Source organism: Meriones unguiculatus, chromosome 3 (genome assembly GCF_030254825.1).
Source record: "Meriones unguiculatus strain TT.TT164.6M chromosome 3, Bangor_MerUng_6.1, whole genome shotgun sequence".
NCBI classification, from domain to species: domain Eukaryota; kingdom Metazoa; phylum Chordata; class Mammalia; order Rodentia; family Muridae; genus Meriones; species Meriones unguiculatus.
In genome coordinates this window covers 85,772,026-85,844,114 of record NC_083351.1, presented here as the reverse complement: position 1 = coordinate 85,844,114, position 72,089 = coordinate 85,772,026, and the positions used below count along the sequence as shown (strand labels likewise).

At 38.3% G+C, this 72,089-nt stretch overlaps 1 protein-coding gene across 2 annotated transcripts; it reads left to right on the top strand.

Annotated features, from left to right (window-relative positions):
- Window positions 1–36,601: 36,601 nt before the first annotated feature.
- Fbxo30 (F-box protein 30) lies at window positions 36,602–55,360 on the top strand. Of its 2 annotated transcripts, none has more exons than XM_060380277.1 (3): window positions 36,602–36,730; window positions 43,716–45,771; window positions 51,107–55,360. In XM_060380277.1, exons 2-3 carry the CDS (start codon window positions 43,732–43,734, stop codon window positions 51,308–51,310), a joined length of 2,244 nt encoding a protein of 747 aa, XP_060236260.1. In that variant the 5' UTR covers window positions 36,602–36,730; window positions 43,716–43,731; the 3' UTR covers window positions 51,311–55,360. The 2 variants fall into 2 exon arrangements, with proteins under 2 accessions (XP_060236260.1, XP_021505823.1); XM_021650148.2 differs by lacking the exon at window positions 36,602–36,730 and adding an exon at window positions 36,901–37,095.
- Window positions 55,361–72,089: the final 16,729 nt, after the last annotated feature.

The window sequence follows — 72,089 nt, the reverse complement described above, 5'->3', positions numbered from 1 at the left end:
TTCAAGTACAATGTATTTGATCATATTTACCTTTCCTTACCCTATTATTCCCACACCCTTCCCTACCCACCCAACATCATGCCTTTGTTTATTTTTTAAGCCCATCAAATTCATCCCATTTGTGCTTCCCATATATTCTTGGATGTGTAGCCATCCACTGGCACTGGCTCAACCTATTGGGACTATACACTTAAAGGAAAACTGATTCCCCCTCTCATTGGCCAATATCCCCTCAGCTAGTAGTGGAACTTTATGGTCACCACCCCTCTCCATGATGAAATTTGTTTTCTAGCCTGAGTTTACACAGATCTTCTCCATGATGTCACAACTGTTGTGAGTTTTATATGCACAACTGCCCTGTTGTGTCCAGAAAACACTTTCCTTATGGTAACCCATCATCTCTGGCTGTTAGAGTCTTTCTGCTCCCTCTCTTCCCCAGTGATCTCCAAGCCTTGGGAAAACAAACTGTGATAAACTGTTGGCACAGTAGCCTCTAGAGTCTAACATATTGTTACAAATGATGTGACTTACTATATTCATAAGATTGTATAATATCCCAATCTATACATAATCTCCTTTATTCATTCATCCAAAAACAGAGATACTGAAATTTTCTTTTTTTCTATTTTTAGTTAAATTTTTATTTTTTAATATTAGTTTATTTACTTTGTATCCCAGCTGTAGCCCTCTCCCTCATTCCCTCCCAGTCCCACCCTCCATCCCTCATCTCCTTCCTGCCCCTCTCTAAGTCCACTGATAGGGAAGGTCCTCCTTCCCTTCCATCTGACCATAGCTTATCAGGGCTCATCAGGACTAGCTGCAATGTCCTCCTCTGTGGCCTAGCAAGGCTGCTCCTCCCTCGGGGAGGGAGGGGGAGGTCAAAGAGCCAGCCACTGAGTTCATGTCAGAGACAGTCCCTGTTCCCCTTGCGAGGGAACCCACTTGGATACTGAGCTGCCATGGGCTTCATCTGAGCAGGGGTTCTAGGTTATATCCATGTATAGTCTTGGTTGGAGAATCAGTCTAGGAAAGACCCCTGTGCCCAGTATTTGGCTCTTGTAGAGCTCCTGTCTTCTCCAAGTCTTACTAACTGCCCCTTCTTTTATATGATTCTTGCACTCTGCCCAAGGTTTGGTTATGCGTCTCAGCATCTGCTTTGACACAATGCTAGGTAGAGTCTTTCAGGGGCCCTCTATGGTAGGCTCCTGTCCTGTTTCTTGTTTTCTCTTATTTACAATGTCCATCCCATTTGTCTTTCTAAGTAAGGATCATCTTACCCCGGGTTCTCTTCCTGTTTAAGCTTCTTTAGGTGTACAGATTTTAGTATGCTTATCCTATTTTTTAGGTCTAGTATCCACTTAACTTATAAGTGAGTATATACCAGGTGTGTCTTTCTGCTTCTGGGATACCTCAACTCAGGATGATCTTTTCTAGATCCCACCATTTGCCTGCAAATTTCATGATTTCCTTGTTTGTAATTCCTTGTTTTTAATTCCATTGTGTAAATGTACCACCATATCTGTATCCATTCCTCAGCTGAGGGACATCTGGGTTGTTTTCAGGTTCTGGCTATTCCAAATAAAGCTGCTATGAGCATGTTGAACAAATGTCCTTGTGTAATTGAACATCTTTTGGATATATACCTAGGAGTGAGATAGCTGGATCTTGAGGAAGCGCTATTCCTAATTGTCTGAGAAAGCACCAGATTGATTTCCAAAGTGGTTGTACACGTTTACATTCCCCCCAGCAATGGCGGAGAGTTCCCCTTTCTCCACATCCTCACCAGCATGTCCTTCAGTTTTTGATCTTGGCCATTCTGAGGGGTGTCAGGTGAAAACTCAGGGTCGTTTTGATTTGCATCTCTCTGATCGCTAAGGACTTTGAGCATTTCTTTAAGTGTTTCTCTACCGTCCTATATTCCTCTACACATAATTCTCTGTTTAGCTCCGTACCCCATTTTTTAATTGGATTACTTGATTTGTTGGTGTTTAACTTCTTTAGTTTTTATATATTCTGTATATTAGCCCTCTGTTAGAGGGTTGATGAAGATCCTTCCCCAGTCTTGTAGGATGTCGTTTTGTTATGATGACAGTGTCTTTTGTTTTACAGAAGCTTTTCAGAACACCAACAGAGCTCTAAGATCAGCAGTCAATAAATGAGATTGTTTTTGTGTCTACAGTGAACCATGGAGTACAGATCTCTTTTCAATACACTTAAGTTTCTCTGGCTATAAACCCCAAAGTAGGAGTGATGGGCCAAAGGGTAATTTTGCTTTTAGTTTTTGAGGAAGCTTTACATTGCTTGCCTTAGTGGCTTTACCAATTCATATTCCCACTGGCAGAAAACATTGTCACTAAAACTCAATATCTTTTTTTGTTTTTACAGTACTCATCCTGGTTGGAATGAGACAATAACACATAATTTTGATTTGTATTTCTCTAATAGCTAGTAATGTGTTAACTACTTTTAAGACTTTGAAGAAATTTCTATTCCTGTCATGTGTTTTTAATCAGTCCTATATTTTTGTTTTGTTTCATTTTGTACTGGCGGAGAGGTTGTCCATACATTTGATGTCATAGCTTAAAGAGATATTGCTGGAGCCAATGTCACAGAGTTCCTTCTCTACATTTTCTCCTAGCTATTTTGTTTTGAATTAATTTTTTATATAATATAAAAGTGACCTTATTCTTTTATATGTAGATATTCCATTTTCTTAGCATTATTCATTGAGTAGATTTTCTTTTTCCCCTCATAGTGTTCCCTAGGCACTCTTGCTGAAGATAAGTTGACCATTGACATGTGGCTTTACCTTCAGGTTTTCTATCCTATTCCATTGGTCCATGTCAGTTTTATGACAGTACTGTATTGTTTAGATTACTTGAAATTGTCTTGAAATCATGAAGTGTGCTTTCTCAAGAATGTCTTTCCTTGCTCATAATCACATTGGTATTTAGATTCTTTTGTAGTTCCCAATAATTTTTAGATTTTTCTCTATATTTGTAAAAATGTCATTTTGGGATTTTGATAGGTATTATATCGAATCTGTAAGTCACTTTAGAAAGTATGAATATTTGAATAATATTAATTATTCTAATACATGAATGTGGGGTGTTCTTTTATTTACTTTCATCTTCTAACATTTATTATAAGCAGAATTTTCAAGCCAGGTATGGTAATACACACCTTTAATCTCAGTTTAGGAGGCAGATGCTGGGATCTCTATGTGTTTGAGGACCATGAGAGCTACACAGAAAGAACCTGTTTGAAAACAAAATGAAAAGTAAATGAAAGTTTCTTGTTTTCCTCTTGAGATAGGCCATTGTTGGTGTACTCCTGTACACCTAGCTTTTGGATATTATCATCATGTAAAGACAGATAGTTTTACTTAAATCTTTTCCTATCTGGATACCACCTAGTTAGGCTTCTTTCCGAATTATGCTAGGTAGGACTTCTCATACTATGTTGAATAGAAGTGGTACAAGTGGGCATCCTCGCTCTTAGTTTTCATGTTTTTACCACTGAGTCCAATACTAGTGTTGGGGAATACACTTTTGGTATGCTAATCATAAATTTCTGTTTTAAAAGATTAGGTAATATAGTCACTTAGAAGTTACATTTCAGTTATAAAAGGATGATTATTATCTAGAGATTAACACTGGATATACAAAAAGTTATTTACCAGCTACCCAGCTACCTACCATGTGGTAGTTTAGCTGACAGCCTCTAGCTCCAGAGCCTTTAGAAGCCCAGAGGGCTCCATCTGAAGCCTAGGCATGGCATTTTAATAGTCATCCCTTCCTAATTGTAGGCTTGCTCTTTGGCTAGTCTTTGTGCCAGATGCCCCTTCTGGCTAGGCCAATATTTCAATTCTGAGAGCCCTCTGAGATTGATCCCATTTAATCCTCTTCCCTTTCTAGCCTCCTCTCACTGGAACAGACCAGAATCATAATCTGGTTCTTTCTCCTTATTCTCATTCCTTTTCATTGATTTCTCTTGTCTCCTCCTCTCGTCTTCTCCTCTTCTTTCCTCTTTCTCCACTCTTCTCCTCTCTCTCCTTTCCTCTCCTCCCATTCCCTCTCCTCCCCTTCCCTCCTCTCTTCTTCTTTTCTTTCACTAAAATGACTCCCAATATACTTCTTATATTGTGGTGACTTTTCCTTGGAGTACCTAGACTGATGAAACTATATACAAATTTAGAAACAGGAATAAGGCCCATGTAAGCATAGGACTTATCTCCATGCTGTCTCCTTTCACCATTAGACTGAAATAGTCTACTAAATATGGATATAGTTTGTGTACTATTTTCCATTTATTTTTACTAAAAATATTTGTTTTACATGGAACTATGTTTTTTGAAACAGAGGTAAATTCAGTTACTGCCCGCTATTCTTGCTGAACCTGCTAGCCCCCAAAAAATACATGCTAGGTCATGCTGTGTTATGACAACCAGCAAAGTAGGACTGCCTAGTTCCATGTTAATGAGAACAACCAGAGCTTTTGTTCTGCAAAAATAGGAAGAATAAAGAGAAATCCACATAAATATAAGAAATATTTGTGATTTTTTTTTTCGTAGCATATGCTTTCATTTAACCAAACACAGATTTAAATGGAGAAAACTTCTGGAATTGGTCTTTTGGAAAAAAGCTATATGAATTATTTATGCTTAGGTTTAACATAAAAATAAATCTAAATTTATCTTCCAGTACAGTTTTCTCTAAAATTCTCTTGCTACTCATAGGAATAACCCAAGTATTATGATATTTAAATTTTTACTTTAGAGCTATTCAGCCCATGGAAGCGTGGATTTTACTTGGTACTAAACCATAACAATCTGAGGGCATTATAAAATATATAAAGCTAAACAAGATTCTTTTCATTCGTAAGACTTACGTGACTTAATAAGTAAGACTTCACTAGCAATGAGTAGTTAAGAAAGTTTTCAGTACCAGGCATTGTTACTCTCTTGTTGAAGAGGTTTTAAGTCCAATTACAGAGATGTTGGTTACCACCAAGGTATGCATCCCTTAGGGTTCATGTGCCTTACTGGTCATAGGCATTTGGTTCATAGGTATCATAAATGGGTAGGACTGTTGATTGTCTCCCTGCTTTGGAAGTTTGGATGGTGCCTCCTAGTATCATGAAAAATATTCCTTGGGTAATGGGCATTTAGGTACAGTTTAGGTGGTCTTTAGGCCCTATTTCTGAAGTGCATCGTGTCTTCAGCAAGAGGGACTTACCTTTTACCTCTGGATGAGAGCAGCCAAGGGCAACAACAGTAGGCTGAATATTTGGAGTCCCTTGAAGAGCACTTGCCAACAACTTGAAAGATCATTTCTCACGTCTAATATTGGGGGTTTTGTTAGACAGTCAAAGTTAAAAATAAATAAAATAAGAAATTTGTCTTTTCTTTTGTCTATTTAGAGAGCATTATTAAGCCTCTGTCAATACTGATTTCATTATTTTATTTATTGAAAGGGGAAAAAAAAAACACCCAAACTGTACACAACTCCCAATGTTCCATTTTTTAAGAGTAAAATTCCTGCTCTAAGAAGAGTCATCAATCATGGTTATCTTTTTCAACACTAAAAAGTTAGAGGAAAAGTACCATCCAGTTATAAGCGAGATATAGACAAAAGTAAGTTAAATACTGAGGGGAAAACATGCTACACTACAAGTGACCCAGATCAAGTGATGAAAGACCAAGAGGAAAAATGAGGGACTGAGGAAAGGCACTATATGCTAAATCTACCTCTCCTACCTTAGAGAAGTTCTTTGCCGTTTTAGAGGAAAAGCCTTTAGGATGTCTACAGATCTTTTCTGAACTTAAAGAGCTATTTCCCTTGTGTACTTAGAGCAAGGAATGATAGTAAATTCTTAAGAGGTGTAGGGTGGGAAACCACAAAGACAAGGTGTAGAATTTGCATTGTTGCTGCATGCAACAGTCCATGGGAGAAAGAAGCTGAACAAAAACAGGATTTTATGCCTTTCTGAATGTTTAACGTGACCCTTAACATACTGGATACAGGGATTCCACCAGAGTGTCATCAAAGACTTGAAGCTGGAAGTACTATAGTCACTTGTCCATAGTCATAGTCCATAGTCACTTGGTCCTATTGCTGTAGGCTTGGGGTAAATCATGTAGGATGTGTGATAAAGCAAATCTGTTCACAGTGATCAGGAAACAAAGAAGTAAATGGGAAGGGGTAGTTATTAAGAATATTCTTAATTTTATCAAGTATGCTTTTACATATGTTGGCCAAATACATGTAATGTATTTGACTTGTCAGAACTTTTATTTTTAGAACTGTTATTTTTGTTTTGTTTTGTTTTGTTCTTGAGACAGAGTTCTTATGTATGTCCTTTGGCTGTCCTGGACTCATTTTGTAGACCATGCTGGCCTCAAACTCACAGAAATCCACCTGCTTCGGCCTCCCCAAGTGCTGGGATTACAGGTGGACTCCACCATGGCTGGCTCAGAACTATCATTTTAAACACATAGGATATGAAGTTTTAAATACGGAGATTACATAATCTAGTGTTCTCTTTTTAATCTGGAAAACTTGTTATTTTTATTATTGATAAGGCATCTGCTTGAGTACGTTCCTAGTTTTCAAGATAAATCTATATTCCAGTCATAACACATGAAAGGAGTGAAGACATAAAATTGTGAGGATATAGAATTTTAATTTTGTGAGAGAACCAAGATTAATTTTTTCATGTAGTCAATCTGGAACATAGAATAATCCAATCTGACAAGAGTTGCATCATCTGTCTCATGATGCCAGGTTAAACAGGCTGTGTGAAGTCATACTAGTAAGGGGAGGCAGTAAGAACTATGAAATTCTGTGGAGCCAGAAGTACCACTGGTGATTAAGACCCCAGAATATGAACTGAAACCCTGACAAAGAGTGGGAATTATCCAGGTGTACAGGACAAGGGACACTGGGTCAGGGGAAAGAGCCTTTGAAAAGCTCCCAGAGGCAAGAAAGATCAGAGAGTATTTAAGGTTAAATGTAAAGTTAAGGTGAATGAGAACAGCTTAAAGAGAAAGGCAGAATTTGACAGGTAAGTAGGACCATATCCTGAGGTAACAATGTATCCACTGAAACTTAATTTCTAAACACTTGTCCATATATATCACATATCTTCATTTTATCTGCACAGATACTATCCTTGGTAGTTTTATGTCAGCTTGATACACTCCCCATGGCCTCTGCATCAGCTCCTGCCTCCAGGTTCCTGCCCTGTTCTGAACTCCTGTCCTGACTTCCTTCAGTGATGTACACGGATGTGGACGCCCAAGCCAAATAAGCACTTTCCTCCCCAACATGCTTTTGGTCATGGTATAGTAACTCTAACCATATATATATATATATATATATATATATATATATGATAATCCCAGCCTTATATAAAGCAGCTCCTCTCCTCTTTCCAGTGAACTAGGATGACTGTAGAGATTCACAGCTCTTTAAGGTGCTGACCATAAACAACAGTTAAACACTCAGTCTTAAACAGAACATTTATATCAATGCTTCTAAGGCTGATGAAACACTGAGGGAAAAGGGTGTAGAAAGATAGAAAGGGGAGCTGCAAAGTATCATTTTCTGGGCATGATACAGCCATTGCAATCATGATCACAGCAGCTGTGGTTGTCTGCACTGGGATTGCACAAGATGGTCTGAGAGCAGTCAGTCAGAAAATGGAGACTATCACAGGGCCCTATCCCTCACCTGAACTAGTGGCTGCCAGTAGATTCTGGGGTTAGGGCAGTTGTCTTCAGCTGTATGTGCTCATCAGGCTCTAATGGATAGTTGAAAATCCACAGTCACATAGTTGGCTCTGGTTAAACTCAGTGGGTCACAAAAACAAAATAAAAAGATAAGTATAGGAAAAGAACTCGTAGGGCAGAGGGGAAATTGATGCATGTGTGAGGGAGATGAGAGATGGTGGGGAGGTGACAGTAATTAAAATGTGTTGTACACATGTATAACACCATCAAGGAACAATTTATTAAGTTATGAAAAACATGTTTACTGAAGGACCAACCAAGGACCATGCATGGACTGGACCTAGGCCCACTACACAGATGTAGCAGATGGGCAGCTCAGGGATCATGTGGATGTCCTAATAAGGGGAGTGGTGGCTGTCTTTGACATAGACTCTGTTGCCTGCCTTCTGATCACTAACACACACACACACCCCTCACCAGGCCACAGAGGAAGGGGACTTACTCAGGCCTGATTTGGTTTAATGATCTGGACTGATGTGAGGATGGGGGCTTCCCTTAACTGAGAAATAGGGGAGGTTGGATGTGGGAACAGGGAGGGAAGGTTGGACCAGGTGGAGAGGAGGGAGGGGGCTCTAATCAATATGTACAGTGAATAAAGACATTAATTAATGAAAATAAAAGCATTTAGAAACGTCATTTTGTGAAAAGGAAATAGGCTTAACATAGATTTTTTTAATTGTGCTCTGTCTCTGTTCTTAAAACTGTTCTGTTAGGACTAAAATGCTTTGACGGTTGGCAAGAAATGGCCACAGCAAGAGAATTCACAAGCTTCACCTAAGCCACAGATTCTCCCCACCCCCTTCTGCATAATCCATTAGGAAATTCATCCACAGGTTTATAGGATTTAAGCCGTAGCCTTGTTCCCAAGGGGTCATTGGCAAAAATAACAAGTGACTCATTTGACAGAATTAGTATACTGGGATTTTTGCTTCTATTTTTAATGATATTAGATCCAGAGAATTTAAGTTATTAATGACAAACTTCTGGGTAAGTTAACAAAGTAACAATGCCACAGTTTCTATGAAGTATAAATTACACACAAGCTTGACCAGTTTAGGAGCAAAGTATGTATAACAGTTGAGTAGGGTTAGTGACCTAGCCATCCCTTCTATGTAAGAGACTGGTCATGCAGTATGGCATATGCTAAGTTAACTCCAAATTGAAGTTAAGTAGCATAAATCAACTTTGATTTTTTTTTTTTTGTCAATGGAACCTTGCTGCAGAAAGATGAAACTAAGCCTTGAACACTGAAAGTATGTAGAGACAGTGGGAATCTATTCAAGTTTTGATCAGATAAAGTCAATTATTTTAGTACTTTAAGATTGTTTCTTATTACCTTTGTGTTGGGAAATAAAAGTACTACTGAAAATAATGAGGGAGGGAAAAATTTATAAAACAAACCCAATACTCATCCATGTTAACTTCCTGTAGTGATCAAAACTCTACAGTGTCATTCAAATGTATCATAGTTATATTACTGACAAGCTGGTAAGGTTTCCATCTAGGCATAAAGTTGAGGAAATAGAGTCAGATTCTACCTCAGAACAAATAAGAGTGTGGTAGTGCATTTCAGCATAAGAAGAATAAGCATTTTAAGACTTTCTCAAAGTGAGTCTCAAAATCTCTGGTCATCTTAAAACAAACATAAAAGAGTGTGTCATCCTAAATACTCAGTTAGAAATGGATGGAGGACATGTGCTGTCATTAAGCTCTTGTCTCTATGTCCTAGCTTGGATGCCTTTGCCTGCTCTTCATGATTTTCTTTTCTCTAGGCTCCATTCTCTTACAGTTGCAGATTTCAGTAAGAGCAAGTAGATCAGAATGATAATTAACAGCTTGGCTTAAATTGTTACCCATCCTTGATCACCTTGGTAGAAAAGTAAGACTTCTTTGAGTCACCTAACTTGCATACACACTCACTGTAACCAAATACAGTGGGCTTGCATCTTGGTGCTTACAAAGCCTAAGTAAGTACAGACAAGTTAGGAGAGCAGAAGTTGTTTCCAAACAATGACCTAATCAAGCAAAGAAAGCATGGGTGCTTATTTTTGGAGCCTATACATACTCATATACGAAACCACTTCAGGGCTGGGGACATTCCTGAGCATACACAGTCGTAGGATACATTTCTGAGCATGCTCAATTCAAAGCCACAATTTTTAAAAGAAATATGGCAGACACTCTTCCAAGACTTTAAACATGAATGGGTGCTGGATTTTGTCAAATGTATTTTCTGCATCTAAGAAGATGATCATGTGTGTATTTTTTTTTCTTTAAGTTTCTTTATATGGTAAATTACATTGATGGGTTTCTGTATATTGAACGTTATCTGCATGCCTGGGATGGAGCCTACCTGGTCGTGGTGAATGATATCTTTGATATGTTCTTGGATTTGATTTGTGACTATTTTATTGAGTATTCTTGCATCAATGTTCATAAGAGAAATTGGTCTGAAATTCTTTTTCTTTGTTGGGTGTTTGTGAGGTTTAGTTATTAAGGTGACTGTGGCCTTATAGAATGAGTTTTCTAATGTTCCTTCTGTTTCTATTTTGTGGAATGGTTTGAAGAGTATTGGCATTAGGACTTCATCAAAGGTCTGGTGGAATTTGGCTCTGAAACCATCTGGCCCTAGGGATTTTTTGCTTGGGAGACTTTTGATGACTAGAGGATATAGCATTTAATTTGTTTACCTGATCTTGATTCAACTTTGGTAAGGAGAATCTGTCAAGAAAATTGTCCATTTCATTTAGATTTTTAAATTTTGTGGCACATAAGCTTTTGATGTAAGCCCTAATGATTCTTTGAATTTTCTCATTGCCTGTTGTTCTGTTCCTTTTTACATTTCTGATTTTGTTGATTTGGATAGTGTCTCTCTGCCTTTTAGTTAGTTTGGCTAAGAGTTTGTCTATCTTGTTGATTTTCTCAAAGAACCAGCTCTTGATTTCCTTGATTCTTTGAATTATTCTCTTTGTTTCTTTTAATTCATTGATTTCAGCCTTGTTTATTTCCAGTCATTCTACTTCTCTAGGGTGTGTCTGCTTTTTTTTTCTAAGTCTTTCAAGTGTGCCATTAAGTTGCTTGTATGAGATGTCTCTAATTTCTTTATGAAGGCACTTAGTGCTATGAACTTTCCTCTTAGCACTGCCTTCATTGTGTCCCATAAATCTGGGAATGTTGTGTCTTCATTTTCATTGAATTCTATAAAGTCCTTAATTTCTTTCTTCATTTCTTCCAAAACCCAGTTGTCATTAAGTAGAGTTGTTCATTTTCCAGGTATGTGCAGGCTTTTCATTATTTCTTTTGTTGTTGAAGTCCAGCTTTAATCCATGGTTATCTGATAGGAATCAAGATATTATTTTAATCTGCTTGTATCTGTTGAGGCTTGCTTTGTGATCTACCATATGATCAATTTTGGAGATGGTTCCATGAGGTGCTGAGAAGAAGGTATAATCTTTTGTGTTTGGGTGAAAAATTATGTAGATATGTTAGGTCCATTTGAATCATGACATCTGTTAGTGTCATTATATCTTGGTTTAGCTTCTGTTTCATTGATGAGAATGGGGTATTAAAGTCTCCCACTATTAATGTGTCAGGATCAATGTGTAGTTTAAGCTTTATTAATGTTTCTTTTAGAAATGTCGGTGCCTTTGTATTTGGGATATAGATGCTCATAATTGAGATGACATCTTGGTGGAATTTTCCTTTGATGAGTATGAAGTGTCCTTCCTCTTCTCTTTTGATTAATTTTGGTTGAAAGTATTTTATCAAATATTAGAATGGCTATCCAACTTGCTTCTTGAACCCTTTGCTAGGAAAACCTTCTTCCAGGCTTTTAATCTTAGTTAATGTCTATCTTTGTGGCTGAGATATGTTTCTTGTATGCAGCAGAATATTGGGTTCTATTTATACATCCATTCTTAGTCTGTGTCTTTTTATTAGAGTTGAGGCCATTGATGTTGAGAGAGATTAATGACCGTGACTGTTAATTCCTTTTATTTTGATGTTGGTTGTGGTCATGTGTTTGTGTGCTTCTCTACTTTTAGTTTTGCTGTAGTGAAATTATTTATTTCCTTTGTTTTCCTGGGTGTAGTTAGCCTCATTGGATTGGGGTATTCCTTCTAGTATCTTTGTAGGGCTAGATTTGTGGATAGGTACTGTTTAAATTTTTATTGTTGTTGTTGTTATTGTGGAATATTTTGTTTTCTCCATCTATGGTCACTGAAAGTTTTGCTGGATACAGTAATCTGGACTGGCATTTGTGCTCTCTTAGGGTTTGCAAGACATCTGCCCAGGCCCCTGGGTTTTATGTTCTCTGCTGAAAAGTCAGGTGTAATTCTGATAGGTTTGCCATTATACATTACTTGGTCTTTTTCCCTTGCAGCTTTTAGTATTTTTTCTTTGTTCTGTACATTTAGTGTTTTGATTATTATGTTGCAGAAGTATTTACTTTTTTGGTGTAATCTATTTGGTGTTCTGTAGGCCTCTTGTATGCTTACAGGCATCTCTTTCTTTAAATTGGGGAATTTTTCTTCTATTATTTTGTTGAAAATATTTTCTAGGCCTTGGAGCCAGGAATCTTCTCTTTTCTCTATTCCTATTATTCTTAGGTTTCTTCTTTTCGTGGTGTCCTTGATTTCTTGGATGTTTTGTGTCAGGAATTTTGAACATTTAACATTTTCTTTGATGGATGCATCATTTTCTGCCATTCTATCTTCTATACTTGAGATTCTTTCCTCCATCTCTTATCTTATATTGGCTATACTTTCCTCTGTAGTTCCTGTTTTCTTCTCTAACTTCTCTCTTTTCAGGATCTCCCCATTTATGCTTGCTTGTTTCCATTTTCATCTTCATTTTATTAATTTCCTTCACCTGATTGTTTGCAATTTCCTGTATTTCTTTGAGTGATTTATTAAATTCCTCTCTACAGGCCTCTCTAAAGGTCGCAATCTGTTTGACTGTGTCTTCTTGAATTTATTTAAGGGTTTTATTAGTTTCCTCCATTATCCTCTTCATAATCATAGATTTAAGGTCATTTTCCTGTGTTTCATTTGAGTGTCCAGGTCCAGGGCTGATTGCCTTGAGCTAACTGGGTTCTGGAGATGCCATATTGCTTTGGCTTTTGTTGATTGTTTTTTTATGCTGGCCTTTAGCCATCTGGTTGTCTTTGGCTGGTAGTTTCTGGGGCCTACTAGAGTTCTTGGAAAGTGGTGGTGCAGGAGGGTGCAGAAAGGTGGTGTAGACTGTTCCTTGAGCAGGCAGCTGGATGTTCCTGCAGGAGGCCGCCTCAGATTGGTGGGCCTGGTCTCTGACTGAAGGATGGTCATTAGTGGATTGCCCACAGCCCTCCTCAAATGTATGATCTTGAGGAGTAACTGGACTCCTCAGGAGGCCAGGGGCTCTCCTCTCATCAGGGAAGTCCTGGAGACAGCTGCCACCACCAGCTTTCTCACTATGAGATTAATGAGCTGCAGCTGCCCTCACACTGTGCTCAGACTCTGTGCTTTCTGGAGGCAACCAACTTGGAGAACCACTGAGCCCAGAGGTTTGGTTGGTTTCCCTAGAAAGATGGGCTGAGCTTTGGAGTGGCATCTGGGGCTGTTCCCATTACCCCCAGGCACCAGAAGGCCCTGAGGTTGGAGCTGCATGCCCTGGCACCCAGAAGGAATTCATGAGCAGGTGAGAGCAGTACACAGGCATGTGGCTATATGCTGAGACTGAGCACCTGTGGGAATCTAGAAACTTTCCTGGAGATTAACCAGGTGTCCTGAAGTTGAGCCAGCTTGTTTTCCTCACCTTGAAGTCTCCTCTTGACTCGGAGACCCAGAAACTGGTGATGTGGGGCCCACACTTTGGTCTGGGATGGTGAATCAGTGCATAGGCTTGTAGCTAGACACTGGAGACCAAGCACTCTGGGTATTAGCCAGGTGAACTGAGGTTGGACCCACTTTTTTTCCCTCACCATGGGGGTCTCCTCTCACCAGGGAAACACAAATGTTGGTGTTTTGGGGCCCACAGTTTGGTCTGTCAGTTGCTGCGTAGTCACTGCTATTCTGCTTATCACAGTGTGCAATTGGTGCCGCCATCTTGGGATTCCAAGGGGTAGCATCTTGAAGTACTAAGCACCTCTTATTAGACAACAAATCTGCAGTGGCTTGATCATGCACACTTTAGCCTCTAGAAGTGTGAAAAATTCATTTGTATTGATTATAGTCTATTGAATAGGTCATATTGTACTTAGCAGCAAATAGAGTAAGATGGCTTTAAGCAAGCCTCTCCCCCTTTTTTGATATTTAGTTTATTGTAATAAATCATTAAAGCAGATCAATAAAACAAAATCTCCCTGTCACATCATCCTTAAAGTTATTCTGTTTCCAGCAGCCATTGTATTAATTGGTACTCTAAAGAGTGTCACCACTCTAGCGGCAGTGGTACCTGGCTGAATGGAGCCATAAAGGGGCAGACTAAATCATGCAGTAGCTGAGTTTATTCAGAGAATCAGACAATTTATACTCTGAGGGTTAATGCCACATGAGTAAAGTTCTCATGAGTTCAGGCTGTATACAACTACAAGGACAAGCTTCAAATGGCAAAAGCATATTCTTCCATAAAAGGCATCAGGAAGCAATAATGAGCAATCTGAAGTAAACTCACTCCTACCTGCTACAGGTGGGAGGAGCATGAAAACATTTCAAGAAAAATTTTGTGTTTCAAAGAAATTGAGCTAACAAGACTCATGTCTTGTTATCTTGTAGTTTTCTCACTAGCACTCAGAATTTTCCACATGATTCCATTCTTTTTTTTATCCATGTTCTGACACATGATTAGAACCAACTATATGTGTATGTATATATATGGAGAGACAGACACAGATTTACAGTAAGCAACTACATTATATGATTAGAGACTTGGAAGCCTAATACCTTCAGGGTAGTATGGCAGCTGTTGGCCCAAAGAATTTCTCATATTGTAATGTGAATTTTAAGGCCATCTGCTTGCAGAATGCCCTCTGTGCGGGTCAGTTATTCTCCAGTTACTGGCCTTGAACTGACTGAATAAGACTCACTTCTCTTGTGGTAGATAATCTGTTTTGCTCAAAGTTGACCTATTTCACCATTACTCTCATCTCAAACAACACTTCAACATTTAGAGTGACATTTGACCAAGTTATCTGGGTGGTATCACTTAGCATAAAATTAATCATCACTGTCAAAGGTAACAGTATAATTTACTTTTTTTCTAGTTTCTATCTTTGAAACTCAATTTTAACCCTTCTGGGAGGCCAGGAAATACTTGAAGTTAGGAAATACATTTGTAATGTAAATCAAAGCAAAACATCAATGAAGTGTTTTCTGAAATTTGGTGGGCACAGTAGGTTTCTATCCTAAAATAATAGGAAGTGTTGTATGTGAAGATTAATATTTATTATTGATTTATCTTCTGGTAATGCTGCTGTTAATCCTCAGCAGCTGTATAACCAAATCACCACACAGAGACTGGGTTTTTAACCTAGTTAACCTAGAACACAATACTGGGCAATATTTACTCCCCCCTAAACCTCCAAGCCCTCAGTTTCCTAACATTTAGTTTTCCCACATTATACTTGCTTTTTGTGAAATCTTAGGTCTAGTTCATGCTCCACATCCTCCAAAATCTCTCCTCCAGCTCTGCTCTCCTAGCTCTCCTCTCGCCCCTTCTCCTCCCACACATCTCCTGCCTTCTGGCTCCTCCCCTCTTTCCTGTCCTCTGGCTCCTCTCTGCTCAACATTGTGTCTAATTGCTTTATTTTGTCCTGTTTACACAAGAGTTGAGACAGGATGCTTAGAATGAGTATCACAATGCAATATCCGGATTGAAACCAGAGAGTTGGGGGTGGGGGAAGAAATAAGTATTTGAATGAACAAGGATAAGGTGTATACATTAAAAAAAAATTATACCAACAAGGAAGTAATTAATTGCCAGCAATTAATTTTCTCCAGGTTCCTTGACCTATGCTGTTGAAGACAGCACTTCATGCTGACTCTTTCCTTGCTAGTAATACTTAAAATGATGAAGTGGAAATATATATAATGTAGGCAAAGAGTCCACAAACTATCACAAACTTGCTGATTCTGAGTTAAATAAAAAAATATGTTTTTTTTTTATTTCATAAAACATTCATTACAATTTGAAAATGTAACTTTAAAAAAATGTACTTGGATGAATTGACTATATGTATCCCTTTTAGAATCACGTTTCTTTTCTTACACAAGGATAAGTATCCAATGATCAGTTACATTACCACGTGCAGTTCAGAAGATAGTCTGTGAGTGGAATGGACACCAGAGAGCAACTATCCAAGAAGAATCTCCAGGAGTTGGTAAATCTGAACCCCAAATAAAGACTGTTGTTCTGGCATATAGTCTGACAAGTAACAGGATATTTTGTGTGGTAAATTAAAACTTACTCCCCCAGAAAACCTTTCCAGCTTTTATTTCTCTACCAAAGGCAATTCCAGATTTATCAGGACATTTACAATGTTAAAAAATTATATACATCATGTACCTTTTTATCTAAATACTTCGCATTGAGAATGAATATACATTTTTTTTTCTTTTGGAGACAGGGTTTCTCTGGGTAGTCTTGACTGTGCTGGATTCAATTTGTAAACTAGGCTGGGCTTGAACTCACAGAAATCCACCTGCCTCTTTCTCCCTGGGTGCTAGGATTACAGACATGTGCCATGGCGCCTGGCTCACAGCTCTCATCAAAAAAGGAGATAGAGACTACTTGTTCTAGATTGTTCTATATTATATTATGCTTGTTCTATATTACTTCATGTTCCCTGTTCCCACAAGGAAGCAGTTTCATAGTAACAAAACTAAGAGAGTTAGCAATCAAGGCATGTAGTCAGTAGACTAGTAGAAAGTTCAGAGAGGTGGCTCGAAGTGAAAGGGTTAGGCTAACTTTGTAACCTATATGTCCTCTAAAGCCTATAGTTTTGAGTTTTAGGTCCAGGTTAAGCTAAAGCCTCTTAGTACCTTTCCAGAGAGTGAAGGAATGTGACCCTATCTGTGAGGACAGATATAAAAAAAGGGCAAGCAAGCAATGACCTTCACTCAGCAAAAGAACGACCAGACCCTTGTCCTTGAGATAGCGTTTCTTAGCAACAAACCTAGACTTCTGAGTAGCTTTTGACCTCCAGCCAAGAGCCCGCAGCCCTAATCTTCAAGGATGAGCTAACCATCCCCACCTTAAATTGCAGCTGCATCCACACTTGGCAGGACTGGCCAAGCTTGAGCACCTAAGACTAACCAATTATCTTACTTTATAGCTTCCTCATCCAATCCTAAATTGCCAAAACTAGAACTTCAAATCTCCCGCAATTTTTCTTTTAAAAACCTAAAGGCCTTTGTCTCCCGGTGCCACTCTTTGCTGACCGGCAGGGGTGACCCCGTTGTACAATGGTTAATAAACCTCTTGCTTTTGCAAGAGGAGTTTGGGGGAGTTTCTGGAAAGGGCGCGATTGAACTCCTGAGCTGTGAGACCCCAGGTCTTACGGAAGCAAGATAGGGGATTAAACGTTGTGTGCAACCACGCCCAGCTTGAAACTGAATATTCTTTACAAAAGAAACAAATCTGGTTTCTAGAACTGACAACAAAATACCATTGTGATAAATTGCTTCTCCTTATACTTCATTTTTGGGAGCAAATAATTTTCCTTTAGACATTTTGTCTAGACATTTTGTCTCTTAAGTTTTACATCAATAAAATGTATGGTGTAATTATTTAATGGTTGTTTCATCTTGCTATCCTGAAAAATGTTCTCTAAATAAAGACCAGTGTTTTTTGTTTGTTTGGTTTTGTTTTTTTTTTTTTTACTTCTTCAATATTCTGAGAGGTATTTTCCACTTTGTAGGACATACTGCACAGTTTCAGAGGAGAAAGACAGAGCTTCTAATTCAAGGACTTCCTGTCCCAGTAGGGGAAGAGGATAGTGCTGAGTTTTCTACCCTCAAACTCACGTTTAATCTCATTGTTAACAATTTTTTAAGGGAGCAAGGGTTTATTTGGATCACAATTCAGGATTACAGTCCGTTATTGCAGGGGAGTCAAAGTGACACGAACTTGAATCAACTGGCCACATTATATTCACAGTGGAGAGCAATGAGCTAATGAATGCATGGATGTCTGTTTACTTTTTTTACTCTTATATAGTCCAGGACCCCAAGAGAGTGCTGCCCATAGTAGGTGAGTCTTCCCACATAATTAAGGCAATCAAACAAATCTTTTACAGATATTCTCAATTGAATTTCTCTAGATTCTCTATTGTGAAAAGTTTTCAATTAAAATTATCCCAATACTATCTCTTGAGATCTTGACATACAGATGCATCATGTTTAGACATAGTAATAAATCACTTCTTCCCAAATCTTATGTTTATTTCATACTATAAAATGCAGCACAACTTTAACTGTTCCCATAGGTGGCTGGAACAATGATTTAGCATTGTTAACAATTTTTAAAGAGTTCTTTAAGTGGTGACTGTGTCACAAGGGCTCTGCCCTCAATAGTAGGTAAAGTTAGTTTCCCTTATAAATGTGCTTGACTGAGAAAATTAATTTTGTGTACCTCTTTTGTCCATTCCATCATGCAAACACACTGCCCTCCAGAAAGCACTGCAACAAGGCACTATCACAACAGCATAAGCAGCCTGTATTCGCCCTGACCACCAATCCTGCTGATGCCTAGATCTTAAGCCTTCCAGCTACTAGATCTCTGAGTTCATTTTTCTTTAAATAAATCATCCAAGCTGTGATATTCTACTACAGTTTTACAAATGCACTAAGAAAGGTGGGTAAAAAAGAAATACAAGTATTGAGGAAATAAAGGAGAAAAACAGTGGAAAATCAAGCCTTCTTCAGGAAGAGGAGTTCTCCATATATGTCCCATGTACCCAGCCATAGATATGGCCTTCCTTTATTTACTCAGTTGTTCTCTGCATTAGAGACTTCCAATAAAACTGAACAGATCTGACATGTTTCCTTGATACCCACAGAATGGATATGGAATGTAAAAAACATGGTACTTCTCACAAGCCTATCCAGAGGTGAGAACACGGCAGCCAAAAAGAGAAAGCCAACTGAATAATAGCATTTCCTTTTCTTTGCTTCCTAGTTGGTACCAGCGACCAAGCCACTCCTGCTACCATGATGAACTAAACTATTAACCAAAAATTTGTTTCCAAACATTTGCTTTCAGTTGATCTAGAGTCCTTGAAGTCCACAGAATGAAGCAGATTGTCCCCAAACTGCCACATTGAGGAAGCCCCACCCTGTGCTTCTGGATCAACCATTCTTCAACTGACAGTTTATGAAATGGTGTCTGCTTTAATGTCAGGTATCATTCAAATCCCACTGCATATTTAGAAATAATTTGAGAATGATCTCTTTTTTGTTTTATATTTTTTTAATTTTTTTTTATTTTTTAATTATGGTTTATTCACTTTGTATCCCATCTGTAGCTCCCTTCCTATTCCCCTCCCAACCGCACCCTCTCTCCCTCTTCTCCACCCATGCCCATACCCCAGTCCACTGCTTCCATCTGATCCTAGTCAATCAGGTCTCATCAGGATTGGCTGCATTGTCTTCCTCTGTGGCCTGGTAAGGCTGCACCCCCCTGAGGAGGAAGTGATCAAAGAACAGGCCAATCAGTTCATGTCAGAGACAGTCCATGTTCACATTACTAGGGAACTCACTTGGATGAACTGCCATGGGCTACATCTGAGCAGGGTTTCTAGGTTGTATCCATGAATGATCCTTGAATGGAGTATCAGTCTCAGAAAACACCCCTGTGTCCAGAATTTTTGGTTCTGTTGCTCTCCTTGTGGAGCTCCTGTCCCCTCAAGGTCTATCTCCCACTTCTTTCATAAGATTCCCTGCACTCTGCCCAAAATTTGGCTATGAGTCTCAGCATCTGCTTTGATACCCTGCTGGGTAGAATCTTTCACAGGCCCTCTGTGGTAGGCTCCTGTCCTGTTCCCTGTTTTCTCCCTCTTCTGATGTCCATCCTCTCTGCCTTTCTGAATGAGGATTGAACATCTTACCCAGAGACCTTCTTGATTAACTTATTTAGGTGTAAAGATTTTAGTATGTTTATCCTATATTATATGTCTAATATCCACTTATGAGTGAGTATATACCCTGTGTCTTTCTGCTTCTGAGATACCTCACTCAGGACGATCTTTTCTAGTTCCCACGATTTGCCTGCAAATTTCATGATTTCCTTGTTTTTTATTGCTGAGTAGTATTCCATTGTGTAAATGTACCGCAATTTCTGTATCCATTCCTCAGTTGAAAGACATCTGGGTTGTTTCCAATTTCTGGCTATTACAAATAAAGCTGCTATGGACATGGTTGAGCAAATGTCCTTATGGTATACTTGAGCATCTTTTGGATGTATGCATGGGAGGGGTATAGCTGTATCTTCAGGTAGCACTATTCCTAATTATTGGAGAAAGCGCCAGATTGATTTCCAAAGTCTTTGTACAAGTATACATTCCCACCAACAATAGAGGAGGGTTCCCCTTTCTGTACAACCTCTCCAGTGTGTGTTGTCACTTGAGTTTTTGATCTTAGCCATTCTAATGAGTGTCAGGTGAAATCTCAGGGTTGTTTTGATTTGCATTTCCCTGATGACTAAGGACAGTGAGCATTTCTTTAAGTGTTTCTCTATCATCCTGTATTCTTCTACAGAGAATTTTCTGTTTAGCTCTGTACCCCTTTATTAATTGGATTACTTGATTTGTTGCTGTTTAACTTCTTTAGTTCTTTATATATACTGGATGTTAGCCCTCTGTCAGATAGAGGGTGAAGATTCTTTCCCAATCTGTAGGCATTTGTTTTGCTTCGATGACAGTGTCCTTTGCTTTACAGAACCTTTTCAGTTTCATGAGGTCCCATTTATTGATTGTTGCTCTTAGAGCCTGTGCTGTTGGTGTTCTGTTCGGGAAGTTGTCTCCTGTGCCACTGAGTTCAAGGCTCTTCCCCACTTTTTCTTCTAACCGATTTAATGTGTCTGGTTTTATGTTGAGGTCTTTGATCCACTTGGACTTTAGTTTTGTGCAGGATGATAAATATGGATCTACTTGCCTTTTTCTACATGTAGACATTCAGTTAGACCCGCACCATTTGTTGAAGATGCTATCTTTTTTCCATTGTATGATTTTTGGCATCTTTGTCAAACATCAGGTGACCATAAGTGTGTGGGTTTATTTCAGGGTCTTCTGTTCGGTTCCATTGATCTACCAGTCAGTTTCTATGCTAGTACCATGCAGTTTTTACTACTATTGCTTAATAGTACAGGTTGAGGTCAGGGATGGAGATACCTCCAGAAGATCTTTTATTGTAGAGGATTGTTTTAACAATTCTGAGTTTCTTGTTATTCCATATGAAGTTGAGAATTTTTCTTTCAGTGTCTGTAAAGAATTGTTTTGGTAGTTTGATGGGAATTCCATTGAATCTGTAGATTGTATTTGGGAAGGTGGCCACTTTTACTATGTTAATCCTGCTAAGCCATAAGCATGAGAGATCTTTCCATCTTCTGATTTCTTTTTTCCTGTTTTTCCTTCAATTCTTTCACCTGTTTGTTTGAACATTCCTCTGCTTCTTTTATTTCTTTCAGTGATTTAATCATTTTCTCTCTGAAAGCCACAAACTGTTTGGCTGCATCTTCCTGTTTTTTTTACAGATGGCCATAATCTGTTTGACTTTTTCTTCCTTTAATTCTTTACACATTTCATTTGTTTCCTCCTTTCACCTATTCATAAGCATAGATGTAAGGTCATCTTCTTGAATTTCACTTATGTTAGGGTGTCCAGGGCTACTTGCCCCTGGATAATGGGGTTCTGGAGATACCATATTGTTTTGCCTTTTGTTGCCTGTGCTTTTACACTGGCCTTTACCCATCTGGCTGTCTCAGGTGTTGGCTGTTAATTTCTGGTTCCTGCTGGAATTCTGGGGTGGGGAGAATTTCCTTGGCAGGATTCTGGAGGAGGCCTTCTCAGCTTTTTGTGTAAGGTCAACCAAATTTCGGTGCTTCTCAGGTATTGTCACAGTCATCTCAGGCATATGGACCTGTGTGGTAACTGTGATCATTGGTAGTCAGGAAGGCTCTCCTCTCACTTGGAGAAATCCTGAAGACAGCTGCCCTGCCACTGAGTTTCTTTGAATTTAGTGAGCTGCTGCTGCTGCTCTTATGCTGTGTTTGCTGGGCATAGCGGAACCAGGGAGCCCGTGGTTTCGTCAGTTTTGCTAGGAATAACTGGTCACACCTTGGAGCAGTATCGGGGCTGATCCAATGGCTCTCAGGCTTCTGTAGGTCTGAGGTTGGAGCTGTGTGCCCCAGTATCCTAGCAATAATCAGTAGCAGGTGAACACAGCAATCATGCGTGCAGCAGGAGGCTAGAGCCTGGAGCCTGTGAGAACCCAGAAACTTTTCTGGAGCTGGGTGTCCTGAGTTCAGAACTGATATTTTCCCCACCATGGGGTTTCCTACTGACAGGGACACCAGTCTGTGGTGTTGTGGGGCCGGCAGTTCAGTCTGGGAAGGTGATCAGAGTACGCAGGTGTGTGGCTCTGGACCAGGGACTGAGGGCCTGCCAGGACTAGGAACTCTTTGAGGTTTAGCTGAGTGACTTGAACCCTATTGATTCCCACATCGTGGGGTTTCTTCTCACCTGGGAAATACAATTGCTGGTGTTTTAGAGCCCAGCGTTCCATCTGTTGGTCACTGTGCAGTCCCTGCTGTGCTGCTGGTCAGAAACAGTGTCCTCCCAGCACCAACATCTTGGATCCTACTCTGGGAATGATCTCTTAATTCTACATGTACAACATAATCACTGAAGTATAAGTAGGCAATGAGTAGATAATTAACTTAGTTGTATGCAACTGAACATTGAGTTTAATTCTAATGATCAAAATATCTAATGATCATATTTGATCATTGAAAAAGAAAGAAAGGAGGAGAGGGAAAGAAGCAGAGTGAGGAAGAGAAAGATGGACACAAGATGAGTTCACATCAGGTTGAAAAATAAATAGTTCATAAATATATTTTTTCTTCCTCCTAAACAAATCTCAAAGAATATGCTGTAAGTGTATTTTTAGGGACGATGAAATCTCTGATAGTTATACAAGGACACAGATACAACGTGTGTGTGTGTGTGTGTGTGTGTGTATGTATGTATTTATGTATATTGGGAGATATGGATTCCGAATGAAATTTAAAAGCAAATTTCTGATTTTGGATAGGTTTTTCCATAGGGAGCCACATAATGACATAATGCCTCACACTTATAAAAGTTTGGATTTAGGACCACAAGTGTTTGTATTATTGTTTTTCAGATGTTGGAATATGTATGCATATATATTAAAATATTTGGGGGATGAAATCTAAGTTTAAACATGATGTGTTTCATTTATACCTTATATAAATCGTGTTGGGGGAATGAACTGATGTTTGTATTTTCATGAGAATTACTAGCCCTAAAGGTCTGATAATTGCCCTATCCTTGTTGTGTAAACCTGCCTAGAACATATTTCTTGATTTGGGTAGGCATGGCTAAAGTTCATGGGCCTTGGGGACAAGAGAATTATGAGAAGGACAGAGAGAAAGGAAGAAGAGAATAAGAAGGATACCATGATGGGTTAGCATGGAAAAGGAACAAAGTAGGCTGGTAGAAAAGACTCCCAAGAATGGTGTGAAAAGAAATACCAAGATGAAAAGTAAAAGCAAGTGTTTATTAGATTATGGAATTAAGGTAGCCCAGATAAGAGTACTTAGGGCGTAGGGCATTAGATGGGGTTGGGAGGTGGATATGAAATCACTAAGACAGGATAAGTGGAATATTTTCCCAGCCCAAGGTAAATAAGGCAATTATAAAATCTAAAATCTAACAGGTATCTGTGTCTTATTGATTGTGATAGCAGATTAAATAGTATCATCATAATAATTAGGGCTAATAATAAGCAATATATCTGAGCTATTTGTTTGACTTTTGCTTCTTGAGACAGCATCTTGCTAAGTAACCCTGGTTGGAGTTGAAATAGCTCTATATACCAGGTTTCTTTAATTTCTTATAATTTCTCCTGCCTTTGCATCCCTAGTGCTGAGATCGTAGTGTGTCCTGTGAAACACAGCCTAAGCATAACTTTATGTAATACTTTTAATCTGTTTGTGTTTTGATTCTGCTCAATCACATAAAGATAAGGTATGAAAGTTTTCACTTATGGCATCGTGACACACTGTAAAGGCTCAAATTTGAATTGTGTTGGTATTAGAAGTTAGAAATATTCAGGTTACTCTGTGTACATGCTGTCACTGTCTAAGGGCTTTACACCCATTTCCTGCAACAGCATTGTGAAGTGGATGCTATTGTTTTTACAAGATACCTAGGGTAGAACTGGGAAAGATGGACGAACTTGATCTGGTTATAAACCAAGATCTGAAGCTGCTTGACCTAAACTTAGGTTCTTTTTCATTCCACACACTCAGGTAGGGTTTTCTTATTTAATATAGACATTGTGGTGATTTGCATGAGATGTTCCTCACATGTGTCAGGAATTTGAATACTTGGTCTCTAGTTATTGACACTGTTTGGGGAGCTGAGGAGATGCAGCTTTGCTGGAGGAAGTTTGTCACTGGAGACAGGCTTTGAAGTTTCAAAAGGCACACACCGTTCCTAGTTTCAGCTTTACTCTTGCTGCCATGCCTTTGTTCTGCTATCATGTGTAGGGACAATTTTGGAATTTTGGTTTCTTTAAAAAAAAAAAAAAAAGCAGTAATAGAATGTGTATTTGTTTTAATCCCAGGTGTGGGATATGGGGCTGCTTCAGACTATCCACAGCAGCTGATTATGATTTGCTTCAAGCTCCACTGGAGGTGTGATTTCAACAGCTGCAGATAGTTTCTGTGATTGTGTGACATTTGGAACTAAGGGAGCTTTTCAGAAGGTATATAAATGCTAGGGGCCCAAGAGGAAGTGGGGAGGTGGGGATGAGGGGTGAGAGGTGTTGTCATCATTGTTGGTTGGTTGGTTGGTTGGTTGGTTGGTTGGTTGGTTGGTTGGTGTTGGTTGTGGTTTCTTAGTAGTCATTATTCAAGAAACAGGATGTTGAAGATCAAATTTTCCCCAAGGAACGCAACACCTCTGATTAGCAGAAAGTAGTCTAACTATAATGTTGCCCCCCTTTCTGACCCTTGGCTTTATTCAGAGATCTCATTCCTCTCTTTTTCATCCTGCTTTCCTCTCTTATCTAGTGTTAGGGGGGTGGAAAGGGTGGAAGGAAAGAGTGGAAGAAAGAACCCACAAAGTAGCAAAAGACAAGTTACAATCATGGGCTCTTAACACTCTAGAATCATAAATCCAATTAAACTCTTTTCCTGTAAGTTACTTTGGTGTTTTATCACAGCATTAGAAAAGTAATTAATATAGAGATAAAACAATGTAGAAAAGGCTAACTTCCAAGTTATAAATCTCTAGTAACCATTGCCTGAGTCTTAACTTTTTTTTTGTTTTTTTGAGACTGGGTTTCTCTGTGTAGCCTTGGATGTTCTGGACTTGCTTTGTAGACCAGGCTGGCCTTGAACTCACAGAGATCCACCTGCCTCTGCCTCCCTTAGTGCTTGAATTACAGGTGTACACCACCATGCCCAAGGTTTGAGTCTGACATTTCATGCAACAGATAGAACAAAATTTTCAGTTTGATGTTCCTTACAAATGTCTCTAACACTGACATGCAAAGTAATGCTAAGATAATTTATATGTGAAATCTCTAACAGGCAACAGTGATTTTTCTTTAAATAAAAACTAGAGGCAGGCATAGTCTTCCCAAGAGGAAGATTAATTCCCATCTTTAAAGTCTTGGCGCTGATGAGGAGTAGGATCAAAGTTTTGTTAAGGAAACCATGTTATGCTTGAGATTCTGCACAAATCTTAAAAGCAACATATCTCAGTAAGGACTTAAGAGTGACAGACATAAGAGCTGCAGCCACATAGAAAGGAGAAATGAATTTATTTTACAAGAGGAAGAACATCTACAGCAGCATTTCTCAACCTGTGTGTTGAGATTGCTTTGGTGGTGCATATCAGATATTCTGCATACCAGATAATTATATTACTATTCATAACAGTAGCAAAATTACAGTTATGAAGTAGCAATAAAATAATTTAATAGTTGGGGTCACCACAATATGAGGAACTGTAATATAAAAGCATAGGGAAGCATAAGGAAGGTTGAGAACCACTGCTCTAAAACATCTGAAAGGCAACTCCAGTGTTGATTCTCAGGAACCAACAGCACGGGAAACTTGTGCATAACAGGTTTGTTTCTCATATTTTTCTTTCTTCCTTGCTGTTTCTGTTCTGTGTCAGCTTTTTCTTGCACTGAGCCAGGCTCTTTCCATGTGGCAGGAATATGATCACTGGCAGTTCTCAGTTCCATGACAGAAAGACTGCCCTCCACTACATCCTTCTCAAATCAAGAAACAATCCAAGCAGTGCCTCAAGAGACAGTGATCAGAACAACTTCGTTTGGTTGTTTATCCCCGAAGTACTCCATGTTTCCCAGAGGCAGAGAACACAAAGATAGAGGAACAGTTTCCAGGAAAAAAAAAAAAAAAAAAAAAAAAAAAAAAAGCCTTCTTCAGAATAAAGAAAGAAATGGTTGGGAGAACCACCAGTACCACCACCACAATACTGTTTTGGCTCAATGTCTTTCATATGCAGAAATGGCAACAGTTAAAGTCTATACATAGTGGATTGAACATTTTGATAATTGACTAATTAAAATCTGTATTTATTAACATCTGATTGAAAAAGACCTTTATGATAATTAAAGGGCTTTTAAAAATCACATCAACAAGCTACCAAAAAAGCACTAACAGATTATTAGCTACAGCTTACAGAGAAACAAAACACATGGTAAAAACTAAACCTAGAAATGAGGTAAATGGAAACTTCTAGACCTTATTGGAACTTGAATTGTAGTTTTTACTCTGTGCAACTAGAAGGTGGGCAATCTGATGAATAATATAATTCATGGTATCCATAAAAATAAAAACAAATTAATGTCTCAAGTATTTCTATTCCTTGTAAATTAGTATCAAAAAAAAGGTTAACATACTTCACTCAGGGATGATAGTAATATGAGTTCCATAGGGCAATGCATAGGACAGCAGAGAGCAGCTATCAGATAAGCCCAGGGCACCACACCAAGTGCAGATCAGAGGCCAAAACAATGTATTCTGAAAGTATGTTTTTATTTTATTAATTTATTCCATTGACTGAAACCTAAATTCTCAGACATGGTGGGAATAAAATCTGAAGGAATGGATGAAGTGCCCAATTAATTAATAATTCATGGACATCATACCCCTAGTTTAGCTTGTAACAGATACTTAAATGACAAATAAGTTAAGAATATACTCATGGGCAAGCACCTAGCTACTTTGTCAACTAAGGAAACAATTTTATTACTCTTATAGAGAAGTGCTAGGGCTAGACTACTATGTGAAAAGTAAAGAATTTAAAAGACACTTCCAGGAAACCTTCTACTCTCTTTTAGAAATGACTGAAAGAATTTCCATAGCAAAACCAAGACCACTCTTAAAACATAAGGGTCAAAAATCCCTCAATATTTTCATATTAAAGAACTATCAATAATTTCACTGATAAAAATTACAAGGCAATGTACCTAATGTCTGTTGCAATACAAACATATTTCCTCAAATACATAAGAACATCCAGACTCCATCAAAAGGAGCTATTTTTCAAGAATATGTCAAGATCAGTGAACAAGGTGACATAATACACTGAATTTTGAAATAGGTAACCATTTTCAGAGGGGAACCAATAATTAATGCAACAAATTTTGTTAAGGTGCTACAATATGATGATAAAGTTGTTTCGTGTATATCTATATAGGTTCTTGCCAGAAATCCATTGTACCTGTTTTTGTAACTTGACTATCCTCCAGGCCAAACAGCCATCTTTGTGAGTTCACTTGTGCCTACTGGGCTTTTTTAAAAATTTTTATATTAATTATAACTTTATTCATTTTGTATCCCAGCTATAGCCCTCTCCCTCATTCCCTCCCAATCCCATCCTCCCTCCTTCATCTTCTCCTATATCCCTCTCCAAGTCTATTGATAGGGGAGTTCCTCCTCCCCTTCCATCTGACCCTAGCCTATAAGGTCTCATGAGGAATGGCTACATTGTCTTCCTCTGTGGCCTGGTAAGGCTGCTCCCCCCTCAGGGGGAGGTGATCAAAGATCCAGCCACTGAGTTCATGTCACAGACAATCCCTGTTCCCATTATTAGGGAACCCACTTGGATACTGAGCTGCCATGGGCTATATCTGATCTGAGCAAGGGTTCTAGGTTATATCCATGTATGGTCCTTGGTTGGAGATCAGTCTCAGAAAAGACCCCTGTTGCTCTCCTTGTGGAGCTCCTGTCCTCTCCAGGTGTTACTATCTCCTGCTTCTTTCTTAAGATTCCCTGCACTCTGCCCAAAGTTTGGTTATGAATCTCAGCGTCTGCTTTGATACACTGCTGAACAGAGTCTTTCAGAGGCCCTCTGTGGTAGGCTCCTGTCCTGTTTCCTGTTTTCTTCTTCTTCCAATGTCCATCCCGTTTGTCTTTCTAAGTGAGGATTGATCATCTTCCCTAAGGTCCTCCTTCTTGCTTAGCTTCTTTAGGTGTACAGATAAGAGGGCATAGATTCCAATATAGATGGTTGTGAGCCACCATGTGGTTGCTGGTAATTGAACTCAGGCTTCTGGAACAGCAGAGTCTTATCTGCTGAACTACCTCTCCAGCCCACTGCCTGTGTTAATTTTAAGTAATTCATTCACCAAACTAAAGCTCTATAGTATTGATTGGATATCAAAATGAGTTTGAATTTGGGGATTATTGACTTTTGTCAAGGGATATTACTATTATATTAGTCATAAGTCAACAGTTTAAACTGTTCTAAGATGCTTTCCTTACTGATTGCTATGTCAAAGCAACATGCATATAAATAGTTTAACAACTGTGCCAACTTATTGATTCCACTTAAGACTGGAAATCAATTTTTAATTTCCAATACATTTTTATGTCTGCTGGTAGTTTGGGACTAAGTGTTTCAATTCACATAGAAAGTCATTGTTGATGCTGAGATAATTTTCCTTGGGCCATATATCCTTATTAAGTCAAAGATAGCAAGAGATTAAAAATGATTGAATATTCTTAATGTTTTACCCCTTTATTTGTTGTTGAGATGTATGAGAGAGAATATAGAAATGATCCAGAAGTAAGCTGTTTTTTCCTAATGCCAGGCTATTCCTTACAAAGGCACAGCCACTTTCTCCATTATAGGAGTAGTTACTCAGTCAACATCTCTTGGATGGACTTCACAGCAGATGGCTCTAAAGTAGGAGAGCCTGACTGTAAACAGAAACTCCATATTCTGTACCCTTGCTGGACAGATAATGTGTTGGTAAAGGTGATTTCTCCTTTGATCTGAAAGTTCCTAGGGATCTATGTCAATAAAAATGAATTAATCAGGATGCTGAGAATTATTGCTGATTCAATCATAAATTTCCAATGAAAATTTGCCTATCAAAAAAAATCTCTGAAAAGTAGATATTCTAAAACATTAAGTAGCAAAGACAACAGTTTTGTTCTTTTAATTAAATTAATTGTTCTTTTAATTAATTCTTTTAATTCCACCTGAATTTTTAAAAGGTATGTATATGTGTGTGGGGGCTGGAACATGCTAGCATGACAAAAATTTAAGAGCTGATCTTGGTCCTGAAAACTGAACTCCGATCCTCTGGAAGAACAGCAAGTGTTATTAACCCCTGAAGGCCAATTACACATAAGTTCCCAAAGCTAAAACCATAAAAAATTTCAGTAGGTTGATGGTGGGACATATGAAGGCACATCTATAAAGTGGAGCACTACCTATCAATAGGAAGGTAGAAATTTGCACAATGGGTAGGTGACTGGTGCCTATGAGGCCAAAAGAAGGTATTAGATGCCCTGGACTGAAATTATAGTTGTCATGTAGGAGAACATCAAGTGTAATTAATTATTGAGCCATCCCTGCTGCTTGTAGTATATGTATGTTATTTCATGCATGATGCTTCAAATTTTTAAAATCCAATTATATTCAAGGGGAAAACTAGGACATATTGATGGAAGATCTTTTCTTTAGAGGACTTAATAATCTCATGCTCCAATAATTTTTTAAAATTCTCCAAATATGTTTCTTTTAACTATTATTTGTTTGTTTGAGGCATGCTAGACACACTAGAACTCATTTTGTAATGCAGGTTAGATTTAATGACCCAACTGTTCTCCTGCTTTTGGAGTATTAGAATTATAGGCATGTAGGCATGTGCCACCATTTGTAGTCCTTAGCCTTTCAGCATCCCTCTCTTCTCCACTGACAGTAGAGTGATGGTGAGTGCCACAGAGTGCCACAACGAATTAAGTAGAACAGGGACAGCTTGGCTCAGACTAGTACAGGAGGCAGCCAGCAGTAGCCATGCCAAGGAGCTCGGCCAAGTACATGGGTCACACAGCCAGAAGCAAACAGGTTTGGGGAGGTCAGAGAAATGTGTGTCCTCTCTGGTCAACACAAGAATATGTCATCCTGTAACAGTACATTCTCATACTGCTTGTATTCCACTGACTGACAATTACATTGCCTTTTCATTCCCCAGTGCTTCTTAATTACAGTAAAACTCATAGCTTTCTGCTTAATCAGCAGGTCATTATGTCTAATGTTTAATTAATATTAATGAAGTTGTAATAAATATTCATTGGGAGTACATTATTAGTAAACATACTGATTGAATTTCACAGGAAGGAAAAACATTTAAAGCTTACATGGTCTATTTTCAAAAATGTTCTCAAGGACTTCCTGTGATAGGAAATAATATGCTTCTTTGTTATGAGGCTTATGGTAGACCCTTATTATAGCATGGTTTGTTATTTAAATAAATTTGTGTATAAAATGGCACAAATAACGTCTTTATCCCCTAAATCACAAATACTGTCAGAATACAGATTTTACTCTTAATTATGTGTATAAGTATGTGTCTGTGTGGTGGAATTGGGGTTATGCATGTAAATGAAGTGCCAGAGAAAGGCGGAAGAGGACATTGGGTCCCAACTCTTACCCCCTAGAACTGGGGGTAAGTGTTGCCTAATATGGGATACTGAGAACTGAACTCGGGTCCAAGAAGGGTTATTAACAGCTGAACCATGTCTCTGGACCTACAGGTAACTTTCAGAGGTAACTATCAGTAACATTAAAAATTGTCTTTCTATTCCACCAATCAGCACCCCTGTAAACATGTGAAGAAAGAGTCTTGTTTTTCTGTTTCTTTATCTAGGATCTATTTGTCTCCACTGTCATCACTGGTGTCTCTCCCATTCCACAGAACTTCTTGTCCTTGGCCCACAAGTCCCAGATGCTAGTAGAATGGATCAAGTACTTAACCTGTTCATTACCAATGTCCCCTTTAATTTTATATCCCTTTTCTCTTTCCATACACAGACATAGTTGTGTGTGTGTGTGTGTGTGTGTGTGTGTGTGTGTGTGTTTAGAAAAAAAAACAAGTTGTTGGGGAATATAGGGAGATAGGATAGATATGGGAGGAGTTGGATGCGGAAGTGGGGAATGAATATGATCAAACTACATTGTATGAAATCCTCAAAGAATAAAACTATTAAATACTAAACCTTGAAAGCAGTTAAAAATTGTCATCTTGAGAAGACTGAGTTTTATTTAAAAGGATCCATGATCTTTCACCAATCTCCATATCAATTGTAGCAATAATTACAAACGTAGATACTTTTAGGGACTTACATTGTAATCTACAGAGTATCTGAAGGAAAATACTGTAAACACTGAAAACAGGCATCAGCCATCTAGTAGTTCATCCTTTCAGTAAACAATTTGTTTCACAGTGGTATAGAAGCCAAACAGGCAACTAAGTCTTAGCTGTTCTGTTACAGCCTGTGATTAAGATCTTGACTTGGAGGCATATGTCTGCTGTTATAGAATGATGGGGCTAATGATCTCTAAGGTCCAACTTATTTCCTAGAATATTTTTTCCTCAAAAACTCAGGTCTTTCTGAAAAAGAATGAACATGGAATCAGGAGATCTCAATATCCCATTTGTCCCTGCTTATTCAGATGTTAAATAAAAATAATTGATGCACAACAATAACAAAGTTATAATTTGGTCTTGTAAAGTTTAAAATGATTTTAAGCATATTATTAAATATTCTAAGGGCTTCTTGGAATGGGGTTTAGCCTAATGGTAAGGTATTTTTCAAGCATGTACTCAGACCTGAGCTAGAATTCCAGTTATGTGTGTGTGTGTGTGTGTGTGTGTGTGTGTGCATATCACTCCCTTCTCTGTCTGTCTATGTCTCCTCAGGGCTCCCCCTCTAAATATTTGTGCCATCTAGCTATACTTACCCAGATGAGTTCACATGACCCTCATGCAAAAGAACTTATTTTTTCATGAAAAGAACAAAGAAAAAGAAAAATGTCCATGCCAGGACTCTAAGGCATGAGATGTGACTCAGCAGCTGAACTCTGTGATCCAAGTGTAACTGTCCTGGCTCAGTGTGATTAGCCTATGATTCCCAGAGCAACAGGCTGAAGCAGAAGGTCTTGTGTGAGTGAAGCCCTGCTCATGCTTCAGAGCTCCATGGTGATACCCAGAAGTTTTCTGGCTAGATCTTCACTCTGTTGGTACATAGAAAGAAGCTGAACTTATTGTAGTGCAGAGGCTTCATACTGTTTTATTTCTCAAAGGGAAAAAAAAAGTGATTTCATCAAGGAAGAGAAGAAATAGAGACACGTCTATAGTATTTCTCACTGAGAAGAATTTGGGAGGAGTGGCCAGCTCACTCAACTCTGGATATCTGAAAGGGACTTTGGGACAGATTAAGCATCTAAAGAACACGGCAAGGTATTTAAGTATTTATTCAGCTTTACAGAATGATTCCTGTGGGCTTCCTTTTGTTTGAAGCAGCACTGGCATATCCTAAACTTACACCCATTAGGATCTGACTTCTTCTATAGGATATCGCTAAGAAAAAGGTATCCACACCACTAAATGCTCACATTTGCCTAGCTTTGTTCTATTAATGTATCTAACCCTCATAGAATGGGTTCTGGATCCAAGTTGAAATGGATGGTTAGTACTTTCCTTTCCCATCTAGATTGGGGGGCCGTGTACACTATGGAATATCTACTGCTAAACCAAAATGATCACAACCTAATTGTTTAAAACTATAAACATTGTGTAACATTAGCTTTGGACATGGTTTACTGAGGCCTATAAAGTCTCCTAGGAGGCTGTAATTCATTTTGCTGTCTGGGGTCAGGGTTTCATCTGAAGCTCAACTGGAAAAAGATTGTCTTCCATGATCATGTAGAAGGTCACTGGCAGCATTCAGCTCTTTGGGGGGAAAAATGAGAGAAAATTCCTAGATGACTTGCCTAGGAGATGCTCTACATTACATACCATGTAGGCTTCCCACTAGGACAACTTGTTTCTTAAAAGTCACAAGGGTGAAAATGTCTAAGTGACAATCTTTTAAAAATCCTATTTGATAAAATTACAATGTGCAAATTACAGGGTCTACAAAAGAGGTTACACAAATATATAGTGACAAGGAGGAATGGGTCACAGCAGTCATACAGAGGGGCTATCCCAAGAGACTGAGGGCTAACGAACAACTCAGCCATTCAGCAGAAAAAATCCGTTTTGGAGGAAAGTGACTATCAGTTCTAATAGTTTTAAGAACCGATGCTATTCTTATTAGAAATAAGTATAAACTATTATATCATCTTTGAATGACTCGATAAAAAAAATGCAACTTTGTTGTGATGGCTGATTCCCTCCCAGGCCAAGCCATGCACACATGGGGTCTTTGAAAATTCAGAAACATCATATGGTCTTCATGTAACTAGCTGCATTTTCAGAAGCTTTAATAATAATAATAAAATCAGAAGCTATGAAGCTACTATTTTTTTTCTACTGCCATGTGCATGAGAAGTTGACTCAAACAACTTTGTGTGCTCCTCTGCTGCCAACAGCTTTCTTTGAATCCACTTGTTACACTATGGCATTAGCTGATGGTATCTGCCTTTGTTACCACTCTGAAAGAGTACAATAGGGCTGAAAATTGAATTAACTTATGCATTGTTAAAATTGGTTTCTTCTAACAATTTAATGTATATTTGTTTCTGAATGAAAAATTAAATACCATCTCCCTACCAAGCACTATTAGTGCAATGTTTCGCAGGCAGTTTTGGACAGATGAAAAAAAAAAAAAAAAAGAATGACTTTATCATTCCTCCCTGAGTCTTCCTGTTTATATCTTCACCCCCAGACATGAGTACCATCAAATGCTAGTCACCTGAAATGCAACACTTTGCAAGTTTAGGTTGGGGTGGGGTGGGGGGCAGAATAATTAATTTATTGAGTAAATATTCTGTATGCTAGGCACTGTATTGGTAAGCATAATCTTATTAACTCAAAACACATGTTATTTTTACAATATGGTTTAAGAAGTCTGTAGTACATATGGACAAAACCTGGATATTCTATTCTCCAGCATTTCAGATGGACTCAAATTCCTTCCATTACTTGTTTAAAACTACAAGGTTGACCTAAGGCTATAAAATTTGTCCTTGGGAGGTTTCTTCTAAATTACAATTTGACACTATTGTATCCTCTGCCTTTCAAATAAATGTGTATTGGACATATAATTACAGCTGTTAAATATTAGATGCTGGGCATTTGGTGATTCAAATTGGCTTGTGAAGAAAAGCATTTCCTACCACAGTCCCAGTCGGTAATTCTGATTGTCTCATGGCTTCACAGCTGCAAATCTGCCCTTACCACTGACATTTGTCTCTGCCCAATGATGCTTTCCTTAGTTATCACATGACTAAAACGTTAGTCTTGACCTTTCAATTGTTTTGGCCCTAGCCTACCCAAATTCAGGATGGTGGTCTAACTGGGCAAGGAAATCTGTTTAAATTTTGATGCTATTAGCCTTGGTACTGAACAAATGGAAGAACAACTTTTCAGGATTTGGCTAACCTAGTTTTCTCTAAAAATGTCTATCTGTTATAATCCAGGCATGTGTGCTGGTGTTAATGACTGTAGCTAGCTTTTGCATATGTATGTGGAGCCAAGAGTGACATTCTTCAGGAACTAGCTACTAATCTTTTGAAAAAGGGTGTTTTATTTAGACTAGATAGGGCTGTATCCCCACCCCTGGAATGAAATATGCATCACCACACGTGGCTTTTCACATAGATGCTGGGGATGAAACTGAGGTTCTGCTTGAGCAACAAACACTGTACCAACTGAGTTATCTTCCCTGTCCCCTAGTTTTTGTTTTTGTCTCATAACACCATGAGACTGACCTGGGGGGGGGGGTGGTTGTACTTTCCCTTCGTTGATGTGAGTGTAATTTAAGAACAGGGAGAGGCTCTTCTCTTTAAAGAGAGTAAATAGGTCAAACCTGCTACTGCTTATTTGGCTTATTATTTTAAATTGCCAAAGTACCTGTTGCTTCCCTGGGTGGCTAAGCCACATAAACGGTAGCTTTGTTCCACAAGTCTAGACCAAGTTCCACATATAATTCTGAGGAGATATTTGAAGAAATTCAATTCCTGGTAGTCTCTGGTTACCTTTTATGGAAGGGTAGGGGGTTTTGGCTTGCATTGACTCCTGCCCAGCTTGAGGTGGGAGAAGGTGACATGACGTAGAGTCAGCGAGGTAATTTAAAAAAGCAGAAAGCCCCAAAGCAAATCAATACAGTCATTTAATTGTGGGATGCTGAAGCTTCAGAGAGCTTCTGAAATAACCTGATGCAGCCCCCTTATTTTGTAGAAGGGATGAGATGGGATTTTGTGTGCCTCAATCATGATCAAGCACAGAGTGAAAACTTGCCTGCTTGGTTCTTACCCTGGTTCTCATACTTTGGGCTGAGGGCAAGGGCCTGCTTCCACAGCCAAATCAGACAAAACCAAAACCAAAAACTCCACACTAACCAACCAAAACCAGATTAATACATAATTTCCTATATACTCCCACATATACGTACTGATTTCAAAAATCCAAATTTCTTCATTAAAACAATACAAAATCCGGGCCTTTACAGTATGATTAGTCTTAAGTTCTCCAGGGCTTCGTGTTGTTATTTGAATGTTCTCGCCTTTAAGGTGAAAAAGTCTTAAGAGTCAGGAAGGTGAATCCTGTGAGCCATCATTTCCAACAACAGGGAGGAAGGGGGTTAAAAATGCAGTCACCAGAGGGACCACACAATGGGGTTTTGTCACCTCTGCCCCGCCCCACCGCCAGCCACGGTCCCATTTTCTTCCAGGATGGTTTTGCGATGGGAGAGGGCAAAAGGCCTTCAGACCGGGTGGGCGTCGGTAACATCACCGTCCCTCAGCTTCACACCCGGCCTAGCGGTAGTAACGGGACGCCTACGCGCGCCGCGTGTAGAGTCCGGTGACAACGCTTTTGTCCTAAGGTGTTTCCCAAAAGCCGCGGCGCGCCCTCTGGAGGCCGCGTGGGTCGCCCACGGAAGCCGCCCTCCGCGGGCTGACGGGCAGCAGAGCCCTGACAAGGGGAAACGGGTCAAAGCGCCGAGCGGTCTCCGAGTCACAGGGCTCGGGCACGTGAGGTGGTGGCTGTCACCACAGACAACCGGAGCTGGCCTATTTCCCGCGAGGGCGAGCAAGGAGGACGGGTTGCCTTCCTCGGGGCCTGCGTCGTCCACAGCGGCTCGGGCATTCCTTCCACAAAATCATAGGACGAAACGGGCTGGGGACACAGTGCAAGCTTTGCGAGAGCACCTTAGAGACAGGTTGGGACGCGCCCTACAGGAGGCTCCGCCGCGCGTTCTCCGGGTCCGGCCTCTCGCGGTCGCGGACCTAGCAGAGGGCAGCGTGCGCGTTCCCGCCGCTGTGCGTGCGCGTCCCCGCCTATCCCCCTGCTGGGCTCGGGAGGGGGCGGGGCGCGGCAGGGTGGGGCGGGGCGCGCGAGGAGGGCGGTGGCAGTTGGTGGCTCCGGAGAATAGGCGGCGGTCGAGCTGGGGCCGAGGCGCTGAGGAGTGGCTCGGGCCGGGCTCCGTGCGTAGTTCAGTGCGGAGACGGTGCGGGAGCCGCCGGGCGCGACGGCCAGGGCAGCCGGGGTCTGAGCGGCGCTCGTGCCGCAGGCGCGCGCGGGCCGGTGAGTGTGGCGAGGCCGCCGGGGGGCTGGCGCGGGACGCGGGCGGCGGGGCTGCGCGGGCCAAGGGGCCGGCGGGCCCGTTGGAGTCAGCGTGGCTCGGCGGCTCCTGTCCTGCTCGCGGGGGCAGCGGGCCGGGCCCGGCCGCCTGTGTGGCCTGCCCTCAAGGCGCCCGGCAAATGGCGCCCCGACCACCCGCGGCGCCAACTCACCCGCGTGTGCGCGGAGGAGCCCAGGGGACCCCCGGCGACCCCGGAAAGCGGGGTTCGCACTGTGTGCCTTGTAGGAACTTGGGCGCAAACGGGTTAAAGGACTGCGAGGCATCTCCAACTGTCTCGGCGGGACGAGCGAGAAGTTGGTAACTTTTCCATTCATGGAAGTGAGAGGCGCGGAGGCTTAGCCTTGGCCTCTGTTAAAGGGAAACTTAGGAATCACCCCCAAGTTTGTGGGTCCAGATCGCGGACTCCCAGATTGGAAGCGGGACATGGAACGCACGGTGGACTCAGAATCACCCGGGAATACATTTTAACCTCGATGGCGTCCTGTGTTTACCGTGGTTCTTTCTTCCGCTCCCCTCTCCCTCTATTGAGCCCTCTGTTAAATCCCGGATAAAAGATGCTTGGGAAGGAATTGACCTTTTCTTCCATGATTGCTTTGTTGACTGTGATCCAAGATGAAGTTATTTATGGGCATTGGTATCAGTGAGGGTTAACTTTCTTTAAAACGAAGTCTCAAAAAGTTTTCGAATGTTTTATTTGTTCCCTGCTAAATTTCAGACATAGTAAGTGACATTAACATGTTTTGCACGTTTTTACATTAAAGCTTTCCAAAATAGTGGTATGTTTACTGGCAAAAGGAAAAAGAATAGCATGAATTATTCCTGTTTGAGTTTTCTAAAGCATGTAATCCATATACAGTTACGTTGAATCACTGTTCTTTATGCTTAGTCACTGTTTCTTGCTGTGGAAGTTTAGTTGGGGACAACACGATGTTTTGCTAAGATGGCCAGTTTGTACTTGATACATAACATAGTGACAGAAGCTTTTGTATGAGTATGTGATTCTACAAATAGTAGGTGTTTTATGAATGTTTTAAGAAACTGAAGTTTACCTGTGTATCTATCCCATGTGTTTAAATTCAATCCAGTGTTTCAGAATGTTTAGATTTAGGTTTGGGTTTTTCTTGGGGGGAGGTTATATTTTTTGTTTGTTTTAAAATACAAATATTTAAATAAAATATACTTTAAAAAGTAATGTTGCATAAAATAATTGTTATCCCTTCGTGTATGGTTGGAGAGGTGCTTTAAGGTCACCCAAACAGGCTTTAGTTAATGTGTTTACCATTTGATATAGCATGCTTCTAAAATGTGACTGTTGGATAATCTTTTAGTTAAGTTCCTAAGATTGCTGTTTATTTTTATAAAGGGAATTATTCTTTCTGGGCATTTTCTTAAAGAATATCATTAAATTTCATTTTGTGATGAGATAGGTGAGATTCAACTTGAAGTAGTTGCTTGTGTATTGTGCATACTAATAGGAAAAGTGTTTGAATTAAAACACTTTTTTTTAATCAAAAAGGTGTCTCCCCCCCCCAAGAATGGTTAATGTTAGCAAAGTAGAGTTGTTCCTCATATAACTGCATTTAGTAAGATCTATAAATTTAAGTAATATTTAAAAGTAGTTGTGTATAAATCTGGCTGTTGTGTAGAGCAGAGTATGTTTATTTGGGACTCTCTACATTTATAAAATGTTGGACACAGAAATAACTAATCAGCCTTTCAGAAATTCTGTATTGTTTTCAAAGTAGAATAATTGCCTCAAGGTCAAAAGCTGAGGCTCCATAAATCCCACTCCCTCTTGCCATCTTAGACTGAGTCCTGCCACTTAAGTAGACCCATTTTTACTGTGTATTAATTTAAATAGGTTCTTGTACTAACATTTTAATTTCTGATCTAAGTCTATGATTATTTCATTTGTTTCTTTAGTGGAGAAAATCGTGAGCAGTTACAACTTTTACTTTAAAATTCTTAACCATGACCAGCTTTAGAAATGACAGATACATGTTTTATTATATTACATTTGGAGGGATACAGACATGAAAGTAAATTTCCATATCATTAGTTCATTTTTCTATAAAGCCAGAAGCAACGTTTAATAAAGTAATTAGAAAGTATAACTCATTTAGCCGTTTGCTCTGGTTAGTCTCATTGTCAACTTGACAAAACAGAGTGATCTGGGAGAAGAAGCCATAATTGAGGAATTCCCTAGATCTCTCTGGCCTGTGAGGATGTCAATGCTGGATTTTCTTTTTTTTGATATAGGAGGGCTCAAGCCTCTGTGGGCAGCACCATCCCTAGGCAGATGGTGCTGGACTATGTAGAAGAAAGCTGGCTTGAGTATCAGACAGTGAGCAAGCCAAAAAGCAGCTTTCACCATGGTTTCTGCTTGAGTTCCTACCTTGACTTCCCTGGATAAGCAGACCTGGAAGTTTTAGCTGAAACAAACCTTTTGCTCCCTGTAGTTACTTTTGAGCCAGGAGTGTTATGTGTTACCACAGCAGTATAATGAAACTAAAACAGTATTGGATTGGGAGTGCCATTAGTTGGTAATTTAGTGACTCTCTAATTTTCTTCATGTTATTGTGCTCAAAACAGAACCTAAACCTTTGCATCTGCTAGGCAAGTCCTCTACTGCTGACCTCCCTATCTGGCACTTCCACCACCCTTTAAAAGCAGATAAATGACTGAGGTCTAGATTTGTTAACCTCAAAACTAAATGTACCTATTTGATTAGAGGGTCATCAGGTGTTTCTTTTTACTACATGCTAGTACCTCTGACTAAATAAAAGATAAGACACTTATAACTGATTGCTAAATGTTTGGTTTTTGTTACGACTTGCCATAATTAAACAAGACTAGTTTCACATCAGCCTTACATTAGAACATGTTTAGTAGAAGTGTTTCCTCTAATGACATAAAAAATTAATACTAAGGCAAGGCTGATGTTGCTTCGAATTTTGAGCTGGTTTTCCTTTGTGCCCTGCTCAGGTACTTGTACATGTACAGGCATCAACCATTATCTTTCTTTTTAACCCTAGTACTTCTCTATGTTCATTTTTCTAAGTTTTTGAGAAGATCGAAATTGAAGTTACCTTTTGATTTGCCTTTCCCACGATTTGCTTTTATTAAAAGTTAGTATCTTCATATAAGATGCCTGGGATATAGTAGCTAAGTGCTTAGTGTTTGAGCACCATCTTAACCCTTTGTGTATGTAGTGAATTTTGAGAAATAGTTGAGGGCACTGTCTCTGTGCCTTAAATGACACACTTGTTTCATTGTATGGGAAGAAGCCATGTCTTAAAACTATTTTTAAGGATTGCTCATCAGCCACCTGAGTACGAATTGGCAACCAACTTCTGTTAGAAAAAACAGACTATTGTAAAACATTCCATTATTTACAAATAATTGTTATTCTCATGAAACTTTTCCAGTAATTGTTCTTTTAAGTGTAGCTTAGTAAAAATTGATTTTGGCATGTTTAAAAACACTATTGAATTTAATGACGCTCATCTTGAACTTGAAGCCATCATTTTAACAACATATTTTTTACTAGGCCTGCTATGTCACTGTTCAGCTGATAAATTAAGGATTGACATTTTAAAACCAGTTGCACAGGATTCATGAGCAATTTCAAATACCTTATGAAGGTATTTTAAATTTTATAATAGTGATTTTGATTAGAAAAAGAGTGAATCTGGAAGAGTTTTAAAGTTTGAAACAAGTCTCTCCAGAAAGGGCTATTGTTATATTTTATTATTTCCTTGGGTATTTAACTATAAAATGGACTTGTCCTAAATTCCTGCTTTGTATAGATATGTTTGCTAATGGTTCAATTCATACTATTTCATATGTTCATATTTAAAACATATGGCCAAAGCAAAGTAATGTGTTTTAGTAATTAGAACTAAATGAGTTTTAAACAGGGTTTGTAAGTGTTAGAATAAACTGCAAGTAAAATTGTGTAATCTTCATTCTTGAATAACATCTTAAAATTAATCACCAGTTGGTCAAGAGCTACCTCATGTTGTTAAATTTTTATAAGTAAACATGTCTGCTGTTCCGCATAAATATTGATAAGATGTACATTAAGTCCCCACTTCTGTTATATTAATAGATGACTTTGGGCTTTAAGGCACTCACTGCTTCTGAACACTATTTCTCTCTGAGTTGTAAGTAACTGACTTGGTATTGGTTAAGAAGGATAAAATAGGAATATAACTGATATTGCCCCCTTTCTAAAACTACTATAACTGTATTGCTATGGCTGCATTTTAAAAAACACTTTTATTGAGAGGGGAGTATTGTAGAAGAGGCTACTTATTTTGAAACTAGAGAGCCTTCTACATCTACCTTTGCAAGTTTTTACTGTTTTTACATGTGAGTCAGAACTACAGGGGTTATTATTTTAAGGCTTTGAATTAAGTGATATTATTAAAATGTGCTCTCCCTGTTGTGATTGTGTGATGGTGTGGACAGTAACATGTATCTCTACCACACCAAGTTCTAAAAGCAGTGGTCACTGTTGAAACTGCTCGTTTTTTAGGTTTCTCTCTTAGCAACAGTCAAGCTTAATCTCTAGCATGTGAGATGAACTCAGCCTTGTTGCAAAATAAGCTACAGCTGTTTTCACAATCTAATCCTTCACTAAGGTTTGCCTTAATTCTTCATAAACATTTTAATTGCTTCAGTTATAAACATTTGCCATAATTAATCTATCATTTTCTCTCTTGTGGTTCTTTTAGTACTAGTTTCAATTTAGTGTAAATGTTTGCCTATAGAATTTGTGAGAAAATGGCCTTTAAAGTATTCAGCGCATTCTGTTACTTTAAAGCACAATTTACAAATTAATTGGTATTGAATATGTCATTGAACATCACATTATGAAGAAGCCCACACTCAAGACCTTTCTTTCAATAAAGAAGAGCTCAGTTAGTAACAGCTTAGCTTTATTATTCCTGTTTGAGGAATGAATATTAGTCTTCAACCAGAGAGAAAAGTTGTAACAGTTTGTGGAGTGATTACCTACTTGAAACCAAGCTAGAATTTAGAAGTGTAATTTAGATTGGAAAACATTGAGTTGAATTGACTCTGCAATCTATAGGTAGAAATATATAATAGCTGTAGTATTCTGGAGTTTAGAAAATTTTTAGGCAGGACGTATAGATGAGTTTTCATCTTATAGATGGTAAATAAAAGTTGGAAAAACCTAGCACACCAGGAAGAATGCATAGTGTGAACATGAAATCCTGAAGAAAAGTAATATTTAAAAAAAGATTATCTAGAGAGGTAGAAGGGAAATTGGTTAAGTGTGATAATAATATGGATGTAAGGAAAGAGGAGGAGTTAGTAATTCTAATGATACGGCAAAGGTGATAGAGGAAAGAATAAAAAGAGCCCTTTAGATAGTACTTACAAAAAACAGACATTATTTAACTTTTCACCACTAATAGAAAAAAAGCAGTTGAAGATTTTTTTGGGGGAAAAAAGTGCATTGAAAAAAATGCTCAGTTAAAATTAAATTGGCATATTTTGTTTATGTTTTATTTTTGGTATAAACTTTGCTTGATGAAATGTTAAAATAATGAGTTTTAAGATATTTTATCTTTAATCCCTCTTATTTCCTAGATACTGTTTCTCTACCCTTAAAATTATCTTTGACTTTCATTTATTAAAAGACTTGAGTTCCATAGAATAGTACATAACAATCAAGATTGGTCCAGTGCCCTTTTGGCCTTCTTTCTCACAACTTTCTTGGATTTCACCACAATCTATTAAAATTAAGAAGATTAAACATGTTTTGTCAATTCATATGCTGTTACTTCAAAAATTACTGTCTCTTACAAGTTTACCATGCCTAGCCCTTTCCTTTCTTCTCTGTGCTATTTTTCTTCTGTTATATTAATCACATGATCTAGCTTTGTTTTCCACCTCCCTTGTAACACCTTTAAGAGGAGGTACCAATTTACTAATCTGTATATTGCCAGAGGGAGCACAGTGCCCAGTGCCTAATAATCAGCAAGAAATTCATATTTAATAAAGTAGAGGAGAACTGGCCCTTACATAAGGACAACAGCTGCAGAGCTTGAGATAAAGCTTTTATTTTCTGTTAAAGTTACTGTATATTTTAGTTAAGTCTTTGATAATTTGTAGAATTTATCATGAATATGTAGAATAGGTCAGAAAAGTAGATAAACATGAATTCATATGTTTAGAGGGAGTAAAGAAACTAATAAAATTTTGACTAACTGTCATAGTGAAATGCAGACTGCAACATGATAAGGGTCTGCAATGCAGCAACTCAAAATTGGGCTAATTCAAGTTGAAAGGCTAAAATCTATTCTTTGAAATTCAGGAGTTAACACTTTTATTAGAATTAATTTATGTAGTACGTATTGCTATATATTTAGTATTCTAAGTGCTTAAGTTTCTTTAAGATGTATTAATCATATTCTTATTAACTTAAATGTTTGTTTATACTTTATATATATCATTCTCAAGAATAATCAGTGGTTTGATTATACAGTTTGGTCTAATGTCTTTACTTTTTTTGTATTTCAAAATCTAGAGCTGGACTAGCCATTATGGAAGAAGAGGTACAGCAGCACTCACACTGTGTGAATTGTGTCAGTAGAAGGTGTATGACCAGACCAGAGCCTGGAGTTTCCTGTGACTTGATTGGTTGTCCATTGGTTTGCGGAGCAGTTTTCCACTCTTGTAAAGTTGATGAGCATCGACTCTTGTGTCCCTTTGAACGAGTACCTTGCTTAAATAGTAACTTTGGATGTCCATTTATCCTGGCACGAAATAAAGTTGCTGAACATCTAGAAATATGTCCTGCAAGTGTGGTATGCTGTACAATGGAATGGAACCGATGGCCTGTTAGTTACTCAGACCGAAAATCATATGAAAATCTAAGCAGAGATGTTGATGAAGTGGCACAGTTAGACATGGCTTTGGCTCTTCAAGATCAAAGAATGCTCTTGGAATCTCTGAAAGTATCCACCATGATGTCAAAAGCAACTGATAAAATTCCTGAGCCTAGAGAACAAATCTCAGTGAAATCAAATGTTCAGGAAATACCACGTCCTAATGGCTTGGTACCTGTCGATGAAGAGTCATATGGTGCACTTTATCAAGCTACTGTAGAAACAACCAGAAGTTTGGCAGCTGCTTTAGATATCCTGAATTCTGCCACGAGAGACATTGGCATGTTAAATACAAGTCTTCATGCTATCACAAATGAAATGGATGAGGAAGAGAGTAACAGAGAAAGCTTCCAGGACAGAAACTTAAAAGACCAGGACCACCTCCATGAAGATGAGATAGGGGCAGTAGGTGGAATTGACTATAATAGTACAAGTCAGAATTCTCAGGCTGAACAAAATGGTTCAAGTGATTTACTCTGCAACTTAAATATAAGTTCTTATGGTACTTCTGCTCTTTGTAATGGCTTTCCTTTGGAAAGTATGTGTACACAGGTCAAAGAGCAGGATCAGAATTTTCATGGTTATTCCATAGAAAGTAACATAACAAATGGAGAATGTGCAGCAGCAGATGGTACTTCACAACCTTCTAGTTCACTTTTAAGAGCAGTACAACTTAGGGAAACAAGTCCTTTCAATGCCTTGCCAGATAGCACATTTCAGCATGTCCTTACGCCAGACGAAGATGGTGAGGAGGACTTGTGTTGGAAAAAGGTAGACTTAGGGGACCTGAAGGATGTTGATGGTTCACCTGTCAGTCATGTTCCTTCATTCAAGTTTCTTTCTAATTCATGGTATATACCAAAGGAAGACAAAGCAGTTGATACATCAGATTTAGAAGTTACAGAAGATCCCATGGGCCTCCAAGGAATAGATCTGATTACAGCAGCATTACTATTTTGTCTGGGAGATTCTCCAGGTGGGAGGGGTATATCTGATAGCCGTATGGTTGATGTTTATCACATTGATTTTGGGACACAGACTTTTTCACTTCCATCTGCAATACTAGCTACAAATACAATGGTTGGAGAAATAGCTTCAGCTTCAGCTTGTGATCATGCCAATCCACAACTTTCAAATCCAAGCCCTTTTCAGACACTTGGGCTGGATTTAGTTTTGGAATGTGTTGCTAGGTACCAGCCTAAGCAGCGTTCAATGTTTACCTTTGTATGTGGACAGTTATTTAGAAGAAAAGAATTTTCTTCCCATTTTAAGAACGTGCATGGTGACATTCATGCTGGACTTAATGGATGGATGGAACAGAGGTGTCCTTTAGCTTACTATGGTTGTCCCTATTCTCAGCGTAGATTTTGTCCATCAACACAAGGAGCAAAGGTTATACATGACCGCCATTTAAGGTCATTTGGAGTTCAGCCATGTGTATCTATGTTATTAGAAGAGCCTTCTAGAAACTGTGTGTTGGGATTACGTAGTGATCATCTAAGTGGTCTCCCTTTTGAGGTACTACAACATATTGCAGCCTTTCTTGATGGCTTCAGTTTATGCCAGCTTGCATGTGTATCCAGGCTAATGAGGGATGTGTGTGGCAGTCTACTTCAATCTCGTGGAATGGTGATATTGCAGTGGGGGAAAAAGAAGTATCCAGAAGGAAATTCATCATGGCAGATAAAAGAAAAGGTTAGTTTAAATTTTAACTTATCAACCTCTTTCTTAACATAAAGTAGGCACTTATTAATTTAATGATATATCTAATAACTTTTTGCCATGGTGACCATATCCTGCACTATATTAAGTCAATATGATGACATATTTTAAAAGTGATAATAAAAGAATAAAGTCAGTAGAATTCTTAGTCACAATCACTGGTATAGCATAGATTTTTTAATTAAATTTTTATTTTTTTATATTACAGTTTATTCATTTTGTATCCCAGCTGTAGCCCCCTCCTCCCTCCCCTCCCAAATTCACCCTCTCTCGCTCATCTCCTCCTAAGCCGCTCTCAAAGTCCACAGATAGGGGAGGTCCTCCTCCCCTTCCATCTGACCCTAGCTTATCCAGTCTTATCAGAACTGGATGCATTGTCCTCCTCTGTGGCTTGGCAAGACTGCTTCCCCATTAGGGGAAGCAGTCAAAGAGCTAGCCACTAAGTTCATGTCAGAGACAGTCCATGTTCTCCTTACTAGGAAACCCACTTGGATACTGAGCTGCCATGGGCTATATCTGAGCAGGGGTTCTAGGTTATATCTATAAATGGTCCTTGGTTGCAGTATCAGTCTCAGAAAAGACCCCTGGGCCCAGATATTTTGGTTCTGTTGCTCTCCTTGTGGAGCTCCTGTCCTCTCCAGGTCTTACTATCTCTCCCTTCTTTCCTAAGATTCCCTGCACTCTGCCCAAAGTTTGGTTATGAGTCTCAGTATCTGCTTTGATACAATGCTGGGTAGAGTCTTTCAGAGGCCCTCTGTGGTTGGCTCTTGTCCTGTTTCTTGTTTTCTCTTTCTTCCAATGTCTGTTCCATTTGCCCTTATGAGTGAGGATTGATCATCCTGCCCAGGGTCCTTTCTAGCTCAGCTTTGTTAGGTGTACAGATTTTTGTAGATTTATCCTATATTATATGTCTAGTATCCACTTATAAGTGAGTATATACTGTGTGTGTCTTTCTGCTTCTGGGGTACCTCACTCAGGTTCATCTTTTCCAGATCCCACTATTTGCCTGCAAATTTCATGATTTCCTTGTTTTTAATTGCTGAATAGTATTCCATTGTGTAAATGTACCACAATTTCTGTATCCATTCCTCAATTGAAGGGCATCTGGGTTGTTTCCAGTTTCTGGCTATTAGAAATAAAGCTGCTATGAACATGGCTAAACAAATGTCCTTGTGTACTTGAGCATATTTTGGATATATGCCTAGGAGTGGTATGGCTGGATCTTGAGGAAGCACTATTCCTAATTGTCTGAGAAGGTGCCAGGTTGATTTCTAAAGTCGTTGTACAAATTTACATTCCCACTAGCAATGAAGGAGGGTTCCCACTTATCCATATCTTCTCCAACATGTATTGTCACTCCAGTTTTTGATCTTAGCCATTCTGATGAGTGTCAGGTAAAATATCAGGATCCTTTTGATTTGCATTTTCCTGATGACTAAGGACGTTGAACATTTCTTTAAATGTTTCTCTGCCATTCTATATTCCTCTACAGAGAATTTTGTTTAGCTCTGTACCCCATTTTTATTTTATTTTTTTAATTTTTTATTAATTACACTTTATTCACTTTAACCCCCCCCCTGTGGTTTCCTCCCTCCTCCCGTCTCAATCCCTCCCTTCCTCCACCCTCTGCATGCATGCCCCTCCCCAAGTCCACTGATAGGGGAGGTCTTCTTTTCCTTCCTTCTGATCCTAGTCAATTAGGTCCATCAGGAGTGGCTGCATTGTCTTCTTCTGTGGCCTGGTAATGCTGCTCCCCCCTCAGGGGGAGGTAATTATAGAGCAGGCCAATCAGTTCATATCAGAGACAGTCCCTGTTCCTATTACTATGGAACCCACTTAGACACTGAACTGCTAAATGTGTACCCCATTTTTTAATTGGATTACTTGATTTGTTGCTTTTTAACTTCTTTAGTTCTTTATATATTCTGGATATTAGCCCTCTGTCAGATATAAGGTTGGTGAAGATCCTTTCCCAGTCTTGTTTTCTCGTTTTTTTCTGAAAACAGTGTCCTTTGCTTTACAGAAGCTTTTCAGTTTCATGAGGTCCCATTTATTGATAGCATAGATTTTTTTGGGGGGGGGATCTAAATTCTGTTCTAATGTTTCTGTGTCTTCAGGTGACTAGTTTTCTTTCAGTTCCTCTTGTACATCTTTGTAACCATTTTACTACTTGTTATCTTCTAATTTTGGCTAAAACATTTTTATCATAAGAGAGTTGTTGAATCTAGGAGAGGATTTTCTTTGGCCCTTAGCTGTCTCTGTTTTTATTAGTGTCTTTTTCAGGAGAGGAAAAAAAAAATAACTGTTACTATGGTCTTCCTAATAAGTGACCAACAAAACTACTTGGGTGATGCTGAAGTGAGATGAATAAGTTAGAGAGTTTGTTATTCTATATGGGCACACTGGATTCACTGCTAAGGGGGGATGCATATTATTTTGAAAATTGATAAGAATATTTGGTCAGGCGTAAATTTTAACTACACTCTGCTTTTGCCATCTTCCATTTGAGGCACTATTCAAGACATCACAGGATATCTGTGACAAAAATCCCATAATATGAATCTTTACGTAACAACTTGCTCAAACTGATTATTTGTCTGCACATCATTCAGATTCATGAAACTTTATTCTTGTTACTTAGATTTTTTAAAAAACTTATTGCTCTAGTCTTTTTAAAGGAATTGTTATCTGCTTCTCTGTTTTCTTGAGACTTTGACCTTTTTTTCTCCCCATCAGGGAGTTCTGATGACATAGTTTTTCAGCTGGGTATATATGAGTATTTTAATTTTTCAAGACGATTAGATGTGTTTCTGTCCTTAGGAATAAGATACTGTAATTGCTTTTGTCCTTAGTCATTAGTATTTATATATGGAATGAAATATTTCCTGGTAAATTTTTACAGAGACATAGTCTTGAGATTAAATTGCTATCATTTATACAGATTCCATATCAGTAGGCCCCTATTTTCTCTGTTGAGCCTAAACCACAATATACAAGCATCTACTGAAAATTTCTACTTGATTATCCCATAGCTTCCTCAAACTCAACATGTCCAGCTTACCTGCCCCTCTACTCACTTAATTTCAGGAAGTAGCTTCTTTGTTTACTAAACTGCCTAAATCAGGGATTTGGAAGTTAGGGTTGAATCTCTTCCCAAATTCTAGTTGATTGGTCCTTTTTCAGAACTCTCAGATTTGCCTCACCATTTCACCTTTGATTCTTTTAAATACATTTATTATAGTTAATGCAGTGCTTAAGACTTCATATTCACCTACTGCTCATGGATAAAAGTCAGCCCCTTAAACAAACATTTTAAATGTCTCATAATCATATTCTTACCTCTTCAGTTTCTTCCTGTGACTTCCATACTATAGTTACATTGATTTATGTTTTTGATGTTTTGTTTCTAGCCTTAGAGCTTATGGATGTGTTTCCCAAATATTCAGTACTTGGAATGTGCTAGTTAGTAGGCCTTTTTACATTACTTTCATTAACCCATTACTGTCTGCATTTTACAAAAGAAGCAGTAACTTGTCAAATACTTATTTATTGTGGTACCAGGTGTTGAACCTAGAGGTTCCCTTGTGCTATGCAAATACACTTATAATCCCAGCCCTCTTTTTCCTTTTTCCTTAATGGAGAATTGCACTAAATAAACAAGGCTAGCTTTGAATTCACTCAGTAGTCTAGACAGAACTTGAATTTGTAATTCTCCTGCTTCATCCCATGTGTAGTTGGGATTACAGGACTGTGCCACCAGGCGTGGCAATGGTGATGGTTGCTGTTGTCAGCTATTCTGTTTCCACAGAATTTTAAGAGATTTGGATACTTTAAAAGTCATTATTGCCCTCCTTTCTTGAGAAATTATCAGGAATGCTGCCTTTACCCCAGTATTGCTACTTTCTAAAGTATCTACTGTTTATCATGTGGAGCTAGCCTTCTGTCTTTGTAGCTGCCCTGTCATATAGATTAAATCAACTGCAGATAAAAAAATGTTTAGGAAGAAAAATATACTGAACATGCATTGACTTTTCTTGTCATTATTTCCTAAACAATGTAAGTGCACAACACTTACGTTGTATCGGGTGTTATAAATAACCTAGAGATGATTTAAAGTTTATGGGAAGAAATGGATACACCATTTTATATAAGGGACTTGAACATCACAGATTTTTGGTGTTTTTGAAGGTCCCAGAACCAACCCCCTTGGGTACCAAAGTACTATATTCAGTGTTGTTTAATTAATTAGACAATTGTCTACACTAGAATGTTTTAGCCACTTCTGCTTCAAACATCCTTTTTATGTTCTTCTCCACTATTCTGTAGTCATGTTTATCGCTTATCTTCAGAAGTGTTATGTATAAAAATGAGGAGAGGCCACAGCATGGTTGAACCAATAAGATTTTACAATAGTACTGCTTTAAAAAGGATTTTACTGTTTTGAGACAGGGCCTTGTTAGGATCCTTCTTCCTCATTCTCCTGAGTTTGAGGGTGACAGGTTTGAGCCACCATGTCTGTCTACAAAAAATGAATTTCCATTCAGTTACATTTTGAACCAATCGAAGTACCTATTATGTTTTGATTATTGTTCAATACTGTCACTGCTGATAAATTGTAAAAAGAAAAGCTACTTTACTACATGATAGTCTAAAACAGTGGTTCTAAACCTTTCCTATTCTACTACACTTTAATGTAGTTCCTCATCTTGTGGTGACCTCAAACCATAAAATTATTTTTGTTGCTACTTTGTGAATCATAATGTAAATATCTGTGTTTTCTGATGATCTTAGGTAATCCCTGTGAAAATGTCATTTGATCCTAAAGGGGTTGCCACCCATGAAAACCATTGTTCTAAAGCATTTTTATTCTACTTGATAGAGTAAAAGGAATGGAAGAAAAACCTAGAGAGGAAAAAAAAAGATATTTGGATAATCACAATCTCTAGATTAGTAGTTATATATAGCCAATTGGATAGCAAAAATAATAGTGTATAGTATATGGTATTTTATGAAGTCACTGAATTTATAAAGTGATGATTTTTTTTTAAAAAATTATTCAGTACATCAGGTTTATTTTTAATGTTGAATTTTATTCTTTTGGTTGAACTAACAACATTTTACAAATGTTTGAAAAGTATGAATAATAATGGATTTACTCTTTTAATTTTGAAGCTATTTCAAATGTTATATTTTATATTTCTCTAGCAATAGAAAAGAATTACATGCAGCTAAAGCAGAGCAAAAAGGGCATTCTGATTTTCTGCATATTGAATTATTTAAATCTGAAATAGAATTTTTTTCTATCTAGGTGTGGCGATTCAGCACTGCCTTTTGTTCTGTTAATGAATGGAAGTTTGCTGACATCCTAAGCATGGCTGACCACTTGAAGAAATGCAGTTACAATGTTATAGAGAAACGGGAGGAAGCTATCCCACTGCCCTGTATGTGCGTGACTCGAGAACTTACTAAAGAAGGACGCTCCCTGCGCTCAGTTTTAAAACCCGTACTTTAAACTGTAACTTTACTTGCATATACATGCAAGCACCTGGTATGAGTTCTTTGTAATATGTAACACTTTATTAATGTATTAAAGACTACAACTAGTTAATTTTTTTGTCGCTATGTATATACTGTTTTGGAGTGTCATATTTTTGTAATGTACTATTAGTTGGGAAAAAAGTTGCCTTAATATTTGAAATGTGTGAAATTTTTGGAACTTCCTAGACAGGCTGATCTAATCTTTATCTGCATAATTTTCAAAATTAGTATTTTTAATGGTGTGCACATTTAAGTTCTGAAATTTTTGTTTTTCAAACTAAAATGGTCTTGACCAAAAGATTAATTCTTTGTTTTTTGTTTTTTGTTTTTTGTTTTTTTTTAATGGGTGGACGCCCATGTTGTCAAAAAGCAAAACTTTGATTCAAATTTTTACTGCATAGATTTTTCACATAACACTTTCAAGTAACACTGCTATAAGGTTGCTATCAAGTTTTCTGGTACTTTCCTTTTATAATTATTGATCACAGGTGGTATCTAGTACTAATACAAAGGTACAATAATGACTTCATCTTTTTAAAACAACTCACAAAGATATCTTTATCCTCTAGTCTTTACAACTCTTATGCAGAAAATGATTATATGCAGTTCTTTTTCTTTTTGCATTAAATACTCTATCTGAAGAGTCATGGGACAGTATATCATGTGACAGATTAAAAGTAAAAACAAAGCAAGTCTGTGAACCTAACTTGAAATTTTCATGGTGTTTCATATTTTCTAGGTATCTAATGTTTGAAAAGAAAAATATACCTCACTATAAGTTTGATTTGGCATATTGTTTGAATAAACTTCAAATATTCAGAATACAAAGGACTTGGCTTTTTGAGGGAACTTTAAACTGTTTGGCTTTTTATGTATATAAAAATATATGGGCATTGTTTTAAGACATTTAAAAATGTGAAATTTCAAAAGTCTTTGAAAGAACATCAAGCAGAAACCTCTCCTGGCTGATAATCTTTTTGGCTGATAATCTTTCTGAAGCATTTCCACATTTGAGTTTCACATATATCTCTGTCAGAGAGTTGTGTCTTTCTGTACAGATTAGTATAGTAATGAAAGAGTCAAAAAACCTAGTTTTCTAATTCATTTATACCATATTCATGTAATGTACTTAAAGAAATGAACATACATTGTCAATATTTAGAGTCAAATTCCAAATACAGGGACATAAGTAATTTGTCCAGATAAATTCTGGTAAGCTGACATGGTTATTAATATGAAAACTCAACTGTGTCTTCTCTTTTTCTGCATTGTATTGTGAGTAATTCCTGGTTACTGGTTCGTATATGGTAGTCAGTGAGAACAGATGTTCCTTGGGCATTATTAGAGATGAATCCTCAACTGCTTGAGATTTGTTTTGGCAAAAGTGGAGCAGTAAAAAGTATTCATTTGTCTTGCCACACCTGTCATTTAGCTTAGAAGAATTTGTAATTTCAGTGCTAAAGTTTTTTTTTTTCAACTATGAGACTGAATTGCATTAAAAACACAAACAAATGAACAAAGACCCTTTATTTTTTCTAAAAGATACAAATAGGAATCAAATGTAACAGAATATAACTTTTTAAAGAAAATTTTTGAAGATTGTGTCTGAAGTTAGGTAACACAAGCATTAGCCTTTTGTTTTTATGTTTGTACTTTTAAAATTCATGGTTTATAAGCTTAAATCTATTTCCACACTGACATATTTAACATTTTTTCCAACTTTTTCACTGAATAAACTGGATATTTTAATAATAGCATATGTACAGAAAACTATATCTACTTTTTTATTTTGTTCAAATATTTTTAGAATTTATTCTGGGTCAAAAAAATGATAGTCAAGCACTAGGCATCTATCTCGGAATGAGTCAAGAAGAACTCAGCTGTTTTCTCAATATGTTGTTCTTGCAATCAGTATCAGATACCCAAAACTGGGTATGTACTAAAACTTTAATGTTACAACTCCAGGCAGGGAGATAGTATGGAATTTTACATGAAACTCTGGTTAGAAAAGCGCAACCCATTCTTGATGGTAGTTAATATTTAAATGCTGTTGATATCAGTGCCATTTTAGCCATCAGTCCTTCCTTCATGTGAAGGCAGCTTAGGAAGACAGGAACTGAAAACTCAAATATTTGCCTAATGAAACAATTTTAGTCCTAATAAGTAAAATCTTAAAAAATAACAATGGCTGTGTTTTACAAAAATTGTGATCAACCATGTGGTAAGAAAAGTAACAACATTATATTCTTATTTAAGAAGATACTAAAAAATTGAAACAAGTTTACAGATTTATTAATGTCATAAAAGTGTTCTGTGTTTTTACCATTTGAGCTCAAGTGTCTGGATGGCAAACTCAGGATGTTGCCTGAGCACTTTAAAGAACTTGAACTACATCCAAACTCAAAATTGTCTATTGCAAAGCTTTTCAAGGTTTTTCTGTAGTCACAGGCACTAATTTTTCTAAAATATAGTGAAGATGTGACCTTTAAACGAAAGTTAAAATTTGAAAGTTAACATTTATTAAGAGTATGTCTTAAAAATGAGAGCTTCAGGGTTGGGGATTCCTAGCAAGTGCAAGTTCATTCCTCAGATCTGAGAGAGAGAGAGAGAGAGAGAGAGAGAGAGCGCTCCAGGAACTTTAAAACTGTATAAAATTTGTTGTTTTTTTTTTAATCAACACATTATTGTGTGTTTAAGTTAAAATAAGTTAACAAAACATGATATTTCAGCAAAGTACAAACAAGAATTATATCAAAAACCTGTAACCCAAATGAAAAACTATAGCAAAACTAACTCTGAGCAAGTAGCTGTTCAGACTCTAAGCCCTACACCGTGGCATGGACATTGATGTTAACAAGGGTTTTATATAAAGCTTTTCAACAGTAAGGCATGTAGCAGCATGGCCTTTAGAGTATCTGGTACTCATCTGTGCTTCATTTCCTCAGAACACTGCTCACTGTTCATATCATTCCCCTCTTCAGACTTGCTACTATGTGATAATGAAGTTTGTATTTTCTAGTCTCTCCAGGTAGGAATCTTCACTTTGCTGTTTCTGTTTTATTTTACTCTTCTGAAAATTTGGTTTAGGGTTCTGATTTCAGATTTGAAGTTGTGAGTTCCTGCTGACTTATGATGGAAAGATGATTCTCTTACATTCTGGAAAGGTTCTTGAGTTGCTCCTTTTATCTTTCTTAATCAAAGATTGTTTACCTCAAGTTTTTGGGTTTTTTTATTATTTTTTTTTATCAGTTACATTTTATTAACTCTGTATCCCAGCCGTGTCCCGATCCCTCATTCCTTCCCAGTCCCTCCCTCCCTCCCTCATCTCTACCGTGCCCCTTTCCAAGTCCACTGATAGGGGGGACCTCCTCCCCATTCATCTGATCCTGTTTTATCAGGTATCTTCAGGAGTGGCTGCATAGCCCTCCTCTGTGGCCTAACAGGACTGCTCCTCCCTTCGGGGGTGGGGAGGCCAAAGAGCCAGTCATTGAGTTCCTGTTAGAAATAGTCCTTGTTCTCCTCACTTTGGGAAACCAATTGGTTACTGAGCTACCACAGGCTACATCTGAGCGGAGGTTCTAGGTTATATCCATACATGGTCCTTGGTTGAATGTCAGTCTCAGAAAAGACCCTGTGCCCAGATATATTTGGTCCTTGGGGAGCTCCTATCCTTTCCCCATCAGACTAACTCCCCTTTCATATGAAGAAGGAAACATGTAGAGTTCCAAGTACCTGCAGAAATGACAATCCAAGGGCACTCAGGGCGTGTCTCCAGCTCAGAATGTTTAGTAAAGATGTGTTGTGCTCCATTGCTGTGAGAAATTGGGTACTCACCATCAGATTATGTTTACTCTTGTTTATTGATGAGTTTCTAATGCCAAATTTTCCAGATAACATCCCTTATGTTTTTCCAGTATTACTTCATTGATAATAGTCCATTTCAGAGATTTTATAGTCCAGATTTTGAATTCTTGAATTCTGATGACTGAAGCAGTATGATTTCTTATTAAATTCTCAAAATGTTCTTGACCTCTTGCTTGTTTCTTTATTCATTTCTTAGATTTTTCGTTTCTATTGTTTTCTAAGACAAATTACAAATTACTGTGTTAGATTGTAGTAGAGTGTGTGTGTTTTCCTCCTGGCCCCAACCTCCCAGAAAAAATGACTCATGAGGCTCAAAATACACTCACAAATACCTAGGCCATATAGCTAGACTCCTTGACTAGCTCATAACTTCAAATAATGCATTTCTACTAATCTTTATTCTGCCACATGGCTGGTTACCTCTGCTCAGGTACCATGTGTCTGTCCTTTTTAAATCTTCCCAGAAGAATCTCCCTGTACCTGGGTCTATTCTGGAATCCTTTCTGCCTATCAGCTGTCTCACCTTCTACCCTTTTTTATAGGCCATAGTTCTTTGTTGTTACTGTTTTGTTTTTATTGCCAGGTGTTACATCCATATAATACACAAGGTATTACTGTCAACATTACTTTTTTATCATACTGCGTTTTAAAAAAGTAACTTCCTTGGTATTTTATTTAAAAAAAAAAAGAGAATTCTTTGTTGAGCTTGTTTTTTAAGACCGATCTCAAATTGAGAAATTGCAATTTCTGCTCACATTTCCATGTTTTGTGACTCCAATTGTTTTGTTTTTTGTACCTCCTTTTACATTTCACTTTCTTATGTTTTATTTTTCTCTTAGTAATTTATAGTAACTTGTTATGTTCTGTCAACATATTATATGGATAACTGCATCCTGGATTTCCAATAGTCTTCCAAAATTGTAGTTCATTTGAAAAAGTGTCAGTTAACATCAAAATAGTTTCACAATTAAGCAACTCACAGTTCTCAGAATCTGATTGATATACTCAAGTGTAGATGTGATGGTCATCCACATTTACATGTTCTATAACTATATTCTTTCCATTATCTGTTTTCTTTTTTTTCTACCCATCATATTTCTCCTCAAGACCAGATTGCTAAATACCAGTCTTTCCCTCTGGATTCTCCAGCAGTCTCTGAACTGTTGAGCTTCAGGACTCAGGGAAATCCTGAGTTGTCTGTAGCTGTACTCCACTATATATTTCTTTTTTTTTAAGGTTTATTTATTATTTATACAACATTCTGCCTGTACACCATATCTTTCTGTAGATGGTTATGAGGCACCATGTGGTTGCTGTGAATTGAACTCAGGACCTTTAGAAAAACAGCGAGTGTTCTTAACCTGTGAGCCATCACTCCAGTCCCACTATATATTTCTTGCACATGTTTTGCTGTTCTCATTTTTGTTATGCCACCGTATTTTATGAAAATATTTTCTTTCGGGTGCATTTATTCAATTTCCTAATGAACTTACAACAACAATAAATTGGACCTGAAAAATTTTTAGTACTTCTTTAATATTTAAAATACAATCAGACTGTTTCCATATTATTGACATCCCACGTGTTCTAAGAATTGCTGACTTATTATCATTGCTGGCTCAGTTTTACTGGTTAACATTAAGTTTTTAAAATATGTAAGACTTTGTTTTTTCAACTTCAGCATCTTCAAAGTGGCCCCATCATCTAGTGACAGGGAAAAGCTAGAATTTCTGGCAAAATTACATGTTTTTGAAAAATATTCATGTTTTTGAAACATGTAATGGGTTCCTCTAAAGCATGAAAAATAAATGGTTTTTATATTGGCCTAGTAAGTTGTCATTTGAGCAGTCTGTTAATTTCTGTATTTGGTAGTTGACGAGATAAAGGCCAAGCAAAAGAATGGAGGGCAATATCTAAATTCATTTTTATTCTCTAATTAATTTTATATTAATTACAATTTATTCACTTTGTATCCCAGCTGTAGCCCCCTCCTGCATTCGCTTCCAATCCTACCCTCCCTGCATCCCTCATCTCCTATGTTCCTTTCCAATTCCAATAAGAGGGGAGGTCCTCCTTCCCCTCCATCTTACCCTAGCCTATCAGGTTTCATCAGGACTGGCTGCATTGTCTTCCTCTGTGGCCTGATAAGGCTGGTCCCCATTAAGGGGAGGTGATCAAAGAGCCAGCCACTGAGTTCATGTCAGAAGCAGTCCCTGTTCCCATTACTAAGGAACCCACTTGCATACTGAGCTGCCATGGGCTACATCTGTGCAGGGGTTCTAGGTTATCACCATGCATGGTCCTTGGTTGGAGTATCAGTCTCAGAAAAGACCCCTGGGCCCAGATTTCTTGGTTCTATTGCTCTCCTTGTGGAGCTCCTGTCCTCTCCAGGTCTTTCTATCTCCCCCTTCTTTCATAAGATTGCCTGCATTCTGCCCAAAGTTTGGCTATGAGTTTCAGTGTCTGCTTTGATACCCTATTGGGTAGAGTCTTTCAGAGGCCCTTTTTGGTAGGCTCCTGTCCTTGTTCCCTGTTTTCTCCCTTTTCTGGTGTCCTACCCATTTGCCTTTCTGAATGAGGATTGATCATCCTACCCAGGATCCTCCATGCTTAGCTTCTTTAGATGTACAGATTTTAGTGTGTTTATTCTATATAATATGTCTCATTTTCTTCCCTTTCCTCCCTCCAGCCCTTTCCATGTACCTCTCTTGCTGTCTCTAAATTGTGGCCTCTTTTTCTCGTGTGTGTGTGTGTGTGTGTTCCTAAATATAAGACTACAACCTGCCGAGTCCATGAATGTTACTTATATGTCTATGATTTCAAGGCCTGACCAACTTGGTATTGGATAACCAATAGGGCACCTTTCCCTTAGGAAAACTGTCTCACTCAGTATTCCTTAGTTGATTAGTTCTTTATCTGTGGTTGAGGATTCATGAGCAATCTTAAAGGAAAGCCTGGGGCATGCTGGTCTTCTCTCTTATTCAGGCATGTGGTTATGTACATATTTAATGATGAGCCATACTTTATTAATGCTAATGGTTAAATAGCTTGTCTTAATTTTCTAGCCATGTGACAAAATACATTAGGTACTGTGACTTGGATTTTTCTTTAAAAAAAAAAAGTATTTTAAATTCCCCTACTGTCTTACTGATATTTTACTGATACTTTATTTTTTAAGGTAAATTACAGTGTAAATCTTAGTTCAGTATCAGTAGTCTTTAGCATATTATCTCATTCTCTTTAGTGATTGCAGAATCCTGTGAATACCCAGGATTTTTAAAATAGTCTAGAAGAAGGGGAAACACTCAGTTAAATTTTGCGAAGACACTTAGTGAGATCCCATCAGTACAATGAGTAAGAAATAATAAGTGCAAGTTTCTGTTTTATCATAGTATGAAATCTTTTTCTGGTCTTTGACACTATTTGCATATGCCAGTGCTGCTGGTATTCTTATCTGTCTGTTCACATTTAATGTGAGAGCCCTAGTAATATTAAAAACAATGGTGTTTTCAACAAGACTCCTGTGCATAATGAAGGTGTGGAAGTTTGTGTTACTATATTGATACAGGATTTTATTTGTAGAGATTTGACTAGTTGATAGTGTAAAAAGATTTTTTGTGTGTCTGTGGGTGTGTGTATGTTTCACATTCCCAACTAAAAGACATGGGGTTTGTATTAAGTATTGTGAGGAAAAGATATTCAAACATTTTAAAGTTTGTTTCATGAGTGACACACCACATGGGAAGCAGTTATAATTGGGACCTGCAGAGTTGGTTACTAAGAAGTACACTTGAATGAAAGCAGTTAGGCCAAGTCTCTGGGTAAAATATTTGCACAGAAATTTTTTTTCTGATACAGTGTTTGTCTGGTTATCTAAATGTTGCTATAAATGGTCTTAGGGTCTTGATAGTTATGAAGCAGAGTTTTGGTTGTGCCTTTAAAAACAAGTGTACTTCTTTCTGACTAGCTCCTTCCATTGTGCCTAAAATAATGTACCAATAGATTTTGTTAGTATTAATTTAAACCTGATCCCCCCACCCCAAAGAAAAAATTATTTCAGTAAAGCCCAATTCTAGTGAAACCTTTTCTTAATTATGAGAACAAGAAGGCCAGTTTACATTTTAAGATATATTTTAGATAACTACTTTCTGTTCGTTAGAAGACTGTTTGAAAGGTAACAGTTTTCAACATCTAATTCTATTAGAATATTGAGAGAATATTGAGAATATTAAGGTACTCAGTCTAAGAGAAATATGTCCTGATAAAGACCACTTTTTTGCTTCCCAGATACAGAAAGAAAAAGATTTAAATGAAAGAAAGTTACTTCGGCAATTACTGTTGTCTGAATATTTGGTTCTTACTGTTAGGGAAAGAATTTTGTGTAAAACCAAATGGAGATAAACTAATGAATGGGTGTGTTACTTTGGAAATTCTTTCCAATAGTAAGGCATTTTACTATAGGTTTTTGAAATTTTGTTATATCCTCAGCTTAAAAAATACATTTACTGTATATGTGTAAGTGTATCTGATATCTAATCTTCATAATTATCATCTTGAGGTTTATTAATAGGATTTTGAAGTTACCTTAGAATGTTTCAAAAGTTTCTGGAATTGATGTTCCACTGTATTAAATATAGAGTGACTTAATAAACTTCAGAAATGTAAATTTGGGTTTCAAACATAATCATGTTTGAAAGATTAACACTTAACACTTAACACTCTCCTAAAAAACAGTAAAAATTCATTGATAAAAAGATATTTTTTTAAACATCTTTTCTTTTTATTATATATAAGGGGTGGGAAATATTCAAACTGATTAATATAAATAAGGACAAATGAAGAAAGCTTATGATGTAAGAATCTTGGTGATAAGAAGAAAACAGGAAACAACCTAGGAACCTGCCACAGAGGGCCTCTATCAAAGCCGTCGCTGAGACTTATGGCCAAGTGTTGGGCAGAGTGCATGGAATCTTATGTAAGAAGTAGGAAATAGTAAGATCTGGAGAGGACAGGAACCCCAGAAGGAGAGCAACAGAACCAGAAAATTTGAACACAGGGGTCTTCCCAGAGGCTCATACTCCAACCAAGTACCAACCATGGAGATAACCTAGAACCCCTGAACAGATGTGGCCCATGGCAGTTTAGTGTCCAAGAGGGTTACATAGTAATGGGAAGAGGGACTACTTCTGACATAATCTGATTGGCCTGCTCTTTGATCACCTCCCCCTGAGGGGGGAGCAGCCTTACCAGGCCACAGAAGATGACAATGCAGCCACTCCTGATGAAATCTGATAGACTAAGATCAGAAGGAAGGAGAGGAGGACCTCCCCTATCAGTGGACTTAGGGAAGGGCATGTGTGAAGAAGGGGGAGGTTAGAGTGGGACCGGGAGGGGAGGAGGGAGAGGTTTATTGGGGGATACAAAGTGAATAAAGTGTAATTAATAAAATAAAAATTAAAAAGAAAAGAATCTTGGTGATACCAAGGTTGAAACTGGCAGGCTTTAGAACTGTCCAAGGGGAGAACAGCGAAAGTCCCCAACTACAAACTCACAGCAGAGTGATGGGCATATGTACTCCAAACAAAGAGAAAAGCTTACATTTTTCTTCCCAACTTTCACGATTTCTCAGTTAGAGAGAGTCATAATGCTCTAGAGTGTACATTTTATTTTAACCTGAAGAAAACGGAGAAATAATATATAGAAGTGTATGAAAGATATTTTAAAGTAGTGGTTCTCAACTTTCCTAATGCTGGGTCCTTATGTGGTAGCAAGCCCAACCATAAAATTATTTTGTTGCTACTTCATCACTGTCATTTTTCTATTGTTTCAAACTGTAATGTAAATATCTGATATGCGACCCCAAAGAGATCACCATCTGCAGGTTCAGAATAGCTGTTTTAAAGGAAATTTTCAGCCTTTTGACATGCTAGATTGACATTTCCGTTCTTTATCATGAGGGAAAACATTTCAGATTAAACTGACAAGGGAAATAAACTATTTCTTTTTCATTAATACTTATACAGTTTTTAGCATCTCCAAAATCATTTAACATGTTTTCATGATTATGTAAAATAACTTTTTTGCAAGTAATATACATTATTTTATTACAAATTAAAAAAAAATCAAATCCCAAAAACAGTTTACTGGTAATACAAATTCCTATGATGTTTTGATTTTTCTATCATAAGAAATTAAAGAAACCATTAAATATTTAGGAACATTCAACATCAAAAGCTTTAAATCTAACTGTACTTTGTAGCCCCTGAAAAGCTACAAACTGCTTTTTTTTAAAGTACTTTTTTCTACAAAGAATCTCATCAGCTATACAAAAGTCTGTACAGTTTTTATACTGAAGCTAATGTTGAGTTGCACTTGCATTTTACATTCTTAGCAAAATAGTTGCCTGGGCACATACACACTCTACTCATTTTAGAACAGCCATTTATTCTTCATCCTCATCTTCCTCCTCCTCTTCCTCATCTTCTGGTTCATTCTTCTTTGAGCCTGTTGGCCTTCCAGGCCCCTTCTTTCCGGCTTTACTTTTACCCTTAGCGCGGTGTGCAGCAATATCCTTTTCACACTTCACCTTTAGTTTAGCCGCCTTCTGTTCATATGGTTGTTTATCTTTGACAGATTGTTCAGATCACATCTCACCCCGCTTCTTTGCAGTATCTCCAGTTCTCGCTGGAGCTTGGGGAAGGAAGTCTCTGTGTCAGGCTTTGAGGGAAGAGCTCACGCCAGCAGCAAAGGAGACCCCAACAAGCCATGGGGCATGATGTCCTCATATGCCTTATTCATGCAGAACTGCTGGGAAGAGTACAAGAAGTGCCCCAATTCCTCAGACAGCTTCACCGAGTTCTGGAAGAAGCGCTCCGAGCTTGGAAGACCACATCTGCAAATGAAAAGTCGAAGTTTAGTTTCTTTAGATGCACAGGTTTTAGTGGGTTTGTCCTATGTTGTATGTCTATATGAGTGAGTATATACCATGTGTGTCTTTTTGCTTCTGAGACAACTCACTCAGGATGATCCTTTCCAGATCCCACCATTTACCTGCAAATTTCATGATTTCCTTATTTTTCATTGCTGAGTAATATTCCATTGTGTAGATGTACCACAATTTCTGCATCCATTCTTCAGTTGAGGGGCATCTGGGTTGTTTCCAGCTTCTGGCTATTACAAATAAAGCTGCTACAAACATGGTTGAGCAAATGTCCTTTTTGTGTACTTGAGCCTCTTTTGGATATATGCCCAGTAGTGGTATGGCTGGATCTTGAGGAAGCGCTATTCCTAGTTGTCTGAGAAAGCGCCAGATTGATTTCCAGAGTGGTTGTACAAGTTTACATTCCCACCAGCAGTGGAGAAGGGTTCCCCTTTCTCCACAACCTCTCCAGCATGTGTTGTCACTTGAGTTTTTGAGTTAATTTTGTATCCAGCCACTTTGCTGAAGGTGTTTATCAGCTGTAGGAGTTCCCTGGTAGAGTTTTGGGGGTCACTCACGTATACTATCATATCATCTGCAAATAGTGATAATTTGACTTCTTCCTTTCCAATTTGTATCCCCTTGATCTCCTTCAACTGTCTTATTGCTCTAGCAAGGACTTCCAACACTATGTTGAAGAGATATGGAGAGAGTGGGCAGCCTTGTCTTGTCCCTGATTTCAGTGGGATTGCTTTAAGTTTCTCTCCATTCAGTTTGATGTTGGCTATAGGCTTGCTGTATATCGCCTTTACTATGTTTAGATATGTGCCTTGTATCCCTGATCTCTCCAATACTTTGAACATGAATGGATGTTGGATTTTGTCAAAGGCTTTTTCAGCATCTAGGGAGATTATCATGTGGTTTTTTTCTTTCAGTTTGTTAATATGGTGGATCACATTGATGGATTTCCGTAAGCAAGAAAGAGGACCCTAACTAAAACGTCCAATCCCCATCCAGAAAGGCAAAGAGGATGGACATCAGAAGAAGAAGAAAACAGGAAACAACCTAGGAACCTACCACAGAGGGCCTCTGAAAGCCTCTGCCCTTCAGACTATCAAAGCAGATGCTGAGCCGGATGGGCAACTGTTGGGCAGGTGAACGGAATTTTAGGTAAGAACTGGGAAATAGTAAGAGCTGGAGAGGACAGGGTCTCCACAAGGAGAGCAACAGAACAAGAAAATTTGAACATAGGGAACTTCCCAGAGACTCATACTCCAACCAAGGACTATTCATGGAGATAACCTAGAACCCCTGCACAGATGTAGCCCAGGGCAGTTCAGAGTCCAATTGGGTTACATAGTAATGTGAAGAGGGACTGCCTCTGACATAATCTGATTGGCCTGCTCTTTGATCACCTCCCTCTGGGGGGGGGAGCAGCCTTACCAGGCCACAGTAGAGGACAATACAGCCACTTTTGATGTGAACTGACAGACTAAGATCAGAAAGGAGAGGAGAACCTCCCCTATTAGTGGACTTGGGGAGTGGCATGCAAGCAGAGGGAGGAGGGAGGGTGGGATTGGGAGGAGAGGAGGGAGGGGCTTAAGGGGGGATGCAGAATGAATAAAGTGCAATTGATGAAAAAGTTAAGAAAAAAGGGAAAAATAATTTAAGAACCTTAAATGACTTTCAAAATTGGAGGAAAACATGGAGTTAGTCAATTGGCATGGAGCACGTCTCGCCCCTGGGGGCAATGGTCTCCTGAACCTACTCAGACCTCAGACACCACCACTGCTAGTTCTAGAACTGACGCAGGATGTTCCAACGAGGGGTTAAGGCTTCTCATAATATTTCCTATAAGCCCACACCTGTTTGTCTATATCCCCCATTTTTATTCATTATTAGCCAGATAGAGCCAAGTAATTGTGGTAATGATACTTGCTTTTTTTGCCCAATGCTGGAATGCTAGTAAAGTTAGGTATGTCCTGGTTACTCGCATGCCTCACTGGGTGCCTGTGCCCATTGATGCCCCTCACGCTATGACTCTCTTCAGACAGAAAAGGGATCTTGGAACTACAGCCACCATTGTTACTACCATCTCATTGACGGCTGTTGGAGCTACCACCAGGGCATTAGCCGTGAGTCATACTGGGCAGACTGCTCAGACCCTGAATAATCATTAGGCAATGTAGCTCATGCTTTAGTTGTACATAAAGGAATTAATGCTCAACTAAAAGGAAGCTTGATGGTGTTCAATCAGAGGATTGACCTCTTGCAGGAGCAAATTGATACCCTATGGCAAATCGCTCAACCTGGCTGTCAATGAAAGTATGCTGGACTTTGTGTCACTAGCATACAACATGAGAATTTTTCCTGTGCTGCAAATCTGTCTAAACAATTGTCGAGCTATATTTTAGGTAATTGGACTGGAGAATTCGATACTACGATGGAGCAGCTGAGAGTGGCCATTGTCACAGTAAATTCTACTGGAGTGGACGCAGGACTAGCCACAGGATTATCAACATGGATTGCTGCAGCCATGAATCATCTGAAGGAATGGGCGGGCATGGGAGTGTTAGCAGGCCTTCTGGTGTTGGTCTCCTTGGTTTGCCTGTGGTATATATGCAAGATTAGAGTCTCACAACAGTGTGATGCAGCCATGATCATTCAGGCCTTTACAGCCATTGAAGCAGGACATTCTCCCCAAGCATGGTTGGATACCATAAAAAGCTAAAATGATACGCTCAGGATGCGAGGCTAAGCACTGCACTCAGGGTCAGCCGCTTTCGACCCAGAGAAGAGCATGTCTGATTGCATGCGGGTTGATGCCCCAGGTCCCGCCTCTGAGAAAAAGGTATCGGTCGGGTCTGATGCTCTTTGGGTGGTTGACACCTAAATGAACATCTGTACAAAGTCCCAATTTATTTCTAATATCAGAGATCAGACCTCTACTCTTGCCTGATGCGTCTAAAACAAAAAGGGGGAACTGTAGAGAGCTGCGGAATGCTATGCCTTAAAGATGGAGCTGATTTCCGCCTTCCACCTTCCCGATGGTGAGTGCTCTCTGTCATGAACAACTCCACATTTGGCTAAGGCCGAGGATCTGGCTTGCTTCCATGTATGTGGACCTATCTGCATTGCCCCCGTGGCACGCCTGGGTTGGCTACCCAGAGGCTATTTAAGCTGTGGGCTGGCTTTCCCCGGGGTCCGAGGATTGTTCAATGTTCCTGAATAAACTGCATTGAAAAAAAAAAAAAAAAAGAAAAGTCGAAGTTTGAGGATTTGGCCAGGAACAACAAAGCTCACTATGATAGGGAAATTGAAGTATTACTGTCCTCCCAAAGAGGATAAGAAAGGGAAGAAGAAAGATCCTAATGCTCCAAGAAAACTCCACTGTCTGCCTTCTTCCTGTTTTGCTCTGAACATCGGCCAAAGATCAAAAGTGAACACCTGGGCCTGTCGATTGGAAATAATAATTCTTCTAATATAGCTAGTTCTAGTGGTAGTGGTTTGTGTGTTGAAAGTAATAAAATTACATCTTGTTTGAATTCTTGTTACCAAATTCGTAAGTCAAATTATCCTTTGTCGGTAAAAATAAAAGCACTGGATTTTTTCATAAATTATTCAATTTTTCTCAGAAAGCATTATTAAAGAAATAAATAAACCGGTGTTTAATATTTGTCAGAAAAAATTGATAAGAGTATGGCAGGATTTTTATATTTCTTTTCAAAAGGTGACATTAACTGTTAGGTTAAGTGGTAAAAGAACTTTAGCAAATGTGGAAGTTGAACACAGGATTTGGGGCTAGATTTATGGTTCAGTTTGTAGGTAGTTTGTTTCACAGAACACATGTAAAAAATGCTAGACTTAGTGGCACACACTTTTAATCCCAGAACAAGTGTAGCCGTACAGGTTACTGTTCAGGCTGGTTAGCCCTCTTGGTGAGCTTCAGGCCAGCCAGAGAGCTGCTTCAAAAGAGGCGACAGTGTTTCTGAGGATAACACCTAAATGACACTGTTCTCTGGCCTTCGCAGGTGTAGAAGGCTCCACCAACACTTAAACAAACCTGCTCTTCATTGTCCCAGAGTAATTTTTTTTTTCTTGCTGAAGTCTTTGTGTGTGTGTGTGTAATTGTTACTGATGCATATTTATTCTACGGCTTAAATTTTCTAATGATTAATTTTTAAAAGCCTAGATTAATTATATGTAGCTTAAAAGAACTTAAATGTGGTGTTTTTTCACAAACAGTATTATTTAAATACTACATTCAGCTTTTTAAAGTCTCTTTGGGTTTAACAGTAAACAGATTTGTAGTTTTGAAACAGTTTAATTATAGCATACAGGTTTAGCCATATTATTTAATCAAAATTGACTATAGAAATAAAAATAATAATAACACCGTATGTTGAAGAGTAAAATTACTCAAAGAATCATTGAGTTAATTGAATGTTTTTTGCTAATTACTTAAACTCATTACCTTTTTTTCATAATCAGAGAACAACAGAACTAGTTTCCCACATAGACTAGTATCTGTGACATGAAATTACTTTGAGTGATTAAAATCTCAGTGACCATGACTTCTAAAGATTTTAATTTTGCATTTAAAAATGTTAAAGCTATATTGTTCACCTGAATGGATTTAAATTTGGAAAGGTAACTGCTCATTTACCTCACATGCTGTGCAACTTCCACTTTAACCTTTATTTTTTCATAAATTACACTCATCACTGTCCTTCAAGTATAAAAGGACATGGTATTAATTGAAAAAAGTATGATAATAGACACAAAAGGCCACATGTGATCACGTTTATGAACTCTCTGGAATAGGTGAATCTAGACATATCAGATTAGTGGTTACCAAGGGAAAGGGGGATGTCTACTTAGTGAGGAAAGGATTTCTTTTTGGAGTAACAGAAGTCCTCTAGAACATGTGGTGAGGATGGTAGTACAGTATTGGGATGTACTGATTGCCACAAATCATATACTTTAGGAAGGTAAATTTAGCCTTTATGTATTTTGCTGTAATTGTTTGTTGTTGTTGTTGTTTTGATAAGGATGTAGTATTTGCGGCCATTATAAAATCTCCCCAAAAGACAGTTTCCAAGGCTTATGAAATGTTCAAGCTATGGTTTAGAATTAATCTAAGATAGCATTAGTAATGTGACAAATGTATTAGGTTAAAATTCTCGGGAAATTCATGAGTCCCCTCTTATACTTCTGATGACGACAGTAGAAACAAAGCTCATTCCTTTCTCACAATTTCCTTATATTTAAGATGATTGTGATCTAGTAATTTACTTCTGTTGATATTTGTTTTTCATTTCTTTGTATTTTGTTATGAGCTCTCCGACTTTTAAAAATGTGTTTCAAAATCATGCTTTGAAAAAAATGTCTTATTTTTCATGATTTTTTAAAAGTTTTATACTTTTTCTTTTTTATTATTTTATTTTATTTTATTAATACACTTTATTCACTTTGTATCCCCCAATAAACCCCTCCCTCCTCCCCTCCCAGTCCCACCCTAACCTCCCCTTTCTTCAAGCATGCCCCTCCCCAAGCCCACTGATAGGGGAGATCCCCCTCTCCTTCCTTCTGATCTTAGTCTATCAGATTTCATCAGGAGTGGCTGCATTGTCATCTTCTGTGGCCTGGTAAGGCTGCTCCCCCCTCAGGGGGAGGTGATCAAAGAGCAGGCCAATCAGATTATGTCAGAGGTAGTCCCTCTTCCCATTACTATGTAACCCTCTTGGACACTAAACTGCCATGGGCCACATCTGTTCAGGGGTTCTAGGTTATCTCCATGGTTGGTACTTGGTTGGAGTATGAGTCTCTGGGAAGACCCTTGTGTTCATATTTTCTGGTTCTGTTGCTCTCCTTCTGGGGTTCCTGTCCTCTCCAGATCTTACTATTTCCTACTTCTTACATAAGATTCCATGTACTCTGCTCAACAGTTGGCCATAAGTCTCAGCTTTGATAGTCTGCAGGGCAGAGCCTTTCAGAGGCCCTCTGTGGCAGGTTCCTAGGTTGTTTCCTGTTCTCTTCTTCTTCTGATGTCCATTCTCTTTGCCTTTCAGGATGGAGATTGAACATTTTAGTCAGGGTCCTCTCTCTTAGTTTCTTTAGATGTACAGATTTTAGTAGGTTTATCCTATGTTATTTGTCTATATGAGTAAGTATATACCAGGTGTGTCTTTCTGCTTCTGGGACAGCTCACTCAGGATGATCCTTTCCAGATCCCACCATTTACCTGCAAATTTCATGATTTCCTTATTTTTCATTGCAGAGTAATACTCCATTGTGTAGATGTTTATGTTCTTTTTAAAGAGCAAATGAAATTATTAGGCAACATTCAATAACTGAATTCTGAAATTTTTTTTTGTATGGTCTTATAGAAAAGAAACTACTTAAATCTTGAGCTCTTTAAGCCTTTAACAATCATTTAATATTTGGTGAGACTGAAGTTGTTATTGTGTTTATTGCACATTTATTGAACTCTCATTTTAGTTCTTGTGTACACTTGACTGTGAGAGACTTTTCAACTCTCAGGGTTTACAGGTAACTTATTAGTTTTCTGTCATTTGCCATCTAATGATATCAGACAAATGGACAAATTCTAGTAGAGCAAAGGATTGAGATAAAGATTCACTTAAAATGTTTATCCATGAAATTATCCAAATACTTCAAGAGGTGTTCTTCAGCATATTTATGTATGTATGTTCATAAGTAATTCATTCAAGGAATTCTTTTGTCATAATTTTGGGAGTGGTTGGTTTCAAATATTTGAAACTAATGACTGCACAGAGTGCTGATAAACCAACTTTGCAAAATTGCAGACTCAAAGATTAAAAGTTAAATTGCTTTGCAAATAGCTGTGCTTGTATAATTGGGAGTATTCATGCTTTCTAAGTGGAATGGCAATAAATGCAATTAAATGAGATTAACAGAATGAGGATGATACTCTGAACTATATCACCAGGATAAACAGACAAGAAGAGCCTTGTACTACAATAACTACTTACAAGTACAACCAGGTTCAAAATCAGCACAGCTACTAACTATGTAACTTATGCTGACAGTTTATTGTACTTTTTAACCTAAGTTATTTATTAATTGAACTTGTGTGCTGCTTAGGGACTAGGTCCTTTAACTCATCTTTCATTGTCCTCTTGTTCCATCTTGCACTCGACATTTCTGATGAATTATACTTATTTTTCCAAAACTTTGTATCTTTTAATGTTGCTGAACCTTTTCACCTCTTTTCTTTGGTAAAAATGTTCTCTTTCAGCTTGCCTTGTTTACTTGGTGAAGATATAATTCTGATCCCACCACTCTTAGACTTTCTCATGTATCACCTGTTTTAAATTTTTTTAATTATATTTTTCCAGCATTAATCATACTGCAGTAGTATTTCTGTCTGCAACAAGGTTAGTTGTGGTCCTTTCTATGTAGATTTTGCATGAGTGTCTGTGCCTATGTGAGAGTTTTAAACAAGAAGGTATTTGATGTTTGTTGAACTAGTTAGTGAATGATGATTAATCTCAGTGCCATTTAGTTAGTTTTTGCTGTATAATATACTACCCTGAGTCTCTGATGTTTAAGCAATGGTCTAGCAAACTCACTCTAAGTTGGCTAGACTGGTTTTGTTTGGCCTGACTTAGCTCTGCCTGGTTGGCCCACATGTCCACAGTCAGCTGATTGATGAACTGAGGATTAGTTGATTTAATATCTCCTTACATGTCTGGCAGTTGGCAGGCCACTGGCCAGAGTAATGGGATGATTAGACTACATGTCTCTCATCATCTGTCAGGCCAGCCCAGGCTTATTTATACAGCAAGAGAAGAGGTCCCTGTTGTCAAGTCCTTTTCATGCCACTGCTTGTTAAATTTATTAATGTTCTGTTTTCCAAAGCAGTCCCATGGTCAACGAAATAGACTGCCTCTTGATTGGAAGAGCAGCAGAATCATTTTTTTTTTATATTTTCTTTTTTATTTTTCTGTATTAATTACAGTTTATTCACTTTTTGTCTCAGCTGTAGCCCCTTCCCTATTCCCTTCCAATCTCACCCTCCTTCCCTCATCTCCTCTCATGCCCCTCTCCAAGTCCACTGATAGGGGAGGACCTCCTCCCCTTACATGCAGCAGAATCATTTTACAATGAATAACGTGTAAGAATGGGGAGAATAATTCCAAATAAGTCTTAAAAAATTAATATCACTAAATTCCATTATTGTCAAGGTCTCAGATATAATAAAGAAACTGTTAGAAATGTTTCTTCATTTTTCTCAAGAACTAAAAGAATTAAGTGTCAAGGAAGAGAGGAGGGAGGGAAGAAATTCAAGAAAGGACAGCTAACACTAACGATCATGTGAGGGGTCATGTTGAAACCTAATACAGTAGAGCTTCTTAAAATATATGAAGGAAATCCAGATGGAATCACCAAATAATGGGGAAGACAGACCCCAACTGGACCTCCCTCACCACCAAGTAAAACCTCCAGTGCCCAGAATGAGTTACACCTAACTGAATTGTTGGCCAAAGGGGTGACACAGATACCTGCAAACAACTCAGGCTATAACCAAGGCTACTGGTTGCTCTCTACAAACTGATGGTAAGGCACTTTTGCTGAAGACTACCTACATAAGTCACTGAATACAAAAGCTGAACTGGTGCCCACCTATAGTAGGCACTGGCTAGTGTTTATGGTACTGGAAGGTACTCTGCATGTTACTAGAAAAAAGCTACAAACTCTTTAATCTTTAATAGTGACGTGTCTGCAAGATACACGGGTACAGTCCTGGCACAAAAATTAATGGAGCGAACAGCCACTCTCATGATTTAAGGCTCAGTCCATGTGATGGAACCATGCTTGACATGGCTCCGTGGCAAGAACCTGAGAAAAGATACACCATGGACTTAGAGGAAAACTAAGTAGTTATAATGCTAAAGGAACATACTAATAAATGACTCCTAACATTATGCTATGCCCAGTGCTTACTCAGCATCAGAGTTTCCTGTAGTAGATGGGAACACAGAGACTCACAACTGAACAGTATAAATGTGCAGAGACTGAAAGGCCTTGTAATACTCATCCTTAGATTGCATGTCTTCAAACTCTTCTCCTCAAGGGTCAGGGGTCTCTGTGGAAGAGGAAGCAGAAAGATTTGAAGAACCAGGAGAGGTGGAAGACACCAAAGAAACAGTACCTTCCAGACACAATAGGATCAATGCACCTATGAACTCACAGCAACTGGCAGCAGGCACAGGTCCAAGCCAGAGAGAGGTAGAAATGCTCAGAAGCCATTGCCAACCAACAGCAGCTCACAAAGGGAAAAAAAAGTTTTCTCCAGTGGAGTCTCAATGAATTGCATATTCCACACTTATGGGAGACTCATGCCCAGTGGTATATGGCCAAAACAACAAACTCAATGCTATTTCTAGAGCTCTTTCGCTTCATAATGCCTGTCTGTGCATTTTTTGACCTTTTGCTTATCTAATTTTGTGTTTTTATGGTGTGTGTGTGTGTGTGTGTGTGTGTGTGTGTTTGCATGCCTGCCTGCCTGTCTGCATTTATCATGCTTTTTTTCTTATTGTTCCCAATGCCTGTTCTATTTTCTTCTGGCTTGTTTATTGCCTGCTTGTTTTCTAAAGGGAGAGTTGTGTGGGTGGGGAAGATCTAACAATTGAGTGAGGAGCAAACATGATCAAAATACACAGTGTGAAAATTATTTTCAATAAATAAATTTAAAATGCTATATAGGGACCATTAAAGGAATTTAACATCAAGTAAAAGAAAATATAATTTTTCTATTTTCTAGTATTTCAAACCAATATATATGTGTGTGTGTATCATATTATGTTACATGTTATAGTTTACATTTTGTAATGTCATGGTACTTTCTTTACCATTTATTAGAATTGTGAAATCCATTTTGTGCTTTCTGGGATTTTAGGAGTGACTATCAGTGATTAATAAA

Coding starts and splice junctions, on each gene's coding strand:
- Fbxo30 (XM_060380277.1), top strand. CDS start 43,732: ATGGAAGAAGAGGTACAGCAGCACTCACACTGTGTGAATTGTGTCAGT. Junction 45,772..51,106: donor CATGGCAGATAAAAGAAAAG/GTTAGTTTAAAT, acceptor TTTTCTATCTAG/GTGTGGCGATTCAGCACTGC.